This window comes from Anabrus simplex, chromosome 14 (genome assembly GCF_040414725.1).
Source record: "Anabrus simplex isolate iqAnaSimp1 chromosome 14, ASM4041472v1, whole genome shotgun sequence".
Taxonomy (NCBI): domain Eukaryota; kingdom Metazoa; phylum Arthropoda; class Insecta; order Orthoptera; family Tettigoniidae; genus Anabrus; species Anabrus simplex.
The window spans coordinates 91,475,912-91,546,687 of NC_090278.1; the positions used below are offsets into that span (position 1 = coordinate 91,475,912).

The 70,776-nt window shown below is 40.7% G+C and overlaps 3 protein-coding genes across 3 annotated transcripts; 2 read left to right on the forward strand and 1 right to left on the reverse strand.

Annotated features, from left to right (window-relative positions):
- Positions 1–202: 202 nt before the first annotated feature.
- On the forward strand, positions 203–5,476 carry LOC137502994 (matrix metalloproteinase-A-like). Its single transcript, XM_068230307.1, has 4 exons — positions 203–322; positions 2,889–3,015; positions 4,354–4,449; positions 5,418–5,476. Exons 1-4 carry the CDS (start codon positions 206–208, stop codon positions 5,474–5,476), a joined length of 399 nt encoding a protein of 132 aa, XP_068086408.1. The 5' UTR covers positions 203–205.
- A 2,012-nt stretch (positions 5,477–7,488) lies between these two features.
- Positions 7,489–15,348, forward strand: LOC137503020 (macrophage metalloelastase-like). The gene is made up of 4 exons (XM_068230388.1): positions 7,489–7,831; positions 13,265–13,413; positions 14,003–14,089; positions 14,272–15,348. The coding sequence occupies exons 1-3, from the start codon at positions 7,501–7,503 to the stop codon at positions 14,039–14,041; spliced, it is 519 nt and encodes a 172-aa protein (XP_068086489.1). The 5' UTR covers positions 7,489–7,500; the 3' UTR covers positions 14,042–14,089; positions 14,272–15,348.
- A 10,442-nt stretch (positions 15,349–25,790) lies between these two features.
- LOC137503019 (matrix metalloproteinase-24-like) lies at positions 25,791–50,441 on the reverse strand. The gene is made up of 7 exons (XM_068230387.1): positions 50,326–50,441; positions 44,965–45,091; positions 40,832–40,939; positions 32,789–33,094; positions 30,136–30,284; positions 28,377–28,470; positions 25,791–26,025 (listed from the first exon to the last, which is right to left on the reverse strand). The coding sequence occupies exons 1-7, from the start codon at positions 50,404–50,406 to the stop codon at positions 26,012–26,014; spliced, it is 879 nt and encodes a 292-aa protein (XP_068086488.1). The 5' UTR covers positions 50,407–50,441; the 3' UTR covers positions 25,791–26,011.
- Positions 50,442–70,776: the final 20,335 nt, after the last annotated feature.

The following is a 70,776-nucleotide window of genomic DNA, read 5'->3' on the forward strand; positions in this document are numbered from 1 at the left end:
CGTTTTCTCGTAGTTTAATGATTAATTTGGCGGAAACTCTTTACGTACACGGAGTGACAAGCGGAGGGCGCCAAGTGTCGCGTTCTTGGTAAATACGAGGAAAGGCTGGAGACTGACTATGATATCATACCACAGCGGTTTGCTATAAGTAAGCGCTCATCGTCTGCTGGTCATCAGTAACCTGCAGAAGCGACGTTGACTTACAATGGTTGAGTTCGCAGTGTGCCCCTTGTCAACTCTCCTGTCGCTCCTAGTGGTCGGCAGCACGGCGATACACGCGGGTCCAGTGAACAGCAAAACACTTTCGCGAACTGAAGCCTTGGTACGTATTTCACACGATCTTTTGGAAAATGATCTAGCTGTGTCTAGGATTTAAATTATGGCCAGTATTTTTTAAGACTAATAGAAACTAAAAACACGGCACAAAACAAGTTCTGACAAAGGTGTCCCCCTGTGGGTGGTGGCGGTAGAATAACACCCACGGTATCCCCTGCCTGTCGTAAGAGGCGACTAAAAGGGGCCTCAGGGGCTCTGAACTTTGGAGCGTGGGTTGGTGACCACGGGGCCCTCAGCTGAGTCCTGGCATTTCTTCCACTTACTTGTGCCAGGCTCCTCACTTTCATCTATCCTATCCGACCTTCATTGGTCAACTCTTGATCTTTTCCGACCCCGACGCTATTAGGTTTGCGAGGGCTGGGGAGTCTTTCATTTTCACGCCCTTCGTGGCCCTTGTCTTACTTTGGCCGATACCTTCATTTTTCGAAGTGTCGGATCCTTTCCTTTTTTCCTCTGATTAGTGTTATATAGAGGATGGTTGCCTAGTTGTAATTCCTCTTATAACAATAATCACCACCACCACCACCACCACCACCACCATCTGACAAAGGTGAAAAAGTGCTGCATAATTCCTTCTTGATGATAATATTAGTACCTGTTACATAATATACATTTATACTGGCAGATCAGCAGTAATCAGAGTTATTGGAATTAATGAGGCTAATTTAATTAATAAAAGCGGTTCCTCAGGGATAAAATATTTCACCCTAACTGTTCGTAGTCTACAAATTACATAGCGAGGGTCTTAAAATTGCATCGCATAGGTTTCCTTGAAATTACAGAATAATGAGTGGTTTGTCTGCGTTGAAACCCTACAGTCTATATGGTTGTAATTTCGAAATGCAGCGAGCAGGATATGGAAAGAGTTATTAGCTACATTATTTTTACAATCTGCTTTTCGTACGGAGACAGACAGGTCTTCTAGCAACTAGGGAAAATGATGTTCTAGAAATGGAAACCAAGTAATCGTCGCCTTAAGTAAAGTGGGAAATCAATTTTAAAAAGTAAATTATCCTAATGTTGTCTCATCAATTATTTGGACTCCACTGAATGAAATGGTGTATAATTTATTATGATATGCTACACGTAAGAATTATTATAAATTTTCTAGATTATTAATGCACAAGTGAGAAATATTGCAACCTTGGCCTTGGATCTCTCTGAATTCCAGCAAGGTTATTACATTTAGTTCGACTGAACTGTCTCGCTCTTGAGCTATCTAACGCTTTTGATAGGGTAAATAATGCGAGATTACTGACAAAAATTAGGGTAATAGGACTAGAGAAAAGAGTAGTTTAATGGGTGGTTACATTTGTAGAAAATAGAAGTCAGAGAACTGGTGTAGGTGATGCGTCATCTGATCTTGTAATAATCAAGGGTGCGGTTCCACAAGGAGGTATTATTGGACCTTTATATTTTCTGATATATAAATGAACATCTGAATGACAGTTAAGGATGATGTTATACTGTATATAGAAGTAAATGAGTTGCAGGACTGTGAGGGGTCTTCAACAATGTAATGAGATGGACAGCAGACAATGGTATGATAGTAAATGGGATGAAAAGTCCTCTCACTTTTAATAATTACGTTGGTGGGGTTACAGTATCTCATGGGGAAAATGTTAGTTCCTATGTGTATAATAAGGAATGATATTCACTGGGGGATTTGTATTAAAGAGGTAGTTAAGAAAGGTTACAGACCTCTTCACATGGTTATGAGAGTATTCAGGGGTTGTAGTAAGGATGTAAAGGAGAGGGGGTATAAGTCTCTGGTAAGACCGCAGTTAGAGTATGGCTCCAGTGTATGGGACCCTCACCAGGACTACTTGATACGATAACTAGAACAACTTCAACTGAAAGCAGCAACACAATTTGTTCGGGGAGATTTCCCACAAGGCAGCAGTGTTACTAAAATGTTGCAAACTTTGGACTGGGAAGACTTGGGAGTAAGGAGACGAGATACTCGACTATGTGGTGTGTTTGTAGCTGTCAGTGGTGAGTTGGCATGGAATGAAATAAGAAAGTGAATAAGTTTGAGTGGAGCTTGCAAAATATGAAGATAAAGTTGGAGTTCAAGGGAACAGACTAGAGCAAATATTCGTTTATAGAGCGAACAGTTGGGGATTGGATTACATTATCAAGGGAAATGTTTAAGAAAAGTCAAGGTAAATATTTGATAGGATTCTACCACCTTTGCGACATTGATTGATTGATTGATTGATTGATTGATTGATTGATTGATTGATTGATTGATTGATTGATTGATTGATTGATTGATTGATTGATTGATTGATTGATTGATTGATTGATTGATTGATTGATTGATTGATTGATTGATTGATTGATTGATTGATTGATTGATTGATTGATTGATTGATTGATTGATTGATTGATTGATTGATTGATTGATTGATTGATTGATTGATTGATTGATTGATTGATTGATTGATTGATTGATTGATTGATTGATTGATTGATTGATTGATTGACTGACTGACATGTTCCTGCAGTGGAACGTCTCTAATGAGGGTATTATCATGATTTACTTCCAGGAATACCTGTCTCGACATGGATACATTAAAGGTAACACGACCGACATAAACTCAGGACCTACCAGTAGAGGCGCTATCAACTCAGCCATTAAAGAGTTCCAGAAATTTGTCGGTCTGGCTCCGACAGGTAAGTCCCGTAAGAAAATCACTAAATGTTATCCTGATGCATATGCATTCTGTAAATACTTTAGTAAACCGGACTTCTTCAGTGCGAAGAAATTCATTTAAATAACAAACTTTCACGCTTTTATCAAATGATTGATTCTGAAAATCCGTGAGAATTTTTTCAAGCTGTCTCCAGTTGAAGCTTTTGCAAAGTTTGTGGGTATTCAAAATTAAATACATGCCCCTCTGGTTCGAATACCACACAAAACTGGACGTCCTGTATCCATGATCACTTGTCTGTTTGTTGGAGAAATTGTTGTCTGTCTCTGACATGAGTGTCATCACTAATCAGCAGATAACTCCAGACACATTTACTTCAACACTGAAAACCGTTTGAGTCCCATGGGTGGTCATATTGGAGTAGGAATACAGTATGTGTAACATAGCTTCTGAAATAGTACATACCATACGTAGAATGCATTCTAGATGAGAAATGTGTAGCCACCCGCCATCCCCCTGATTCAATTATGCATTGCTCAAGCAGGCTGTAGCATTTTCATTGGCTGAGATACGGTCGGATAATACATCATCCCACCAGTCAAAGAAAACGGATTCCGTCACCAACCCTCTCACAATTCGAACACAAGTAAATTCAATCTGTAACGAAATAATGTACAATACGGAACAAATTATTCGTTCGTCATTAGCAGCACATTGCGGACGGCTTCTCACACTGTCCAACATAGAATGCGATGCTATCATGTCGACATACGGAATAATAGAGGCCGAACAGCCGCTTCGTGCCCTTAATAGCGGCTGGGGGCAGAGGGAGGGTTACTTTCCCTAATCTCTTTTGTTTGATCTCAGAACAAAGGGTTTTTCACAAGGCGGACCTAACCAATCCAGACCAATGGGATTGTCACAAGCCGGCATGATAAATTAGTTTAGGCAAAGTATCAAGACATGACAAGGAACATTTGACTTGCGTAGTATTTATTTAATAAAATATTCAATAATTCACAAAATATTAGACAGAATTTCCTTGACAATTTGAGTGTGTGATTATAAGTTCAGTCTGGATTGTTAGGCAGTGACAGGTTACTTAAGCAAGTAACAAGTGTTCAACAGTTCTGCTATGAGATTTGCATAGACATTAGGCTGCTAGAACTCCTGGAATTTATGTTTCTCTTACTGCATTGTGGAAGAACGCATTGACGACACTTACTAATAACCTATTACTGCATAAAATCTACCCATAAATTTTTTTTAAACAATTTCAGTGAGAAACAATTAGTTATAAACTTTGACATTTCTATCATGGTAAACATTAATAAGATTATAGTTAGTTGTTCTGTTTTAGGCGATCTGGACGAAGCTACAATTAAGAAGATGATCACGCCGTTCTGTGGAGTGGAGGATAGAAATTATTCCAGGACTAAGCGTTACACCTACTCAGGTAAGATAACAATAGGCCAAGTACAGACATTTGATATTTTTCTACATATTAAAAAAGTCCTGCTGGAAAATCCGTCACTTTGACCTGTGTATCAATTAAGGCGCCTAAAGAAACATTATTATAACTTTTATTATTGTTATTGTACCATTCACTAAGGTCTGGGCTGCAGTTATTTTTACTTTAAGTTTTCTTCTCCCTTCAATCACCACTTCATTTTGTAGCTCGTTCTTGATCTGAGAATATCGTTCTAGTCCTTCCTTCATTTTAATAGCCATCCTTCTCAACAATTTTCTATTTTCACATCCTCTGTCTTGACTTCAAAATTTTGTACGTCGTGGTGGACTTCGTTGCTTCATGGGACGTTTTTCTTTGCTCTTCCTGTAAGGTACGTTACTTTAGTCCGTCCATAATTACTAGCACATAGAGAAACTCATGGCTAATGACTTTGATTAATGTATTTGTACATTAGACTGTAACATGAAGTACAACGTGTTAACTGGATAACTTTTGAACTAAACGAAGGATTACGGAAATACTCAATATAATTTTAAACATTGCGAATGTAAAGGATTGAATTACCTCATTAGCCAATCAACTAATGAGTATTTCAACGAAAGGAAAGGATAACAAAAAAGATTACCGTGTTTCCACAAGGATGGCTTCTTTCACCCTTCTTTTTCCCACTGTACATATACAATCGTCGTTTACGTATTTAACTAGGAATTATACTGTACAAATTGTCCGGAAATGTTCGTTTTGCTTCCTATTGCAATCATTAATATGTGTCTTACTTAGCAAATTTAGATGGTCAACAACAGAAAGGCCACAATTAATTAATTATATTCTCGGTGTTTCTGTGTGCTTGGTGAAATTCATTTACTCTTCTATCACGTACCAGTTGCAAAACACACTTCGTACAATTCACCAGCGTGTAAAAGTATGAAAGTAAACTTTCTGATCCTTCCCAGGTCCTTTTGAAAGTCAGATGTCGGAGTCTACGAAGAAGACTACGTTATACTCGTTCTGAACACTGGAGCAAGACGTCATTCACGCGTTATTCGAGCTAATAAAGAAAAAGTTTGTTGTCTCGCCCCTGAGGGCCAGAATAGAAAGCATATAGATTATGAGTTCGAACCCACCACCTCACCAATTCCAGATGACTGCCGTAGGCCAAAGAATCGTTAAGGAAGTGTGCAAAATGTACTCGGAACATACTATCAACAGCGTTAAAGAACTTGTTTCGATATCCGACCCTACTGTCAATGGATACCTTCATGACCGTAATTTTACGTTGTTATTCGAGATGAAGGAACTGCTAGGCAACACTGAACGTACTGGGTCTGTTCCGGGAGAGACGAATATTTATTTAACATGAGCTCTTATTCCGAATTGAATTGCAGACACATCTACATGTTACTTGCTCCATCGGCCCCCTGTAAACCGCTGCTGTTGGCGTATTTCTTCTATCAGACCTCATCTGTTAGAGGTTAGAAAAGGCTAAGAGATGAAGGGCAGAAAGATATGTGGGAAGAGTAAGTATTTCACCACTAGGTCACTTAGAATGTGCTGCTATCAGCCGGAAGTAAAAAGGTGGTAACATAGGCCAACATTAATTCAGCTTTTTACCACTAGCTCACATAGAATGCGCTGATATCGCAAGGAGAAATAAGTGGTGATTTTGGAGCAGGGCCCACCAGCCGGAAATAAAAAAGTGGTAATTTAAATTAATCTTTTCGCCACTGGGTCAATTAAATTGGGCTGCATTAAGGCGTAAATAGAAAAGGGTGGTAATACATATTCGTTCAACTTCTCACCACTAGCTCACGTAGAATGCACTGCAATCGCACATCAAGAGGAAAAGCGTCATTGGCAGCCTCTTATTGAGCATTCTCCTTTCCAGAGGTCAGTGAGAGAAAAGGTAATTGCACTTCGTCTTAGTTCCTAAATAGAGATGTTGGCAGCCTTGTGCACCGCGTGAACGTATCGGGGATACGGTGAGCCATTGCAGTGATATTGCATGAACAGGACTGAAGTAGTGCTGTTTATTTAAATACATCACCACTTCGTTCATGCCTTGCGATCGAGCCTCTGCTCAGACTGAAATGTTATACGAAGGAAGGATTATACATATCCCTGAGCCGGAAAAATGGTATGATGGCGTATTGTCCATCACTAAGAATATATCATTTATTACAGTCAGTCGCTACAACGTTGAAAGTCGCAAAATGGACGACTGAATCTTTCAGAACAACTCGATATGGAAATTTCATTTATGAGGACCAAGGCTCACTGTTCATTTTCAAAAGAATAATCAGTTTTTGAGTAACTTCTCCTTTTTCAAATCCAAGGGTGTAAGTTTAGAGTTAACGGTACCCAAAGTATATCAAGCTGCAGTCCTTGAGATTTTAAATATAATAATTAATAATGGACAAAGCGCAGAAATAAGAACCACATCTGTATATGAACTACTACATGCAGCTTGCATTCAGTAGACTGAGTGAACACACAGTGATATGTCATACGTTGATTGAAAAAGAAGGGGAATTCTATTTTAATTATTTTCTCTTTCAAATATTAATCATAACATTCCGTAAGTATGATTGTAACGCAGAAATTTGCTATAAATTCTAACTATTTCACCGAATGTTTTCAAGAATATGTCGCGTACATGAAACAGACAGGAGGCATTTTCTATGAATACGCCTTGATATTTCTACATACGCTATGAGCACGACAATCTGTAAAATTTCACAAATTAAATCCTACTTTCATAATATATAAATCTATTTCTTCGTTTTAGTTATTAAAAGTATGCCAATATAATTTGTTTTCCTGAAAACATTAGTTTTGGTCATTACCTGGTTCCCATGATCAGGTATTCTGTTGAGTTCAATGATTTCATAGCCTCTGTTTAAGGGTCATTTGTCTGCCAGATTTTTTTAAATATACTGAGAGGTCTACGGGTCTCCCGTACAAACGTATAAGCATAATGAATAAAATGCAATGTCAGGCGATTTAGGCGGCCACTAGATACATTTCTATAGGTCTATAATGTGTGTTTCTTTGTTTACATCAGGTCGCCCATGGAAAAGGCATCATCTCACCTACATCGTCCTTAACAATCCGCCCAGCCTGTCTTTCTCTACAGTGAATCGCATAATAGCACAAGCCTTCAAGATGTGGTCGGACCAAGCGGATCTTACATTTACCCGAGTATCGGACCCCTACAAGGCTGACTTCAAGATGGAGTTCGTTGCAGGGAGACATGGGGACTTTTTCCCCTTCGAGGGACCTGGAGGATATTATGGGCATGCTTCTCCCCCTCCGAGTGGAATAGTGCATTTCGACATTGAGGAGTTCTGGACTGACCGTAGGAGGGATGGTGAGTATCATTCATTTAGAGCAATACACCTGCAATCTCACAAGATGCATATAAAGAACTAGCATGCACCCGCGGCTTCGCCCGCACTTGTTAATTAAATCGCTACATGCTTTAAACCATTTTTTAAAGGCAAAAAGAACTTTAGGCCTATGTATATTAAAAGCCATCGTTTATACATAAATTGCTTGAATTACATTGCGAAGAATTACCCAGTAATAACCGGAATAACATTGCCGTGGCGAAGCTTGTGTAGTACACATTTCTGCTGCTCATTGCCAGTTCAGTCCCGCCTGTGTTGTCGACCTGGCTCATTCTGTTTTTTGCTACCGCTATTTTGCACTTTTATCGTTTTTTATGATAGCATGTTTAAGTGAATAATGTGCAGCTGTGATATTTTGTGTTCTACTCGGTAAGAAGGCCCGATATGAGGCACACAGGAGACTGGTTCTTCCACCACGACAACGCACTTGCGCACACAGCCATCTCGTTAGACAGTTTTTGGCTAAAAATCGCATGGTTCAGCAGCTCCACGCACCTTGCTCGCTTGACTTGGCTCCGTGCGACTTTCACTTATTTCACGCAGGAAGAGGGGCATAAAAGGACCCCAACTTGACAATAAAGAAGAGGTCAAGAAGAAAACGAGGGAGAAGCTGTCAGCCATTTCTGAAGATGTCTGCGGAAAATGTTTCGAGCAGTGGTTGCACGGGTAGGACGAATATATTCGTTGTAATGGAGAGTATTTTGAAAGGGATAAGGTTATTTTGTAAAAATTTGAAAATACATAGCTCTTAAAGAAAGTCCGACATCACTTTCTTCACTGAGAGTTGTGTTCCATAGCAGACGAAAGGGGCATTCATAATCCTGAGCAGTGTTGCCAACTTAGTGGATTTTCCGCTAAATTTGGCGGAATTAGAAGACTGTCGGGGGAGAAATATATCATTTAGCGGACAGCGGAATTTTTGGTGGAATTCTAGATTTATTATAGCGGAATTGAGTGTTTTATCCATTTTACGTTCTTTTTAAATTTGTACTCCAGTCTGTCTCCGAGCTTTTCCGTATTTCTTGTCAGGTGCTAGCAGTCACATGAGGAAAACCTGTTGTTTGGATTTTATGTTATGAGATCGTAGTATCATACATTTGTAATGCGTGGGGAAAGGGTACTTATCTCTCAGTTGACGAATGACAACAGATAACGAAACTGTGAGAGAGTAGCATTTATATTTATGCTGTGAAGGAAGACCGTTTAATGAACTAGCCTGTTCTGTGTGTGGTTCCTGAGGTAGGGGATTCACCTAGTTTGCACCCGGCACTAAAGCGCCTACAAGTTTTAGCTCGCCCGCTCGCAGGAAGGGGGTTAATCCCAGTGAAACTTACAGATCAGGTGAGTACAGACATTTACTTTTATTATTATTACTATTATTATTATTATTGTTCATTTTTATTGCTCATTATTTGATATCGGATTTCTTGGCGGAATTTTAGCGGATTTCTCGTAGTATTTAGGGGATCTTGAAAATATAAGTTGGCAACACTGATCCTGAGAAGGGTAATTGGTGTCACAACCGTCTGCTCCAAGATATTCGAGGGTAGTCCAGGCGACTGCAATTTGTTTAAAAGCTCTGTCGTGTAGTTGACACCCTCATCTATATCGCGTGTCCTGTCGCTAGACTTGTGCACTTGTAGAATGTCGACTAATTCTTGTAAAAGTTGATGCTCACAGCTTCATTTCTCGGAGGAAGAATTGCTGTTTGTCACAGCCATGCGTGACAATTTCTAATGAATGAAACGAATATCGGGTAAATGTCGAGAAAATAAATAATTGAAACGATAAAAATTAATACAATAATTAATGAAGTCATGTCTTGACCCGTACGAAGATTCATCTAAGAATACACCTCTGTTAAGAATAAAGCTCTGCTTGCCACAGTTTTGGTTGGACATCGCACAAAGACAGAAGACAGACAGACAGACAGACAGACCTACTGAATATGGCTCCTCATATTGGGGACCTAAAATGGCTTCCTACGCCATGGACTTATAATGACTCATTGACTTGTATTGCACGTTTCCTAGCGACGGTGAATGTATGCTTTTTATCCTGGTGACTGCACGATGGATTATTAATATAATAAATATATTTCCGTTTAATTTTCCACAAATGCAAGACTTTTCCTGTACTATTGAGACGATATGGACATAAACCGTACCTTTTAATTACCTCTGGTTTAAGAGTTTGAGTTTTGTGAGACATACACGTTAGTGTTTTATATATATACTAGCGTACTCGTGCGATAACTCTCGCATGTGAAGGTCCGCTTCCCCACTCTCACCCCCCATTTTCTCCCACATCCGTATGAAGGGTGAATTTGTCTCTGACTTACTAAGCTTCTTTGCATACAATGTTTGATTTAGTATCATTGGTATCGAGTACCATTTAACCGTAACTACCCCGGTGTGTTATGCATGAGTTAAAACAAACATGAGTCATTATTTCCATTAGAATGTCAAACCTCACCAAACCAAGCATCGGTCAAATATTCCCGGACACTCAATGACAGGTCGAACCACGTATTTTCATATCCCCTCCCGAACTCCTCCTCTCTGAAGCTATCTGGCCAAGTTTTGAAGCACTCGCTACGTTATCCTAAGCTGATTACACGACAGACTATGCCAAGCTCGGTCGCACGACTCCTACGACTTGATGACAAACGTATGCTTGAGCATACATGCATATATCCATAATCTTGGTCATCTTGGACGTTCCGACTGGAGCTGAACTCTGACTTAAACGGCTTCCAGATCCTCTCGGGGACCTTGAAAACTATGGACTCGACATTAATATCTGTGTGTTAGAGGTTTCTTGCCCCAATTTCGTTTTTGTTTGAGATAGCAAGTCGTACGTGTAGCAAGTTTGGTTGAGAGCTATGCTGGAACATACGAACTTTCATCGGTAATCTCGATCAATTCTGACGTATTCTTTCCCGCTCCTTCTCACCACAGTGCCCGTGAGGCTGATCGTGGACCTCAGCGACCCCAAAACTACGGATTGTACATGAATATAGGTCGTTTTCTATTATTTCTGTACTTCAACACATATCCATCCCCCGACCAAAGGAGTCCTATGAGTGTCTTTCACAACAGTTTTGGTTGACTGCTATTCCAAAACTTACATGCATAATCTCGCTGCTGTAGAATCTTAGAGCTGACGTTGCCGTGGTTACGGAAGTACATTCTTTTATCTGATTCCTATAGCAGGGGTAGTGCGGTGCCAGTATCTCCATAACGGTTGGTTTTAGGACCTTAAAACATGGTTTTAGAGCCAGCAGTGTTACCGAGTTTCGTTCTTTGCATCAAGGAGCTTTGTCTCGTCCTTGTACGACAAAATCGATATTTCGCCTATATTAGCCTATTATTTTAAATCTCCCCCCACCCCTCCGGCGCCATCCACCACTAGGAATGCTTGAAAATAAAATACAGCACATGTCCCTCAGGAATAATGTATATTTACATTAGTAAAATAAGTTTTAGAATCGGTCCACTGGTTTCTGAGATTACCTTCCAGATATACACGAACTCACAAAATTCGCACTCTCTCCTTATTATATTAGGGTAGATGTATTACATAAAATAAATATATTTCCGTTTGATTTCCAAGAAATGTAAGATTCTTCCTCTACTATTGAGACGATTTGGAAGATTTTATAAAACCCGAATCTTTTAACTCCTTCTGGTTTTGTGAAACATACGCATTAGAGTTGTATGCATATAGATAGATAACACCCTATAGTAAATTCACTGTGCGGACCTAGGATATTGAATGTACATATGATCTCGTGATTACGTTTTGTTTATTTGTTAGTCACTAACGGACAAACGTTCACATTAAGCTGCAGTACATTTAACTAAGTTTCGACACAGTGATCTTTTAACAGCAGTTGTAGTATATATTGAGCACAGACTTGGGGTAGTACATAATGCACAAGTACTTAGTTGATAATTGTTTCAGACTAGTCAAAATGTTTAACTGTATCCTCGTTTAATTCCACAACCCCTGTCTTTAAATAATCAGAAAATTAGTCTGACCATAGTTTTTCTGCTTTCTCCTATTCTCCTCTTACCCTCCATGACAGATTCTGTTATTCTACTAAGTATCCGGAAAATCCACAGCTACTTTGCAGTCATTCGACCAGGTCAGGAATGGAATGAATGTTATTCCCATCTAGCGGCGAGGTTAGGAATTGTTCCGGCTGTCGAAGCTTGTCGCACTCCTCTGGGGCAATGATTAATGACTGACAGATGAAAAGAAATGATATTGGAGAGTGTTGCTGGAAAGAAATATGACAGGGAAAGCCGGAGTACCCGGAGGAAATCCTGCCCTCCCCCTCTCTGCTTTGTCCATCACAAGTCTCATATGGAGTGACCGGGATCGAACCGCCGAACCTATCCACCCCCGCAATTCATCTTGCACCTAAACCAGCTTTCGTTTACCGCTTCATCCATCCAATTCAATCGTACTTTATCCTTCGTCTCCTCACTTCCAGTATCCTCCTGCCTCCTGATCGTAGCAGCGATTATTCTCAATACTACCAAGTATTCTACTTACGAATAAGATAACCTGAGTCCACGCAAATTTCACTTCCGTACAGCAAACTTGATCTGAATAGAGACCGATATAAAGTTAATTTACAGGGCGAGTTGGCCGTGCGCGTTGAGGCGCGCGGCTGTGAGCTTGCATCCGGGAGATAGTAGGTTCGAATACCACTATCGGCAGCCCTGAAGAAGGTTTTCCGTGGTTTCCTATTTTCACATCAGGCAAATGCTGGGGCTGTACCTTAATTAAGGCCACGGCCGCTTCCTTCCAACTCCTAGGCTTTTCCTTTCCCATCGTCGCCATAAGACCTATCTATGTCGGTGCGACGTAAAGCCCTTAGCAAAAAAAAAGTTAATTTCGTTCGGGAGCTGATTTTTTCTTACAGAACACTGTTGATTGCAACTGTAAGCTCACCGCATTAGCTTTTCTGTAAAATGATTCAGTCTCACTTCCTTTACTACTGTGCTGAGAGATTACACAGCCTAAATACTTGGAATGATCTACCTGTTCCATCATTGTACTTTTTTTAAATTAGTAGTAACTGTTGCAAAAGTCCTCCCTCGAAGAAGCCTGCATCTGCAGACAGTTAACAGGAAAAACATGGGCCATTATTGCTGCTATCACCAATTTATAACTTTCACCCTCAGAGTACACCGATTAACAACCCCCCCCCCCCAACATCAGTAACACTGACTTCACCGACCATCCCCTATTATTATCCTTTCTTCCTTACAGAATATCCTATTCGTTATTCTGATTCTTATTGATAGAAGCAATTAAATGTCACCACAAGGACCTCCGAGTGTTTTTTTTTCTGATTCCTAATAAATTTAATGTTTTAGGTGTTAGCTTACTCCGAACCGCTGTTCACGAGATCGGACATGCCCTGGGTCTGGGCCATTCCAGTGAGAGATACGCAGCCATGTACGAAACTGACATTGGATATATTCCCAACTTCAGGCTGCATCCCGATGACATCGCAGGCATACGAGTGAGTACAATATTATCAGGATATGACTTGTACAGTTACTGAAATTCTTGTTTCAAATTCTCATCATTTCGAAGTACACTACTGTCACCTACAAGCGACCTTCAACATCCCTTGAGGTCAGTAACCTTTCGCATAGAAGATACCCAGCAATCCACACAGACCTCTTGGATTGCTTCAACACCTAGGTTTATTCATTCATTACGAAAATAACTGAAATGCCTACGCTTCCTCACACATATTCAGTTTTCAATTCTGAGTAATTTTCACTAAATTTATCTCGAAATTTTCTACGCTGTGAGACAAAATACTTGCAAAGTTATCACACATTTAAATGACTCTCAGGATATATACATTTCCATAAATTATCTTTATTCATCACGAAAAATATGGGTGCTAATCCTGACCCTTGTGGTACTTCAGTTACTAAATAATACTCAATCTATTAATATTTACTCCTCACTTTGTACAACACGGATTTTTCTAAATGTTGAAAGTCTATTAGTGTATTCCACTCTCAATTTCAGAGCGATGTTAAAGACACTGACATTTCTTGACAGTAACAATATGGGCCCCTCGTTCTGATTTACAGAGCCTGTACGGTCCTCCTTTACACAGACGCAGAGGCTAAAATCCAGGACGGATGAGGCAAGGGAACAACAGGAACACACAGGTTGTGGTAAGTCTATCAAAACAAATCCCCAGTAATTGTAAATCCAACTGTAAATATTTATACATATTGGCCATGTATTTACGTGATTTTTTGTTCCTTACAATTAGTAATAATAATTATTACCCCCTTACAACATAAAACATTATGCTATGTGTGAAACTACAAGGCTTTGTTTCTCGCTATCGCAGGACCAGTCCGATGACGACAAGTGCCGTTACCATGACAACCAGAGTGCAACAGTCCCCATCGAGAACCGCACAGCTGTGATATTAAAAACACTCCAACTAATTCATTTACGTATTAGTTCATGAGCATTTAATTTTCTCTGACATATAATATAGCTCTGTAGAAGTAATTTAATTTTTAAAAGTGTAAATGTATTCATAGTTTCTAATAAGATATTTAAAACATAATTTCAAAAGTAATTTCCCTTGGAACATGCCTCATGTCTTGCAGAGGATATTGCATCAAATTCAGCCGACGTTTTAAGAAACACATCTCAGAACTTAATTCGTAAACTCAGAGATTGGATTACACATCTTTGTTAAGAAAGAAGTTCTAAAATTCAATATCAGAAGCAGACAGTTCTTGTTCCACAAAGAAAACTGTGGATCTTGAGGCTTCGATTCCGCAAACTCGCTGATTGTGCCAATTCAGGGTCCCATATAAACTGTTCATTCACTGCATCTGTATTGGGGCGAGATTTCAATACACCATCTCTACTTCCTTCACTCTATTCGGCTTATCAGAGTCATTAGTGGTCGTATTGAATGGTGTCGATTAGAACTGCTAAAATATTAAAGTGAATATTATTGTGAACTATGAGGTTATAGAGTGACCAGATTCCTTGGTTATTCCTTGTTTAAGGGATTACAGAAGACAAATACTTTTGCACAGTGGTTGGGAGTCCTTTGTGTAAGTTCAGAACTGTAACCATCGCATCTCACTTGGTTTATGGTAATTTTGTGTAAGTATGAGGCAAAAGCACGGTTATGCATATAACATCCACTCTTCCTGGAATCACACCTGACTGCGCCTGTGTTCCATCAAGTGCCGAATTAATTTGTCCTTTAAGTGCGATGACAAATTTCAGAGCAAGGAAGTATGTCAACAAGAGAAGGTCTTGCTAATGTGAAACTGTACTTAGAGTGAGACTGAATTTTGTGCATAATTCAGGTGTGTTATAAATGTAAACTCCAATTATAATGAACTTTGTATACAAAGATACATTTGAGTTAAAATATAAAGAGAGGAATACAAAAATATTTGATGCCGATATTTATTTATTTTTTCTACAGAATATCCTGCACGCCTTCCTTATTACTAGATCTTCGGTTTTTACCTTGTAACAGGTTGGAATGCCAACTAGTCTGGTTATTAGAAACAGTCGAGCAGCTTGTTCTTCCGTAATGCAACACGAGTGACATTAATTCTAGTACTCCCATTGTCTATGCAAATCTCATAGCATAGCTGGATACGGGTACATATCCCGATCATGTTAGGACGGCATCCTCTCGATATCGACATACCTCGCCGAAAATAGGAATCAGCAGTAATAACATTTGTTTGTTAAGAAGAAAGATTTATTTTCCAGTGCAGACTTATTTGTTCGTTTCTTTGTTCTTAGTTTAAAGTAGAATAACAGCTAGGTCATCGGCCTGCGGACTTAGTTATTGTAACTTTAATGCCCTTTTATTTTGAGTAAGAAACCCCTGTTGGTGGGGGACGCAGAAGAATAAGAATACACCCACGGTATCCCCTGCCTGTCGTAAGAGTCGACTAAAAGAGGTTCAAGGGGCTCTCAACTTGGGAGCGTGGGGTGACGACCACGGGGCCCTTATCTGATTCCTGGCATTGCTTACACTTACTTGTGCCAGGCTCCTCACATTCATCTATCCTTTCCGACCTCCCTTGGTCAAGTCTTGATCTTTTCCGACCCCGACGGTATTAGAGCATTCGAGGCCTAGGGAGTCTTCCACTTTCACGCCCTTCATGGCCTTTGCCTTTCTTCGTCCCTTACTTCATTTCTCGACGTGACGGATCCCTTCTTTTTCTTCTTTTTCTCTCTCTCTACGCCCTGTGGGTGGGGGATGCAGCCGAAAAATGCACCCACGGTATCCCCTGCCTGTCGTGAGAGGCGACAAAAGGAGGCGACCAAGGGATGATTGTATTAGAACCATAAAACTACTTTTGATTTGTACCATCATCTGGGAAACGCCATGACTCGCCTTTACTTGTGAATAGTACCACTATATTAGGTACGAAATAGGTTTGTGATTAGTAGCAGCAGAGGGTGGTTCCCCTGTGGGTTTCCACTACCCGTGCGTCGTACCCATGTGAGCGACACCGCGGGTCTGGGCGTTGCCTGTGAGTTGTACCACTATGTGAGGTACACCATGAGTCACGCTACTTTTGATTAGTACCACAACATGACACATAGCGTGGTTCTAGTTTACTAGCGACAAGTACCATTATGAGGGCCGTTGTCCTGGATTTTGGGACCGCTTTAGACAACAAGCATCCTCGATTCAGGATTGTGGTCAGTAATACTATTTTTTATAATAGTTTTTGGGTCGGATCCACTGACTGTTTTAAATTCATATCCATCCATTCATTCTTCATGACATTTTTTTTATTTCTGTCAGCGGATGATTTTGAACTTTTCATTATATTTCATTTCGTACAATTAGGGGCAGATGACCTAGATGTTAGGCCCCTTTAAACAACAAGCATCGTCATCGCCATCATTCTGGGTAAAAACACTAACTATGACGTACCTGAAAAAGATACACAATATTAAACAAGAATTCATTAGTCTAACATTTGCTTAACGTCGTACCGACACAGATAGGTCTTTTGGCGACAATGGAATAGGAAAGGCCTAGGAGTGTGAAGGAATCGGCTGTGGCCTTAATTAAAGTGCACCCCCAGCATTTGCCTGGTGTGAAAATGGGAAACCACGGAATTCCATATTTAGGGCTGCCGACAGTGGGGTTCGAACCCCCTATGTCCCGGATGCACATGCGAGCGCCCATAATCACACGGTCAGCTCACCCGGTATCTGGAACGTCCGTGTTCCACATGACTCTTGACTTTGCGATAACAAGAGATAACAAGTCACCGTTCTATAATTCCGCAACTGGTTATCTTAAGAGACGATCAAGATTTAACTAGCGTTTAATGACTCAGATACTTTTGCTGTTAACTCTAACGTACAAAACTCAGATACTAGCGCTCACGTCTGTCGGTTTAACTGAGCCGGCGAACAAGAGAATCCCTACGAGTGGACCGTTCGAGTGGCCAATAAGATAGCGACGGGATGAGCAGAGCTTAAGTAACACACACAAATCTGAATAACTGCCCTTCTGAATGCTTTCTTTAATAACAGTAGATTTTGGTTTATTTTGAACCCTAATTTTATTATGTCGATAAACATTCTCTTATACCCATTAGTATGAGCTATTGCCCTTGTTCCAGGGTTATCTGTGGAACGCAGAGGTAAAAGAAGGTGCGGGCTGGAATGGGTGTATCTCCGATAGTCAAAGATTGATTTAAAATTTTGAATTGAAGGTTAGATTTCTTTTGAGATATTAAATTTCAACAAAACTCTTCACTTGGTGTGAGAACAATGTTTCAGGTACATAGCAATTTTGATACAAACATAGAAAGGCTCCTAATTGGCAAGGTCCCAACTTCACTAATGTTGTGTTTAGTTAGATAGATAAGGAGAAATATCTCCCAAACTAATGCTCCAACGGTTACAAGGTACGGCCTTTCCAAAGGTTCTACACAATTATCTAATACATTACATGCTCTAACAAGGAGACAGCGCTCCCGAACTCTTACGACCTACTCAAGGCAAGCATTAAAGAGCGTCACTTCACCTTTAGGTCTCTCTAGGCACAACCTGCAATTTACAATACCATATGATTTTAGTTGACCCAGGGGTATCTAGTACACATTCTACTGGGCCTTGGTGAAAAGGAACAGCTTAAGTTACTGGCCCAAACTCAAAAATGTATGGAAGCGTACACTTGCGCTCCTAAAAATAAAGGTTAAAACACAACTTGGGCTTGGAGCCCGACGATGCAGAGACTAATCCCACACTACTGAGGTGACTAGAACGACAAGTTAATTTATGATTTACAGGAGAAAAACAGTTACAAAATCGTAGTCACCTCAAGATAAATGGAAGGAGAATTCTAGAGGGTAACGCACTCTCTATCCCCGATTTTCAGTTTGTCTTTAGGACTTACATGAAATTTTACATGAGAAAGAAGAAAGTTTACATTTTAGAAAATTGACGGGCCATAGTTAAATATTGGAAACTTCCCCTCGGGCCAGCTTGCGCAGATAACTACTTAGATGGAAAAACGTTTGGCCATTACCTTTGCTGATGTTCTGCCTGCCGAAGATTGAGGCCCCCGTCTCCTGGCTTAACACACACGCTCAGTAATTCGGCGATCAATAAGATAAGTTAACTTGAAAAAGCAACAGCTTTTATACCTGAGAGGAAGTTTCGAGAAGGCTCTGGACTAAATCCGGACACACCCTCTCATTTTATTGGTTAACAAAAAGTTACAAGAAGCCTATGTTTGGCTGAAAATTAAATACACCAAATTTCTGATTGGTTAGAAACCAACGCTGGTGGGATGAGTAGGAAACGTTGAAAACCTTGAAGTACCAAAAATAAGGAAAGTCAATTCAGTTCAGAAAACCTATGCACACAAAATTTCTTCAAATCTCTAATTATTCCACTTTGCACCAGAGTGCACGAACTCAGTTCTTTAATAGAGACATCTATGGAGAAAAGTTCAAATTTCCTGAAATAGTTGTTGCAACCAGTGATACACCAAAACAAAACAAAACAAAAAGAAATCCAGTCAGTTTAGGAAACTTTAACATAACGTATTACTCTGTCATTTAGTAGTGACATCTTCTGATCAACGTTCCAACTTCTTGTACTAGATGTTTCAATTTTTATATGACAGATAGCGTTCTTCAAGGCCCTTCATTGAAATGCAAGGGGATGAGATGTACTTCCCGGCACAGCCCTGATGGTATCAACTTTTTTTTAGGTTGGAATGGGATAATGGTACATTGAAATGCCCTGTAGACCAATCTATAAAAAGAGGCTTTTTCATGGGAAATCGAGTGGACTCAAAATTGTTTGATAGTATTCTTATTTTGTATAGCCTTCCTGTATATATATCATAAGAAAGAAACTGTTGACTTCTTGTGACTCGTTATGTCTAGGAAATTTAGAGAACGGTTAGCTTCTGTTTCCAATGCGAACTGTATATGGGGATTCAACTTGCTTAACTCATCTAATATGGTTTGGTTGTTGGTATGTCCTCCATCTAAAATTGTCAAGGTGTCATCGTCAAATCTTGTCAAGAAAAAAACGTCCTCCATTTTGCTGATATATCTATGCTCCAGGTAGTCTTAATAAATGTCTGCCATAATGCCCGATGCCGGAGATCCCATTGGAATGCTGTTTTGTTGATATATTATCCCGCTAAAAAAACAAAATAATTATTACTGAATGTAAATTTAACCAAAGTAATGAATTCCTATATTTTGAGTCTACTTAGTCTACCGGGCGAGTTGGCCGTGCGCGTAGAGGCGCGCGGCTGTGAGCTTGCATCCGGGAGATAGTAGGTTCGAATCCCACTATCGGCAGCCCTGAAGATGGTTTTCCGTGGTTTCCCATTTTCACACCAGGCAAATGCTGGGGCTGTACCTTAATTAAGGCCACGGCCGCTTCCTTCCAACTCCTAGGCCTTTCCTATCCCATCGTCGCCATAAGACCTATCTGTGTCGGTGCGACGCAAAGCCCCTAGCAAAAAAAAAATCTACTTAGTCTACTATGCTGTCGCAAGTTACTCTGTTTAATAGAAATACTCTCGTGTAAAGGAATACTCGAATTTATGTTCTCGATGTCGAAGGATGCTAATGAACGGTAAGATTGACTTGTGAGGTTTTTGGTGTTACAAAAATCTAATGTTTTTCTTGGAATACATAGTGTTTTTGAGAAATTTCCGGATGAATTGTGCTAATTTGTAGGTAGGACTGGGTCTAAAATTAATTATTGGTCATACTGGGGAGTTTTCTTTTTGGATTTTAGGAATTGCCCTTGCTGGATGATGGTCCATCGTCCCGAGGCTCTGGTGTAGTGAGACAGCCTGATTTAGAACGTTAAACTGGCAGTATCTCTTGTAATATTTTCTCGCCCTTGTATTTCTTATTCTACTCTTATTGTTGGAGTTCTTTTCTTTTGTTGGGTAATTCAGTTTTAACTGTGTCATCACACTACTGTAAGTGACCATATCCACCGGGATATTTCCCAGTTGCGATGTATTTGTTAATAATAATCAATTTGACGAGAAGAAGAGACAGAATGGTAGGGCACATATTAAGACAACCAGAACTTGTTCATTCGGATTTTGAGGGAAGTTCAGGCCGTAAGAATGGTATGACCAAGCTGTGAATATGACATAGCACCAGATAGGGTGGCATGGCGAACTGCCTCAAACCAGTCTATGGATTAGAGTATGAACATTACCAGTCTGGAGGTCTGTATCAGTGTTGGAGAATATAACTCGCTCACAAAAACTTTCAGCGGACTTCTTCCATTGACGAAAATTGTATAGCCTACGTCCAAAGCCTGAAGAAGGGAAGTTGCACCTGATTAAATGGTTGCTACCTGTTCGAGTTTATTCCTTTTGGCGGAGTGAAACTAAGTAGCTAAATCTTGCATTACTGCCATCTGGTGGATCATTTATTTACAAAGGATGTGATGAACACCCGCCCAGTCACTTTGTGAACTTCCTTGTCAGATTTACGTGTGTCGTTACATTGAGTTTCAGGAGAATTAGGACATTTTGTTGTATGGATTTTCTGAAATCACAGACATCCACGCCCTCAGAGCCTACTTTGAATCTTGCATCCTACCTGTTATTGAATTCGCGTCTCCCATTTTGTTTACCTCCTCACCCACTGATCGCAATCACACTGACCTCGTCCAGACATTCTTTTCTGCCATTGTTAGAGTCAGATTATCCGACTGTCGAAACTTGAGCTGCAATCAGATACTGGATAAGTTAATGCTTCGCCCGTTATCTACTCGCAGGAAAGTAGCGACCTTTCATTCCTATACAACGCTGCTAACGATCTATTTCGTTTCCCTGAGCCTACATCCTTCTTTTCCTACATGTCCCAACTCACAAACCCACGATAAAACCAGCCCTTCATATTTCGTATTCCGGCCTCTCTCTTGTTCAACGAACTTTATTATCCGCATTCCAGCCCTCCCTAACTCTTTATCTTCTGACAGGAACCTGGAAGTTTTCTTCGTACGTCTCCTTTAATCGAGACTTCCTTAACTTTACCTAGCTCATTTCCTTCACATTCCCTTTTATTCTTTTCTCATCGCTGTCCCCTCTATTGTAATAACGTAATATACATTTATTTTTTACTGTACTGTACCGTTCTAGCAGAAACTGAGGGACTGATGAATGCTATGTTGGAAAAATTGAACAGATCCTGTAAGAAGTTAGGCATAAAAATTAATAGGGAAAAGACCATCAATGATCATAGGGTCAAAGAAGGACTCAACAGCTAGAATAATAGTTTCTGGGGAGGAGATCGAACAAGTGTCTAAATTCAAATATTTGGGAAGCATAAACAGAAATGATCTTTATTGCTTGGACGAACTGAAGACTAGAACTGCAATGACCAAGGAAGCATTTATGAAACAAAGGACACTGTTGAGTGGGCCTCTAAATAAGGACCTTAAGAAGAGGTTAGTGAAGTGCTTTCTGTGGAATGTGGTGATTTATGGGTCTGAGACTTGGACGTTGAGAAAAGAGGAAGAAAGAAGACTAGAAGCATTTGAAATGTGGATCTGGCAGAAGATGGAGAAAATGAGCTGGCAGGAAAAAGTAAGGAAAGAGGAAGTATTAAAAAGTAGGTGAAGGAAGAAGAACGATGTTGGAATGAATTCAAAGACGGAAGAAAAATTGGTTAGGCCACTGCTTGCGACTAAACTGCTTAATAACTGAAGCACTGGAAAAGAAGATACAAGGGAAACTGAAGAGAGGAAGGAAGAGGTGTCAGTTAGTAGACAGTGTCAAGGTAAATAGAAGCTATTGGAAGACAAAGAGAATGGCTGAAAACGGAACAGCGTGAAGAATTCATGCGAAGACCTGCCGATAGGCAGACCATCAATGATGATGATGATGATGATGATGTATCGTTACTTATGTGTCATATTTGTATTTATCTTACTGTGCCTAGCTATAAGTTATTTTCTTCGTTTTGTTTTAATTCTTAAATTTTCCTCGCCCTTTTTCATTTTCCTTTATGTTTCCTTTTTCATTGTTGTGTCCCTACAGTTATCTCTTCAGCTTTTATTTTCTTTCTTCTTCTTCTTCTTCTTCTTCTTAATCTGTTCACTCACCAGGGTTGGTTTTTCCCTCGGACTCAGCGAGGGATCCCACCTCTACCGCCTCAAGGGCAGTGTCCTGGAACGTGAGACATCGGGTCGGGGATATCTCTGGGGAGAATGATCAGCACCTCGCCCAGGCGGCCTCACCTGCTATGATGAACAGGGGCCTTGTGGAGGGATGGGAAGATTGGAAGGGATAGACAAAGAAGAGGGAAGGAAGCGGCCGTGGCCTTAAGTTAGGTACCATCCCGGCATTTGCCTGGAGGAGAAGTGCGAAACCACGGAAAACCACTTCCAGAATGGCTGAGGTGGGAATCGAACCCACTTTACTCACTTGACCTCCCGAGGCTGAGTGGACGCCGTTCCAGCCCTCGTACCACTTTTCAAATTTCGTGGCAGAGCCGGGAATCGAACCCGTGCCTCTGGGGGTGGCAGCTTATCACACTAATCACTACACCATAGAGGCGGGATTTAATTTTCTTCCAGTACTTTTGTCATTAGATGATTTTTTGTTGCTTTTTCATTTATCCTTTTAAGTTTGCATTATGCTGCTTTATTGTAAATAAACATTTTTAAGCGAAATTTGTAATTTGGCGTCTCACTGTTTTTGTTTCCCAAATAAATAAATAAATAAATAAATAAATAAATAAATAAATAAATAAATAAATAAATAAATAAATAAATAAATATTTTTGTATTGCTCTCTTTATTTTCTAACTGAATTATCTCCTTATTTACAAAGTCAATTATATTTATTGCTTAGGAACATCACAGACATAAATTTTTATTTAAATAAATAAACTAATGCTAAGATATGCACAAAACTCATTCTCACTCTAACTACAAAATGACATTAACAAGACTGAGTCTTTTGGTCATATTTGTTTACTCTCAATTTTCTCATCACGTATACATTAAAAAATAATTCAGCACCTTAAGGAATACGGGTGCAGTCAGAAATGATTCCAGGAAGAGGGAATGTTAAATACTTAAGCGATATTTGTACCGGCCAGTTTTATGCCACGGGAAATGTTCTGATATTACGCTAAAAGACATGTATTAACTGAGTCACTCCGTGGCTCAGGCGGCAGCGTGACGGCCTCTCACCGCTGGGTTCCGTGATACAAATCCCGGACACCCCGTGTGATATTTGTGTTTTACAAAGCGGAGGCGACCTGCGTTTTTCTCCGAATAATCCGGTTTTCCCTGTCACCCTTCATCCCAACAAAACTCTCCAATAATATTTCATTTGCCACTCGTTAATCATTACTCCAGAGGAGTGCGACAGGTTTCGGCAGCTGGCACAATTCCTATCCACCCCGCTTGGTGCTTCATGCATTCCATTCCTGACCATTAGTCGGCTCTGGATTTTCCTGTGTGAATTGAATTCCAAATTCGTTATTTCCTTTTTTATCTTTGTGCCGATTTTCATTCAAAAATTCCCTGTAGATTTCTTTCAATAGACAATTGAATTTTGATGAAATGTTGGAGGGTCCTGTCGGGATAGTTGGCGAGGCATATGAGGCCTCACACTTGAGTTCCATTGTTTGCTCTCTAAGTCAAGAAGTAAACAAAGAATCAACTTATTCTCTAACCTCGTATTTCATTATAAAATCCGATTATTCCCTTAACATTTTGAAGAATTGTTTTAATGTAATTCTCTTCAAGGACGAACGCAAATTGCATCTTTTAAGTAACAATTGAAATTGTTTGAGGTTATGTACCACCAAAATATTGTGTACATACAAGAGATTGCCAGCATTTTTATTAAAATCATTATTAGAGTTCGTGTTTTCAGGTTAGGACGCAAGTTTACTGAAGCCAGTATAGCCTACACCTCACAACGCTTATGGTATTAGATTTGCATAGACATTGGGGGTAAGGCCTAGACATCTCCTACAATGTACGTTACTCTTGCTACATTATGGAAGAACGGGTTACACGATACTTCCTACTAACCAAACTAGCTTGCATTTAACATATTACTGCCTAAAATTTCGAGGTCGAATCATTTCGAATGATTCCGTTATACTCACGGCTGTCCTTCCTCCAGAACGAGAAGGGTACGATTTGTCATTTACGAAGGAATGAAATATTTTCAGGTTTCCACTTTACTTTGGGGGATATTGCTTCTTTTGAGAAAAAACAGGAATTAAATTTCAAAAATCCGTTAATATACAACTCATTACACAAAAAATAAATCTTTCACACCGTGGGAAAGGATACGGTAATTAATTACAATATGATGAGCCTAATTTCTAAAAGTGACTTCAAATGGCTAAAATGTACGCAACGCCTCTAAGAGTGTTAGAAATATGAAAATCAATCAGTTTCACGGGTTTGAAATTCTGTACTGTAAAAGACGATCCTGATCGGAACATTTCTGACTGCCCCCACTTGTAGGTGATGGCTGGCAAATGGATTATCCATAATTATTGCAACTGAGATCTGCCGCCATTCTGTACAAACAAAGAGTTTGTTCTCATAACTCGTCCACCATCCTTGAGCTGATTTAGCTCAACAGGAAGCAGACCTATCCTGAAATGATCCTGGACAGAAAAGGCACCAATAGGTAGCAATCACCATCCCTCACTTGATAAAGGAACTTATCCTCAATAATATTGCATCAAATTTATAAGCACACTTCACTAAATCTGGCGAAATAGCATCGGGAATAATGAAATAATCTGAATGTATCAAGCGTAACATTCTATTTTAGAATGGACATCACGTGATCACAAGTGATCCTGGCAAGTCCAACAATGTGTAAACATGTTACGGGCATTTGGGTTTATTTTGTGTCAAGGAAAGAAAGGTGAAACTCTTCGTGTTTCGCAGAGAACTTTGCTTTACATCTTCAACAGAAAATCTCGACTCTCCACGATTAAGAATTCTACAATGGAGAGTCGCTGAGGTGTGATTCAGTATGTCTCATATGTGGCTGAAACAACCTGGCATTTAACGTGTGCTCCAACAATGGGATTTGGACTGAAATAAAATATGGAGGTCTCAACCTAATGTGGATACTTTGAGTGAATGAAAGTTCATATGAGATGCCGAAGTTGCCCAAACATTAATTAGCGAGCTCACTGGATAGAAGCTGCATGATCCTAAGATCTCTTTTGAAACTGTAAAACTGCAACATCATTCTTTACAAAATTGTATAAACTAAACTGAATACCGTGTGCCTGTTCAAAAAACGTAGGCTATATTTGATGCAATATATTTTGTAGGTCATAAGGCATATTCCAAGGGAGATTTTTGAAATTAATAATGGAATATCTTATTATCAACTATGAGGATCATTATAGATGTTTTAAATTAAATTATATCTATACAGCTATCTCATTCCTCACAAAAAGTGAAAAGATCATTAAATAATAAATTAATTAATTAGTTACAATATTTGTAATATCACAGCATCGCAGATCTCGACGAGAACCGCTCCAGTCTGGTTGTCATGGCAACGTCACTTGTCGTCAGTGGACGGCTCCTGTGAAAGAAAGAAACAAGGCTTTGTAGTCTCTAAAAATAGCATAATGAATGCTGTTCTAAAGGGAAATTATAACTGAGCATATGAAAATAAATATATATAAGTAAAAATAGATGTTTAATATTCAGAGTTTAATGTCTAAATTTTGTTTGTAACTAGTGAACCTAATTAAGAAGGACAAGACCAAGTCCAATGCTTTCTTAGTTATAGAAATACATTCGATGATGTTGATTGGAACAAACTATTTTAGATTCTGAAGGTAACAGAGATCAGATACAGGGAAAATCTACAATCTGTATAAAAAAATCAGTCTGTAGCGATAAGTGTAGAGGGCTTTGAAAAGGAAACAGCAATTCAGAAAGGAGTGTTTATATACAACAGCAGATACAGGAAATCAAAGACGAATTTGGAAAGGGAATCACAATCCAAGAAAAGGAAGTAAACATCCTGAGATTTCCTGATGATATTTTTATTTTATCTGAGTCTGCTGAGAATGTGGAGAAATTTCTGAATGTCATGGACAGTGTGGGAGAAGGAATACAAGATGAATATAAATAAGTCCAAAACAAAAGTAATGGAGCACAGTCGAACGAAGTCAGGTGATGCAGAAAATATTAAATTAGGAACTGAAGTCTTAAGGAAAGCAGACGAATATTATTGCTTCTGTAGTAAAATAACTAGCAATGGCAGATGTAAGGAGGACATAAAATTCAGACCAGCACAAGCAAGGAAGGTCTTTCTTAGGGGAAGAAATTTGCTCACAACCAATATTGATACAGGAATTAGAAAGATGTTTTTGAACACTTTCCTCTGGAGCATGGCATTGTATGGAACTGAAACATGGACGATAAGAGGATAACTAGCTCTAAACGAAAGATAATAGAAGATTTTGAAATGTAGTGTTATATAGGAATGCTGAAGGTAAATGGGTAGATAGAATTACGAATGAAGGGATACTGAAGTGAATTGGTGAAATTTGGCTAAATTTGACGAGAAGTCATAGAATGATAGGACAAATCTTAAAACCCCAAGTACTTGCACACATGGTTTTTTAAGGGAACTGTAGGCGGTAAGAACGGCAGTGTTGGAGCATGTTATGAATATGAAAAACAGATAAGAGCAGATGTAGGATGTAGTCGTTACGTAGAAATTGAAGGTTAGCACAGGACTCAAACAACAACACAAATTAGACAAAATAAGTCCTTCAAAAACCTCAGCTTCTCCCTATCATTTGACATAAATGTTAATATCAATCACAACATTGCAGAATTTAAGAAAATCGTACTGTCAGTTCAGAAATAGAACCTGACTTTAATCCAGCGAAACACAGGGCTAAACATTTATAGACCAGGTTTCTCGTATGGCAATGAAGCATAGATAATCGGCAAAGGAGACACGCAGTAGAGGAAAGCAAGAGAAACGATGGAATGATGGAAGAACTAAGGGCAAAAAATTTCGCAAGAATATGAAGATAAAACTGGAGAAACCAAGCTAACAAAATGGGAAAGGCAGGATTGCCAAAACAGATCTTCCGATACCATCTCAGAGGTAGTAGCGGTATTGGACACCTTCAAATACTACTGGACTGGACCGGAGTTGAACCCACCAACATGGGCGTTCTGATCTACTCAGCAAGATTGTAAGAAACACCGCGAGGCCAGAGAATTGTGATTAAAGCGGCAATTCCATCATCGAGTTCGATACAACTACTATATTTTCAGGTATTTGAACTTGTGTTGACTGTTGCCGGGCGGTTCCATCTGAGCTACAGTGCTTTTATTATTACGTGTCGAACAAGAATAAAAGAGCATCATTGAGGTCATCAGACACTTGCTGAAGACTGGGAAGGATCTCGTGAGCTTCGTTTTGCTGTGGATTACCTCTAACTGACTAGCGGTAAGCATGACAGCCACCGACACCCATAGCCGTGCGTCTTACGTGATACAGCTTTAAACTACTGGAGGACCTCTCCATAGCCCCCCTCCACAGTATAAGAAAAAGTTCCTACCTTATACAGATCTGCAGCTGAACCTGGCACTGATTCTTCCCGCTTTACTACAAAAATGTACAATATGACAAAAGAACTGTTCGCATTCGATCAGACCAACTGCATGGTAACAAAAATAACTACTGTTAATGCTGAAAACATTTCTTCGCAGACAAAGTAGAGGTCTGCACACTACGAAAAACGAGAAATTAAACAATTGTGCCGAAAGTTCAAGGGCTAAAGGATCTGGAATGATAAGCAAGGCGCAGAGACGCCGACCCGCAGCACACAAGCAGTTGAATGGAACGTGTATTGCGGGACAGGATGGGAATGCTTTCAAGGCGAATCATTTTTGTAAACTTACCTATGGAGAAACCCCGTCTGTTGCTGTTGTACCATTGGTTTTTCTGTCCTCTGTTCTGCGTATATTGAAATCGAGTGTATCTAGCATACACGTGCTGAAAAATCAGGAAGAGAAAAAGAATATTAAAACCACCAAGAAAGCTGACAGTTTTTCTAAGATTACTCTACGAGTAAAGAACTGAAATCAGAGATAAGGATTTCTGTGGATGACGTTATTCGCTATAGAGAAATAAATAAGTTACAGGATTGTCAACAACTGCAGAAAGACCTCTAAAATACTGTGAGATGATCAGCAGGCAATGGTATGATGATAAACGGGGTTAAAAATCAGGTTTTGTTTTTCACAAGGGAAAGTCCTCTCGGTTTTAATTACTGCGTTGATGGGGTGAAAATACCTTTTGGGGATCATTGTTAATATCTAGGTGTTAGTATAAGGAAAGACCTTCATTGGGGTAATCACATAAATGAGATTGCAAGTAAAGGATTCAGATCTCTGCACATGGTTATGAGGGTATTTAGGGGTTGTAGATGTAAAGGAGATGTCTTGTAAGTCTCTTGTAAGACTCAACTAGAGTATGGTTAAAGTTTAGGGAACCTTTACGAGGATTACTTGATTCGAGAACAGGGAAAAGGTCCAAAGAAAAGCAGCTCGATTAGTTCTGGGTGACTGAAGATGGTTCGTTTTACGTGGTTTCCCATTTTCACACCAGCAAATGCCGGGGCTGTCATTAAATAAGGCCACGGCCGCTTCCTTATCACTCCTAGCCCTTTCCTCTCCCATCGCCTCGGTGTGTCGGTGCAACGTAAAGCTAAAAGCAGTTCTGGGTGATTTGCGACAATACGGGAGCGTTACGAAAATGTTGTAAAGTTTGGGCTGGAAACATTTAAGAGAAAGGAGACGAGCTGCTCAACTAAGTGATATGTTCCGAGCTGCCAGTGGAAATATGGTGTGGAATGACGTTACTATATGAATATGTTGGAGTAGTGTTTTTAACAGGGGGGAAACATCACAGTATGAAGATAAAGTTGTAATTAAAGAGGGCAGATTGGGGGAAAATATTCGTGTATATGAATAGGAGTTACGGACTGGAATAATTTTGGAATAATCTACCGAAGGATATGTTCAATAAATTTCCAAATTATTAGCAATTTCTAAGAAAACTGCGTAAATAACGGATAGGGAATCAGGCACCTGAGCAGCTGCCCTAAATGCAGACCAGTGGTGATCAATGATTGGATATATAATGTCAGGCATTGTGCACTTAGAAATGATAATGTTGTGCAAACTGGGAGTGAATATTGACGGCCTGAGTTCTGGACATACGTTAGTGCCGGGCGTACCCCAAGGGCCTGACTTCTCACCAATGTTTTTCAGGTTGTATATGGATATTTTATGGGAGTGTATTTGGTTTCACACCCCTGATCTTATTGTAATGTGAAACAGTGCAGAAGATTTCAAGATGAATAATTGGAATTATTCAGAAGTGAAATGGAATGTGGGAGGCAAATAGGCATTTCAGTGATTTTGAGTGTTATCTTTAGTGTAACTGATCAGAGATGATTGTGAGATAGAAACTGGAGCCGAAAGAAAATCGACACAACGAATCATGAATTCCACTGATGGTTGCTGAATACGACAGGAAACTTTGTGGATCGGGGGGTATCTTTTATGTGGAAGAGGACTAAGAACAAAGGAAGGTGAATGTTCATTAATGGGAGTCCGGAGAACACACGCATCATGTTGTGACAATTGTACTCACTTGTATGGCTGCGATGTCATCCTTGTGCAGCCGGAAGTAGGGCTGGTATCCTTGGTAGAAGGGTGCCATTAGTGCTGCTGGGTTCTCGGAGTGATTCAGACCCAGAGCATGTCCGATCTCGTGGGCAGCGGTTTGAAAGAAGTTGGTTCCTGAAACGTTAAAGTGATTTATTTTTCAGGTGACAGAACTAACCTGATCAGTAGACTCGGGGATTTTAGGTTAGAATGCAAACTAATGTGTTTATTAGAAAGTGTCGAATTTCAAAAAGTCATTGTTTATGAAGCCTTTCTCGTGGACAGTCGAGATTTTCTTCTTCTTCTTCTTCTTCTTCCTCTTCTTCTTCTTCTTCTTCTTCTCCTTCTCATGACATGGCATAAGCCCAAAAGCCTATACAGCATCATGTCTATAAGTACGGGCGGTGAAAGCATCAATAGCAAATTAAAATATCTTTACTGAACACTGCACACATGAATTCCACAACTTTTGTTGCCTTAATAGTTCAATACCTCGTTCTTTTCAACCTTGAGGAATTCTCCCCGCTTCATTCAGGATTAATTGTGGAAACTTATGAATAATGTATTTTACATTAATTATAAGAAGCAAGAATTTTAGTTTAAAGAGAAGATTTTAAATTGTGATTATTGTAAATTTAAGAAACAATGGATGTTTTTTTCTAATTGTAATACTCTAATTTTATGACTCAAGATTTTGTTCTAAGCATCTTTTCAAATGTACTCAGTGCATACTCATTAGTTTGATTCTAGGACTTAAAAAGTTGCGCTATACTAGATCGTTGTCAATGTTTGTTATGTTTATTTTAATTTAAACTGTATTAGGCAGCTGAAGATGCCTCCTAGGAGAAGAAACATGTACTGCATATTTTTTAAATATTATGAGTCACTAAGAGTGATTAAAAATTGCAATGATTGAGCGGAAATCCTCAAATCTCTACACAGTACATTCTGAACACTTCAATAAACCAAATATTTTGACTTAATTTAATTTTCGATCACAAAATATCTGATTATATATCGGTTATGTTTTTTTATGCTAGCCTACAATACGTCTTCGATAATGTCGATTGGACCAAGATTCTGAAGGTGATCTGGATTAGATACCGAGAACGAAGAATTATCTACAATCTGTATAAGAATTAGTCTGCAGTGCTAAGAATCGAGGACTTTGGAAAAAGCAGCATTCTCGAAAAGAGTGATGCAGTTTGTCCGCCCCCCCCCCGCCCTCCCCGTCTTTGTATAGAACATGCTCTAAAGGAAATCAAAGAAAAATTCGGAAAGGGAATCACAATCCAAATAGAGGAAACCAAAACACTGAGATTTGCCGATGATATTGTTATTTTATGAGAGACTGCAGAAGATCTAGAGAAATTCCTGAATGGTATGGACGGAGTCTTGTGTAAGGAGTACAAGATGAAAATAAATAAGTCGAAAACAAAAGTAATGGGGTGCAGTCGAACAAAGCCAGGTGATGCAGGATATATTAGATTAGGAAATGAAGTCTTAAAGGAAATAGATGAATATTGTTACTTTGGTAGTAAAATGAATAATGATGGTAGAAGTAAGGAGGACATAAAATGCAGACTAGCACAAGCAAGGAAGACCTTTTCTAAGAAAACAAAATTTCTCACTTCGAACAGTGATATAGGGATTAAAAAGATGTTTTTGAAGACTTTCGTCCGTAGTGTGGCATATACAAGTCAAGCATTGACGACAGCTATCTCACAGAGAATGCGAGTAGAAGATTTTGGTGTTACAGAGGAATGCTGAAGGGGTGCTGGGTAGATCGAATCACAAATGAAGAGATACTGAATCAAATTGGGGAGAGGAAATCGATTTAGGGAAATTTGACGAGAAGGAGAGACGCAATGATTGCGCAAATCTCAAGACATCCACGTCTTGTTCAGTTGGTTTTTGAGGGAAGTGTAGAGGAAGACCAAGGTATGAATATGACAAGCAGATTAGAGCAGATGTATGATGCAATAGTTACGTAGAAATGAAAAGGTTTGTACATGATAGGGTGGCATGGAGGGCTGCATCAAACATGTCTATGGACTGATGACCCAACAAAAACAATGTGTACATTCTATTTATTCTCTGAATCACCTTGTTAAAAGTACACTTTATTACTTGTTAATTAATTGTACTACCTCCCAAGAACCCTGAGCTTTGCCCATTCACTTCCTTTTAATACCCGTACTAACAACCACGCGATATATTCTATCCCCGAAACACCTGTGCTCTACTTTCAACACTCCTTTAATAGTCTTTCTGACTGATCGCTCGAATATTCGTCCGGCTCCATGATTAAAGGTTAGCATGCCGGTCTTTGCACACAGGAGCCCCGGATGCGATTCCCGGAAAGGTTGGAAAAAATTCAGCATAAATTGTTAATTTCGCTGGCACGGCGGCTGGGTGTAAGTGTCGTCTTCTTCATCATTTTAACCTCATCACGAATCGCAGTTCGCCTACGGAGCGTCAATTCAAAACACCTGCAACTGGCAATTCGCCGGCACTGACAGCCATAGGCCATTTCATTTTTAATTAATATTTGAGATACCAGATACACACAGCCAACTCACCATGGAAACTGAACCTTTATATTGTTTTCATATGAGGCTGCATCACATATAACTCACCTATGTTGCTCTTGACTGTCCAAAATTCCGCGTTGTCGAAGTGCACGTCTCCCTGCTCGGGGAAGTAAGCGTGCGCCAGGGTTCCTCCACGTCCATCGAAGGGGTTCCCATCACCGTGTTCCCCACTAGCGAACATGATCACAATGTCAGCCTTGTAGCCATACGGGACTGGGGAGAAGGTGAGATCCACGTGATCCGACCAAACTTTGAAGGCTCGTGCTATTTCACTCTGCACTATCGAGGGTTGCATGTAGGACGGGTAGTTCATTAACGTGTAGGTGAGATGCTGCTTGCGCCACCTAGTACCTGAAATAAACATAGGAACACACACAATCATGAATATCGAGTGGCCGCCAATATCGCCAGACATTGATTTTTTCATAATTACAGTCTCAGCCTTGTCTTCGACAGTCTGAATTACTATATATAAATTAACTGGAATTCTAAATGGACTATTAATATATCTTATGAACAAAATTTACAACTTCCAGGTTTTATACACCATTCGAATGGAATGAAAACAGGTATTGTGGCATTTTTAGTGCATTCGTAGCTCCGAGTTGTACTTTGACGTCTATGTATCTGCGTACTCTTGAGAAAGCTACATACAACTGTCGAAAAGGAATCACGATCAACAGCGTAGGATGCCCTTACTCCACATGAGCACTGCGGAGAGGTTTGGAATTTAATTCAAGCTTTTGGCATGCATTTTAGTGATTATAAAGTGTATGACACCACCTCACCTCCCCTACTCTCCCGGCCAACATTCTTATGGTTAAAATATTTTCAACGAACCGGAAAACCACGGTATCAGATTACTTAGACTTGGCGCGTTAACAACCATGGTGAGCTTCTCAATCTCGTGTTTATCGATAGAGATAAACGCCAGAATGAAAAAAAGATCCGTGTACTTCGCAGAATGATAGTATTTTTCACTGATCAGTTCCATTTTGATGGTCATCATTGCATTATTCTTCTAACCCATAACTGGCACCTATCTTAGTTTCTCAAGTACATATGTGGAAGACAACTGTTCGACACCGTATTTTTCTTGCAAAGAAGACATAACAGTCTATAACTGGTACCATTTACAGCTCTTGAAGCATTCTCGTTTTCTCAATATCACTGCGATCGACAGATAGAGTAGGGATTACATAAAGTACCAATTTGTGTCCTAGACACCTCAGCATGCTTAAGGAACCTGGTCGAAGATTGGTTATTAACTGGAGCGCCTGAAATTATCGATCTAAATTGGATTAGGGATATACGTAGTAAAGTCGTTAAGTTCGTGGACTGGCCGTCTAGTGTCTCTATGGTGCACAAGAGCGGAGAATTTTCAGCACAGGATGTTGATGTGACAGTTCCTTGGCAGCCACAGCAAGAGGCAGTTGTGTGCTTAGAGTATAAGCAGAACTACGGTCTCGGATGTGAAGGCTAGTTGAATGCAGTGGCGGAACATGAGAATTTCATAGTGTGAGCAACGGGCAAATTTTAAGTTCTTCCAAAAATTAGCAAAATCCGCTTGCAAAACGTCTGAGATTTATCACGTCGAAATCGCCTGGATCACGACGACAGGGAAAAGACGTCAAAAGGTACTGTAGGTCAAAATAGTCTGATCCTTGAATTTTAGCGCCAGTCGACGAACATATTGACTGTAGTACAAAGGTGTACAACGTTTTGGCTACACTGTAAGCGCCGGTCCATGCACTTATTCACTGTAGTACTTACATAGGTGTACAATGTGTTGCCTACACTGTAAGCGCTAGTCCATTCTATTATTCACTGTAGTACTTACATAGGTGTACAATGTGTTGCCTACACTGTAAGCGCTAGTCCATTCTATTATTCGCTGTAGTACTTACATAGGTGTACAATGTGTTGCCTACACTGTAAGCGCTAGTCCATTCTGTTATTCACTGTAGTACTTACATAGGTGTACAACGTGTTGCCTACACTGTAAGCGCTAGTCCATTCTATTATTCACTGTAGTACTTACATAGGTGTACAATGTGTTGCCTACACTGTAAGCGCTAGTCCATTCTATTATTCACTGTAGTACTTACATAGGTGTACAATGTGTTGCCTACACTGTAAGCGCTAGTCCATTCTATTATTCACTGTAGTACTTACATAGGTGTACAATGTGTTGCCTACACTGTAAGCGCTAGTCCATTCTATTATTCACTGTAGTACTTACATAGGTGTACAATGTGTTGCCTACACTGTAAGCGCTAGTCCATTCTATTATTCGCTGTAGTACTTACATAGGTGTACAATGTGTTGCCTACACTGTAAGCGCTAGTCCATTCTATTATTCACTGTAGTACTTACATAGGTGTACAATGTGTTGCCTACACTGTAAGCGCTAGTCCATTCTGTTATTCACTGTAGTACTTACATAGGTGTACAATGTGTTGCCTACACTGTAAGCGCTAGTCCATTCTATTATTCGCTGTAGTACTTACAAAGGTGTACTATGTGTTGCCTACACTGCAGGCGCCATTCCAGGAAGTCACTCACTGTAGTGAGTGTACGCGGCTTGCCTACACAACGACCTCATTGACTACAGTAGTACTGCATTTAAGATATTTCATAGCCAAAGTTTCCCAGTTTCCTTTTCAACATATTTAAAATGAAAAGTGTTATTTACTTCCACCAAACGTCTGGCTTTTGAAATATCTGTGAGGGTTTAAAACTGCATTCGTCTTTCCTCCCGCCTGACTGCTTAGCTAAATGAATAGCATAGCAGCTTTCAATCCTGAATATCCCAAGTTCGAATCCCGAATAGGCCGTTGATTTAAATTCTTCGAGTTATTTTTACAATGTCGGGGACTGGGTAGTTTCTGATTGTTATATTTGGAAGGATAGGACCTCTTTATACCACCCTTCTGATCACGAATAAGAAAATATGGTTATAAAGTTCTACTTTCTCTTCGAAATACGGTCTCTGAAGTGTAAAGTGCGTTATCAATTTCTGAAGATGGATCCTTATGTTATCTTATATACTTAAATGATATGAGTAAATTACCGGAACCACAGATAAGGCTGTCTGTGGATTATGTTATACTGTGTACAATAGTAAAACGCTAGCAGGATTGTGAATGATTGCAGGGGAACCTGGGCAAGGTTGCGAGATCGACAGACACAATGGTATGATTGTAAATTGGATGAAAATTCATGTTGCTACTTTCACCATGAGGAGAAGACCTCTCAGTTTTAATTACAATGTTGGTAACGTGATAGTACTTCAGTGGACCGGGCGAGTTGGCCGTGCGCGTAGAGGCGCGCGGCTGTGAGCTTGCATCCGGGAGATAGTAGGTTCGAATCCCACTATCGTCAGCCCTGAAAATGGTTTTCCGTGGTTTCCCATTTTCACACCAGGCAAATGCTGGGGCTGTACCTTAATTAAGGCCACGGCCGCTTCCTTCCAACTCCTAGGCCTTTCCTATCCCATCGTCGCCATAAGACCTATCTGTGTCGGTGCGACGTAAAGCCCCTAGCAAAAAAAAAAAAAAAAAGTACTTCAGTGGAATACTACCAGTACTTAGGTCTTAATATAAGGAGCGATCTTCATTGGGGTAATCATATTAACGATGTTGTTAAGATCTCTTCTCATGGTTATGAGACTATTTAAGGATTGTATAGTAAGGAAGTAAGAGGCCGGGCTAAATCGCTCGGACAGTAGAGCGCTGGCCTTCTGCCCCCTACTTGGCAGGTTCGATCCTGGCTCAGTCCGTGGTATTTGAAAGTGCTCGAATACGTCAGCCTAGAGTCGACACATTTCCTGGCACTTAAAACTCCTGCGAGACTAAATTACTGCACCTTGCCGTCTCCGAAAACCGTAAGAAAAACTAGTGGGGCGTAAAGCTGTTATTATTATTGTTATTATTATTATTATTAAATAAAGGAGAGAGGATATAAGTCTCTGGTAAGACCACAACTAGAACACGTTTCCAGTGTATGGGACCCTCGCCAGGACTATTTGATACAAGAACTAGAAAAGATGAAAAAGGATTGGATTGGAATGGATTGGATTGGATTGGATTGGATTGGATTGGATTGGATTGGATTCGATTCGATTCGATTCGATTCGATTCGATTCGATTCGATTCGATTCGCAGTTTAAACTCACAGACGAAGCAAAGAAAGCGTGAAGTTCATTTAAATAACATCACACGCATGGATAGTGAGTTGAGATCTGGTGATAAGATAGCGAGTCGGTTATCACACACGCCTGATAGCAAAGGTTGCACAAAAGTGCTCGGAATATTGTGAGAAACAGCTGTGCAGCAGTAGCGGTGTACTGGGAAGCCGGTAGTGTAATTAACAGACACGACACCGCATGCAGATGTTTCTACAACTCCATTCAGTAGAAGAGCTCACGTAAGAAAAGTATTGGTCTCTCTCAGAACTGGCCCATTACATAAAGTGTTACCTAACAGTTTCATGAATACAAATAAGAACGTAAAATTACTTCCGGAACAACTTTTTAGACATCAATTGCAAATAAGAGTGCATTATTCTGTCATAAGTCATGAGGTTTTCTTATCAACAATATCCTTATCTCAGTCGACAGTATAAAGTGTGTGATGAGCTGTTTAATTCACCGTGTAGTTGTTAATTATTTTCTTAATGGTTCCTCGGCGTGCATTCGGGAGAGTGTGGTATTGACGTCAACCCTGATTTTGTTTTCGTGATCTCCATGTTTCAGTCTCACCCGGAACCTTCCTGTTCTTAGAATGCTCTAGACTCTGAAAATATCGGCATGTTAGAGTGGTACTGTTGCTTTACTCGTTCTTAACACGAAGCTGTATTGGTGACTTCATCATTATTTCTAAAAATATAACGTACTTTTCTTCGTGAGGAAATGAAATTCGGAAATATAATTTGAATTATATTATTATTTCGTTGGAACTTGATGATTATCTTGATGACTTTCGCCTTCCTGTTCTTCCAAAATCTCTTCAGGAACTCAATGTTGCGTCTTCCGTTTTTCTGACCACTTTCCACCAGTCCTGCTGCTAGTTTTCACCACAAATATGTGTATATATTTACTGAGGTCCTGAAGACTTCGCTATTTTTAATTATGTCTTCCCTGACCTTTAATTCATTCAGCTCTCTTCTTGTTTTCTCCATCCAAATTAATCTCCTGTTTTATGAATTTATTACACTGAGTAATATTCTTGTGAGTGTATTATTATGCATCCTAAAAACGTGTCCCCTCCGTACAGTATTTATGAATGTACTTGCGTGTCGATACAGGTCGGCAGTTCGCCTTTTAATCAAAATTCCATTTCATTGCGTGGGACCGAAAATTGTTTAAGAATTTAACATCCTTTTTTCAATATCTTTAATTTTAGAATGACTTCCTGAATTTAAGTTTTCTGATGCATATAGAACTTCCGGTACAATAACTGTTTTGTAATTTATTATCAGTATTGTTATTTGCTTTAGGTCGCACCGACACAAATAGGTCTTACGGCGACGATGGAAGAGGAAGGAAGTGGCCGTGGCCTTAATTAAGTTACATCCCCAGCATTTTCCTGGTGTTTAAATGGGAAACAACGGAAAACCATCTTAAGGGCTGCTGACAGTAACGTTAGAACCCACTGTCTCCTGGATTCAAGCTCACAGCTGCGCACCCCTAACCGCACGGCCAACTTGTCCGGTGCAATGTTTCAGTTTAGCATAAGTGACATTTTATCTTTCTTGCTTCTTTTGCTGAAAATTCTGCATATACTTGGTTTTCTCTAATGATATCTAAAGGCCTGCCTGTGATGCTATTCTGTGTAACGTCTCAATAGCACACATGGTTTCCTCCTTATTCTTAGTTATGACGGCTAGGTCATTTGCAAAAGCGAAACTTTTCACTTTCTATTATTATTATTATCATCGTACGTGTCCCTGATTCCAAGGGCGTGGGTTCGCTTTCCGGCTAGTTCAAGGATTTTAATTCTGGACTGAGGAGTAGAACGTTTTTCACTTGGCACGACATTTTCTCAGGCTCTTAGTTCCAGGAAGAAAGCGCACAGTGAGAAGATGGCGCTACTGACCTAGTGTACATAGATGGACTGGTTTCCATGGTTACAATGATGTTGGAAAAATTTATGACATCAATTCCAGATAGACGTCCCAGCCCAAGAACATATCCATGTTTACAATATAAGTACAAAATATTATTGTGATGTCAACATGGGGAGTTGTTTATCCTTGTAGTGGGATGTCGGTGTATCCCAAGGTCAGATAAGTAAATCTGCTGGAGGAAGCCAAGGCGTGCTGAGTCACCGCGACCGCACTGGCGACAGGAGTGTCGTTGCCATGACAACCGGACGAGCCTGAGACACAAGTACGTGGGTGTGATCTCGGTCAAATACAGTAGCTTCTTCGAAATAAGGAAATAATTTCTCAATGTTGCGGAATCTATTCTAGACACAGAATTAAGGCATAATATGTTTTACAATCACTCTTGGCTTTCTTCTGTCATATTCGTTTAAGAAATGCTTCGCACCAATACGGAGGCTTCAAAAATAATAACTACCACGCTGCCTGCCTAAGTACTAATGGAATATATTATGAACATTGGAGGTGAAAGTTTTCACCCTTGAGGAACCCCTGTAGCCAAAAATCTAAGCTAAATCGCTCACATTTGTATTATTCGGCACAAAATACTTCTGCACCTATGTTCTAAAAGAACAACTCCTGCAAGTCTAGTATTTTGAAATGGAAGTGACCATTACTTCTAATAAAATTTGTAAGTCTTCTTTCAGCTTAACCCTTTCTCAACCTTTTCATTCGCTTAAGGTTAATATGGGATTAGGTCCCTATTCTTATTTTTAAATTTAACAGCGAATAGCATTGCCACCTTGTGTTTCCCAAGCTTAAATTAGTGATACAGATATCGTGCGTTTCTCAGACTATGTAATAATATTAACCCCAATTATTACATGTACACACTGAAATAATTTACGTAGAAATAAAAGCAAACAATATCCTCACACTCCAGAAGAACAAAAAGTGTCAATTGCTATGAGTGAACGAAGTCCATCACGAAATTAAGACACAAGACGTGGAAAACTGAAAAATTATTGAGAAAGGAAACTGTGTAAATGCAGGATCAGTCCGAGAATATATCAAGAAGTACAAGGATATTCTCAGAAGAGAAACAAGGTAAGGAATGACGGTGTGTTAATGAGGGTAGGGAACTTAATAAAAAAAATTTTTTTGTAATCGTAGTCCATGGCTTTCTGAAAAGAATAAAAATTGGTAATAATAACTATGAGTCCGGATTTCTAGGTACGGATAGCTTATAATTCTGACGATTATTCTCTGCCCCACAACGGTTATGCTATGAGATTTGCATAGGCATTAGGGGTACAGCCTATAGAACTCCTACAATTTATGTTACTCTTGCTTCATTATGGAAGAACGGGTTGCATGTCACTTCCTAACACTACCCTGTACGACGATTATGCTATAAGGTTTGCATAGGCATTAGGGGTACAGCCTATAGATCTCCTACAATTTATAATACTCCTGCCATTGTGGAAGATCGGGTTGCACCACAGTTTCCACTAACCGATTTAGTTTGCATTCTAACCTATTACATAAAAAAAAATTGCGGAGTCTTATGATAACGTTACGTGTTTGTTTTCTCAGTTGATATATACCTTAATTAATTTCGCGTGGCTATTTCTAGCCGAGTGCAGCCCTTGTAAGGCAGACCCTCCGATGAGGGTGGACGGCATCTGCCATGTGTAGGTAACTGCGTGTTATTGTGGTGGAGGATAGCGTTATGTGTGGTGTGTGAGTTGCAGGGATGTTGGGGACAGCACAAACATCTATCCCCCAGGCAATTGGAATTAACCAATGAAGGTTAAAATCCCCGTTACGGTCTGGAATCGAACCATGGACCCTCTGAACCGAAGGCCAGTACGCTGATCATTCGACCATCGAGTCAGTCATATAGACGTTAAGATGGCAGAATTTATTCCCCATAAGTTACTCAACGTGCTAATACCCATCCAAGTTCTCTACTTGTCTTACCTGCCAGGACGTAACGCTTGCTCCTGGTGGAGTTCCCTTGCGGTATGACGTCCTTCACTCCACAGCGCGGCGTGTTCATCTTCTGAACTGTAGCTTCGTCCAGTTGGCCTGAAACAGAACAAAGAAGGTTACAAATTTAAAAGGAATGCATAATGTTCCATTCTACCCATGCACATGTTACTTATTAAACTACCATGCTCGATATTTGAAAGTAAAAAGTATTGATGTTACTGGGAGAGTTGGCTATGCCTAATAGGTTCGCGGAGCTTTGAGCTTGCATCCAGGAGATAATGGGTTCGAATCCCACCGTCAACAGCCCTCTAGATGGTTTTCCATGGTTTCCTATTTTCACAACAGGCTGTACCTTAAGTAAGACCACGACCAATGCCTTCCCAATCCTAGCTCTTTTCCATCCTTCCATCGAAAGACGAAACATGTACCAAAGAATGAATAAAATATTTTAATATAAACTGTATTTTCAGTTGTAAAAGTGTAAAGTGAAGTGTATTGATTGGGTGAATCATTAAATGAAATATTAGTTCTTAATCAGCCGTCAGTTATCCGCACGTGGCCCTTTATAACATATGCCTCAGACATTTAAACATGACAAATAGTTCTGTCGAATTTTAGTCAGATTTCAGGTATGGATATCGTTAAATACGGCGAAATTATACTGAAAAAGAGGTACTTGCAACAGTACGCAGACAGGCTGTCACAACGGTGTTAACAATCGCAAGGAAAACTCTCCAGTATTTCCTGGAAAATATCGCACTTTAAACTGATTTGTGTTTAATGGGAGGTAGAATATCACCAATGTTATGAAGTGTTATCTCATTCGCTAGGAGTGGAGAGAATATCTGAGTAGTACCAAGGTCAAGTGCCGTCTTATCTGTATCCGGCAAGATCAACACCCAACATCCGCCCGGATAACACTGTCACCTGATTTGTTTACACACACTTCACTTCTTTGCCGTGTTTTCTCTCTGATTACTGAGCCAGCTTGATTTTTTTAGCTCTGAAGATTTTTCCTGATGACCCTTGGTACTTAGTTACAAGTTCCAATCAAGTTTATGCTCCAACTTAGCTGTTTCTGTACCACATGAGACATACTGATGTGTAAATTCTTAACATTATTCAGAAATGCTATTACTGGGAATTATAGGTGCGAGTAGGTTAGACTCCGAAACGTATTTGAACAAGGCGAAAGTTTTTTTATGCTAATCGCTTTACTTCACACTGACACAGATAGGTCTTATGGCAACGATGGGATATGAAAAGCCTAGGAGTATGAAAAAGCGGCCGTGGCCTTAATTAAAGTACAGCCCCAGCATTTGCCTGGTGCGATATTGGGAAATCACGGAAAACCATCTTCACGACAGTGGGATTCGAACGCACTATCTCCCGGATGCAAGCACGCGCCACACGCCCCTGACCGCACGGCCAATTCGCCCGATCAAGACAACAGTGCCATCTAGGCGCTGTGCCCTTATGTAGGAGAGTAGCATTACTTTTAGGGGTTCGCTTATATATGCAAATCTCACGGCAGACCCGTTGTGCGGCTAGGATACATTTGCGCCTTGTTCAAATACATTTGCAGTCTAACCTACTCGCGCCTATTACGGTACACATAACAAATTTCAAAGGGCCCTACACCTGCAATGCTATCCTGTACGAAGGTTTGCAGACCTATCAGGGATGCAGCCTTACAAGAACTTCTGTGTAGGCCTACCAAAACACAACGTTGATGTAGTGTGAACCGAAGTATCTCACCGAACGAGAATATAAAAAGGTGGTGAAGTAGTGCTGTCATATCCCCTGCGGGTGGGGGACGCAAATGAAGAATACACCCACGGCATCCCCTGCCTGTCCTAAGAGGCGACTAAAAGGGGCCCCAGGGCCTGTCAACTAGAGAGCGTGGGTTGGCGACCACAGGGACCTTAGCTGAATCCTGGCATTGCTTCCACTTACTTGTGTCAGGCTCCTCACATTCAACTATCCTATCCGACCTCCCTTGGTCAACTCTTGTTCTTTTCCGACCCGAACGGTATTAGAGCATTCGAGGCCTGGGGAGTCTTTCATTTTCCCACCGTTCGTGGCCCTTGTCTTCCTTTATCCGATACTTATGTCGGATCCCTTCTTTCTTCTCTATGTCACCCACCCCTGTGGGTGGGGGTCGCAGACGAAGAATACACCCACGGTATCCCCTGCCTATCGTAAGAGGCGACTGAAACGGGCGACGAAAAGATGGTGACATTAGAACCCTGAGATCATCTGTGATTCATAACACCATGAGTCGACTTTCGTTACCATTAGTACCACTACATGAGCGATGCCTTGAGTCTGCGTTGCCTGTGATTAGTACCACATCATGATAAAAACCATCATTCTACAAACTTTACTAGCGGTAAGTACCATCATGAGCGGCTGCTGACCCGGATTTTGGACCCCCTTAGCCAACAAGCATCATCGATTCAGGATTGTGCTCTAGAAGCAGCCTCTTGGTCAGTGTATACCAATGTTTTAAGTTTGCTTCTGGGAAGGTGAGGCATTGCGGGTCGAATCCACTGATGGTTTCAGTTCATAATCATTGTTCCTCACCGGGCGAGTTGGCCGTGCGTGTTGAGGCGCGCGGCTGTGAGCTTGCATCCGGGAGATCGTGGGTTCGAGCCCCACTGTCGACAGCCCTGAAGATGGTTTCCCGTGGTTTCCCATTTTCACACCAGGCAAATACTGGGGCTGTACCTTAAGGCCACGGCCACTTCCTTCCAATTCCTAGGCCTTTCCTATCCCATCGTCGCCATAAGACCTTAGCATTGTTCCTCGATGTCTTTTTGAATTTAGTCAGTGAATTGATTCTGGAATAATTTTTTACTTTTAATATCTTGAGTTCGATCCGCTGATTATGTTACATTCATATTCATCCATTCATTCTTTATCATCACGTCTTGAATTCTGTTTAGTGTATGAATCTTAGAATTTTAAACTGTCTTTACATTTCGTCTCATTTCGTACCATTAGAGGGCGATGACCTAGATGTTAGGCCTCTTTAAAGAACAACCATCATTATCATCAAGTGTTTTCGTTAGAAAACAATACAACACAGCAGTTATCATGAAGAAATCTGAATGATATTGACAGTGTCATTTACTCATCTGGAGTTCTATTAGAGGTGGTAACCTGAACATTGCCTCCCCTTGTTTATCGTTTTCATGGAAGACATGAACCATACCTTAATTTAGGCAATGGTAGGTACATTACCACTACTACTTTGCTGTATTCCGCCACCACGGAATACCTCAGTTATCGTGACAGTAAACAGCAAGGGAAAGGAAAATGATATTCCATATGCCGATTGTCGAAGTATTACGTCTCATGAACCAATAAATGGATTACAATGAAACAATCCTATAACCCATACAACCCTCAGGGTGCTAAGCTTGCGAAAGTGACTACTGCCCAATTAGATTACCCACGGAATTTGCGTTGGCAAGTGTAATATTTTCAGTCGTATTGCTTGGTTCTCTTGACTGATCGTTTTCTCCTCAATTTCTCAAGAATTAACCTGACTAAACCCTATTCCACCCCTCAGTCCTGAATGATGATCCTTGTACTAATCGGGAATCTAAACCACTCACAAAACGGGGTTGGATCAACGATTAAGAATGGTAACGTCAAAATTGATTGCCTCATAATATTCCTCTTAGCTCCAAGAGGGAAAAGATTATGAAGATATAAATATGGCAACCCATGAGGCTCACATCACTCGCTGATTTTGTGAATGACACACACAAACTTGCATATCTATTTTAGTTGGGTAAAAGTTTATGCTGGAACTGTTGGAAGTGAGAGGGTGGACATGTCAACAAGATCCTCAGCTCGATGGAATATAGATTTCAGCTTCTTGACGTTGGAGGGTTGCAATTCTATATGGACAAAGAGCATAATGGACATTTCTCGCGGAATTATTCTTTCCAACCCTTTAACTTCAAAATTCTTCGAACACACTTTTATACCTACACAGTTTATCGCTGGACATGGTAAATTTAGAAGTTATTTTCAACGGTTTAAAATACTAAGGAGGGTGAAATTGTGCTTTAAAATGTTGAAGTGTAATAATTTTGTATGAGACTTACCTGTCGGCGTGAGACCAGCAAATAATTGGAACTGTTTGACAGCAGAACTGACAGCGTCCGCCCTGATTAGTCCAGCGCTCATATCCATCGTACTGCCTTGAATGTATCCATATTGCGAAAGGTATTTCTGGAAGAAAAATACAAGAATACCCCTTATCATTCACGTAATTCCGTAGAAAACACGTAAAGCATGTTAGGAAATGAAACAGGAATTACAGAAGAGCATAGGCAAGTCAATTATTCTCCTATACTGCGGTTAGGGTCGCACAGCTGTGAGCTTGCATCCGGGAGATAGTGGGTTCGAACCGCACTGTCGGTAGCCCTGAAGGTGGTTTCCGTCGTTTCTCATTTTCACACTAGGCAAATTCTGGGGCCGTACCTTAATTACGGCCACGGCCGCTTCCTTCTCTCTCCTAGGCCTTTCCTGTCCTATCGTCGCCATAACAAGGTGAGACGTAAAGCCAATTGTTAAATAAATCTCCTTACTGCTGAGATTATCCCACAGTTATTTTATGGTTAAACTATGGAGATATTTTGTTCTGTTTCTCCATAAAACTATAATCACTTGCATGGAATCGGTCTCAGTTGTAGATATGATTGGTTGTTGGAACTTCAAAGACTATTCAAGTGTGACAACTGGGCACCGATGACTTCCAGGACGTTTATAGGAGTATAGAACTTAATCTCTGAAGATTTACATTATTATTATTATTATTATTATTATTATTATTATTATGATTATTATTATTATTATTATTATTATTATTAATTTATTGCATGCAGATTGATGCATCTTATCCATGTTTGACACTCACTGTCCTAATGCGGCTTGTTTGAATAGTAAATAGTAGTGAGCTCCGAACAAAGACTCTTCCAGCTTATGACTAACGGTAGCAAGGGAATTCCCCTTCCGAACATATTAAACTACGCTGTGTTAGTGAAAGAGTGTATGTATGTGTACTTTTAGATGTGCTCACAACGTCACCACTTGTTTGTATAAAGATTACTTCATTTCCTGCTAGATAATATCACTTCATTGCCACGCACAACACACGCGCCCGTACTGACTTTCCTACCGCGCGTTGAAGTCTCCAGTGAAACACGTGAGGCCGCACTTGTACTATTCGTGGATTCCCCAATAATAAGCTGTTAGTTTCTTTTATTCCAAGTTTGAAGGCTGAAGTAGTATATAAAATATATAATAATCTGAGTTAGAAGTGTAATCGTTAATGAAGAGAGTAGGAAATGCACCTCAAGTAAGAACTTTCCTACAAGATGTGGTGTTCATATGACACGCTCGCTCTCATGACTAGAGAGTGCAACTTCTCAGAGAAATGCGAATACCTAAAGAAGAAATTCACACTTCTAGGCCATTTAGGTAAACAACATCCTAGGGGTATGAGCTAAGCATATAATATAATATAATGAAGTATGAGAGGATTTTCTTTCTTTATTTCTAAAAATTCCTTAATCATCGTTATCTGGTCGATTAGGTTAGCAGTTTGCCTTTTTCTACCACTACCAACGCTAATGTGAGTCAATGCAGAGTTTCACTTAAGCCCGTATAACTACATTCGGTGTGGATATTTTTCCAAAATCACAAACGCCTGAGTGTATTGAACAAAGGAACACATTACAGAAGGCGAGTAAAGAAACAAGAGATTTTAGGCTCCTTTTCCCGAACTGCATAGGCCCGTAGAGAATTCTGAAATATGTTTTTTTTAATTTGATAGAGCTATCCAAGATTGACAATTTTAAACTTTTCTGGGACTTGAATCCCTTCATCTTTCGGGACGATTGAGGAAATTGCTTAGTTTTACGTTGTTCGTATTAAGGGAACCTCTACTTTGCTAGGAAATGTGTTCAACATTATCCACTGGGAATTTTTACATGAATATTGATAAGATAAAAGGAGAGTAACATTTATCAGATTAGTCTAGCAAAGAAACACACAATATAATTATTCACTTTAGATGTTAATGTTATTTTAAAATACCATCAACTCTCATGTGGAATTTGACCGCACAACTGTGGAAACAGATACGTAAAGAACTTCGTTACACAACAGGCTAGCGCTTCCCTAGGGAACTCCTACACAATCCGCCAACCACTTTCTTTGTTTTTCCTTTTTTTTAGTTCTTGTAAACATGTGAGTCCTCATATCGCCTCAGAGGAAATGTGCCAACTCGGATGTAATGAGCTCACAGTCCATTGCTTACAAACACTGGAAGCTGCGGTAATTACAACCTAGTTGTAGTATTCCATGGCGAAGTCTGTTCTTAGAAGCTGTATACTGGATGCTACAGGAGATTTCCTTGGCGACATAACTCTTGCAGCGAGTCTTATCATGATATTTGACTGTACGAAACTGTTTGTGGTTGATGAAAGGAAGTAATGAATCAGACAACTTTATCATTTACCACGGTCTGAGCTAAAGACAACGATAAGAGATTGATAACGGGTTTCACCTCTCCCCGACGGAACCACAGCCCTAATGGGCGTTGGCTTACCAAGTGACCGCTGGCCATCCTGTAATACTGCAGATTACGAGTAATCCGTAATCATTTCGGTCGTATTTGTTAGCTTTGTATCTTACCGTCAGATAACTCTTTGAATATTCAAACGTAGTCCGCCTCGATCCCAAACTGGCCTTCAGGTTAACGTGAAAAATCCCTGGCATGCCCCGGAGTCGAAACAGGGACCTTCAGGTAAGAGGCAAGCTCGCAATCACTAGACCGTGAGACGGGCTAAGGAATCTTTACGAAATAATAATCAACGTGGAGAAGAGCAAGACAATGTGAGCGAGCAAGTTGGTTGCACTTTCAGTCGGGAGGGAGTGGGCTCTGCAGATGGGTTTTCCATTTTACCCCAGACAAATGCTGGGACTGTACCTTAATTAAGGCCACGGCCGCTTCCTTCTCACTCCTAGCCCTTTCCTCTCCCATCGTCATCATAAGATCTATCTGTGTCGGTGTGACGTAAATAAAATTGTTTAAACATAGAAGATGCAGGTAAAAATAACTGATCTAGCCGTACATCGAACCCGGAGCGTCCTGCTCCGCCGGGCTCGCTTACGAAAATAGAAGGGAAGAAAAATCTTGAGAAAGGACAAGATATTGGAGGAGAAGGAAGGAAAATATGAGCGATGTTTAAAACAGGAGTATGTCTGCAGGAGCCATAATATTAAAGAAATAATAAATAAATATTTTAATAAAGGAAAGGGAGAGCGTACGTATCAGTAGAGAAGGAAGCAGAGAGATTTCTAAAAAGACATGCGTTAATATCGCTCATGCCTTTCGAGTCTTCTTTCCTGAATTTCCTCGTTAATTCGTCCTATTAACATTTCTCGATTGCGTGTCGGGAATGCCAGGTGTGAGACATGCGTACGAATATATTAGATGCATCTATTCCGTTCATCTCGTGCGCTGTGCATATCAAGTTCTAAATACCATCTTCGGCAGTCTCACGTGGCTGACCTTAAGAAGAAAAATACCATAACTCGGTTTGCATTTCTAAATCCTTGCCTCTAACACGTTCAAAGCTGGGAAGTAGCATTTTCCTGATATTCACCCGAAAGTTAGAATGACGTTGGAAATTTCCCATGAAACTATGGAGGACAGAAGAATAACGAGTACCGAACATGGCTTTGTGGTACGTGCAGCGAATATCTAGGCTTATTGTTGGGAGATCAACCATTTCAACCTCTCCGCAGTTTTCCTTCTCACCAGGTGAATTCTGGCCCTGTTCAATAATCAAACTCCCAGTTTGGAATCTCCTACAACCAATATCAGTCGAAGTTACGTTAAATATTTTAAAATTATTATTATTATTATTGTTTTATTATACCGATGGGGGGACTTCTTTTTACTATAAATGGCATTGAGGTATCTTTTTTTTTGCTAGGGGCTTTACGTCGCACCGACACAGATAGGTCTTATGGCGACGATGGGATGGGAAAGGCCTAGGAGTTGGAAGGAAGCGGCCATGGCCTTAATTAAGGTACAGCCCCAGCATTTGCCTGGTGTGAAAATGGGAAACCACGGAAAACCATCTTCAGGGCTGCCGATAGTGGGATTCGAACCTACTATCTCCCGGATGCAAGCTCACAGCCGCGCGCCTCTACGCGCACGGCCAACTCGCCCGGTAAAGGTTTCTTACCCTTCACGCGGCCAATACTCGGATCCTCGTAGGAAATCTTATCACCTTATACTTCCATCAGATGATCCCCTCTATCCAAGAAAGTTCTTGAATGGAGTTCACTGATAATTTAGCCTTCTTTCTACGGTCAAACAACCCTCCTACCATTGTTCTTATTGATTTAAATAACTAATTACTCTCATCTGTTTAATGTCTATTACCTTAATCTTATTAATAAGATACTCTAAGTCCACCTTACGACATCAAAATAATTTCTTATACCAACTTGTGTCATTATTAAATGAAGTGTTTTTGAAAGCACCTACGAAATCCGTACATTAGCCTCAGTACAATTTGATTCAACTTCCCTCACTACACTGCTAATCTCCGAACATTTCATGCAGTTAAATTATTGAATTTCTAATTCCCTGCATTTCTTTCAAACGGCCTTAGGTCTCTCACCATTCGATATAAGTTTAATGTTCCCAATGAATTACGTTGGCTGACAAAATGAGATTCACTATAGGTTTCAGATACAAGAAAACTTCTTAATATTCTGTCATTTTAGGGAATTCTACATAGGTATATCACGGTTTCCATTAATGTACTTTGTAGGCTATGAATAGTTAGGGTCAAAGGTTGTATCCCTGTAGAACCCCTATGGCTAATTTAATTATGATTATTAACACTGATTGCTACTGAACTCTCAGAATAAAGCTTTTATATTAAGTAATATTCGCCACAAGGAAAGCCTCCGTAGCTGAGGCGGCAGTGTGCCGGTCTCTCATTCGCTCGGTTCCGTGGTTCAAACACTGGTCACTCCATGTGAGATTTCAGCTGGACGAAACGGAGGCCGGACAGGTACTCCGCTTTTCCCTTTCATCTTTCGTTCAAGCAATCCTCGACAATATAATTTCATTTTATCTGTCAGTCGTTAACCATTGCGACAGGCTTCGGCAGCCACCACAGTACCTATCCTCACCATTAGATGAGGACTTCATTCATTCAATTCCTAACCCTGTAGATTCTGTAAGGAAGCTGTGGATTTTAATTCCGTTAACAAGAAATTTTCCAAAAGCAGATTTTTGGTGCCTGGGCTCCTAATTATTTTCTGTCTTAGTTTTGGAGGAATTTATGACCTTTGCCTGACTACACACTTCTTAAATACTTAAACATAATTTGAACTACTAGATCACCTACCAAATGTTCAGGTGGAGTACTTACCAAGGCTTCAGTGGATGAAAGTGTTTTGCTGTTGACTGGGGCTGCATGTATCGCCGTGCTGCCTAGTACTAGGAACAGCATGAGGGCAGACCACGTGCAGACTGTGCGCTGAGCCATTGTTAGTCACTGTCACTTCAGCAGGTTACTGATAACCAGGAGACGATGCGCCCTCTTCTTATAGCAACTCCCTGCTACGTCATCAGGCTCAGCCCCCCGGGGACTTTCCTTGTACCCTACCGCGAGTTACCGGAAAAGCCACACCTCGCGGCTGTATTAACATCGCGTCACCGGCTTATCAATCATTGTGTTTAGTAATTTTCCGTCAGATTAACAGGGTTTGTGTCATTACACCTGCCCCAAAAATGTGTACTTATGCTTAAGGTCTGTGAGAGAGTAGAGAAAACAAATATGTTGTTCATTTTACAGGATTATGGCATTTAGGTCGGTTCATTACTGATAATCAAAGTGATTTTTATTGCTCATATAGCAATGACAATGGATGGTAGACAGTAGCTTCATGTGATCAATCAATCAATCAATCAATCAGTCAGTAATTTACCACTGATCTGCATTTAAGGTAGTCAACCATGCGGCTGATTCCATACATGTTGTTTTCCTAGCCTTTTCTTAAATAATTACAAAGAATTTGGATGTTTATTTAACATCTCCCTTGGTAAATGATTCCAATCCATAACTCTCCTTCCTATTAGTGAATATTTGCCCCAATTTGTCCTCTTGAATTCCACCTTTATCTTCAAATTGTGATCTTTCCTACTTTTAAAAACACCACTTAAACTTATTCGGCTACGAATGTCATTCCACGCCATCTCCCCTTCTCTGTCTTCCCATTGAACTGTGGTGCTGCTGAAGAAACCACCCAGAACATCGTAACAGTGTTGTCTGAGGGTGCAAGGAAGAACACCTGAAGCTCAGTACGTCTGGGATTGTAAATATTGTACAGCAGCCTTAAATGCCTATTTGTTTTCCTTTTCTGCATCGTATTCTTTGCCGAACTATAAATAAACAAACAAACAGAGAAGGGGCTTTTTTTAGAACGTCAAATTAATATCCATCATATTTAAATCTCTGTAAGGAGAACCAAATACAGTGCATGTTGGCCGTGCGGTTAGGGGCGCGCAGCTGTGAACTTGCATTCGGGAAATAGTGGGTTCGAATCCCACTGTCGGCACCCCTGAAGATGGTTTTCTGTGGTTTCCCATTTTCACATTAGGCAAATGCTGGGACTGTACCTTAATTAAGGCAACGCCCTCTTCGTTCCCACTCCTAGCCCTTTCCTATCCTTTCGTCGCAATATGACCTATCTGCGTCGGAACGACGTAAAGCCAATTGTAAAGAAAGGGAAACACCAAACTCGTAAAGTAAAATTTATGGGAAGAATATGAGACACACACAGTAGAGGATCTTTGATGGAATTGTTAATAACAGCCGACGTATAATGTACATAATTTCGCTATCAGCCATTTGATTCGGGTTGTAATATGGAACTCCCCAACATCTTGATATTATTTGCTTAATTTTAATTTGTAATGTTAATTTTCCCTGTACTTACCCAGAGAACAAATATTCCTTTGTATTGCTCAATTTTATAATTCAAAGTTTAAATTTTCCCTCTTTGTTTTTCAAACAGTAATGATTAAGTTTTAATTCCAAATTTCCCAACATTTCAAATGCACACGCCGTTGCCTGATAAAATCTTAACAAATCCCGCATATAAACATGGCACATGCACCATCATAGGTATGGAAAGTTATTATTTAATATTTACAATGTTTATTTTAAACTATTTAATCTCATTGTTTATGAAACTACACTCTGTTCTCACATATCTCACTATTTATTTCCTTAATTTTATCTCTCAGATAGGAGACGGAAAGGAATAGGTATAATGTTATATTATCTGATCACAACCTTATCTCCGTGAAAAGTTTCAGTGAATTAACACATTAACACTTTAACATCGTGTTAGCGTAATTGTCCTTTTCAGTGATAAAACTCAATATCATGGGAATGAAATGTTTATAAGCTGACAGTCAAAGGTACAAATCATATTAATGTTATCTCTGAATTATGTTGTCGAGTTCAAGTACTCCAGAAGCAGTATTGGTAAACTTACTCAAGCACAGTGCCACCGGTCTCACGCACTGGGTCCTTCTGAGCCCTGCTGGTACCTGCGTGAGTGACTTAAATACTGGCCGACTTCTTGTAACTGGAGCAAGGCACAATGAGAGGTGAAAAAAGTCGTACTTCTTCACGAAACTGGTATTTTTAACTCTCTGTTTCCTTACAAGTTAAGAAGTTCTCAGAACGGTACGGATTACCATTAAATTATCATCTTCAAGTGTCAGACATGTCATTTGCTCGAGCAAATAGCATCCATTAATGGAGAAATGATTTTCCAGGGACTCTGCTCAATTATGTAATTCTCGAAGAAGGTACCTTGCCAGGTAATTTTGAGTTTGTTTTTACTGAGGAGAGGATGCAAGTTAGAACATTCTAAGAAGGACTTCAAAACAATTTCTACATATTACTCCACTTTAAGCAAAGAGCAGAATCATTGAACGTATGATATTACAAATTACCCCTGTGGTTGAGGGTGCTAGAACAATATCCACGGTATTGCCTGACTGTAAGAGACGACTTACAGGGGTTCCAAGCTTCCAAGCACGACCACAGGACCATTAGCTGAGTGCTGGCATTGTTTTCACTTACTTTCATCTATCCTGTCCGACCTGACTTGGTCCACTCTTGTTCTTTTCCGACCCCGACGGTATTAGAGCACTCGAGGCTTAAGGAGTCTTTCATTTTCACTTCCTTCGTGGTTCTTTTCTTTGTTTTGGCCGATACCTGCATTTTTCGAAGTGTCGAATCCATTCCATATATACCCCCACAGGGCGTGAGTTTTCCTGAGCAGATTGTAGTCCAAATAAAATGTCAATGTATTATTAGGTCGTTTCAGTGCATGAAGTATCCACCGAACACGAAATAATAATAATAATAATAATAATAATAATAATAATAATAATAATAATAATAATAATAATAATAATAATAATAATAATTTTACGGTTTTCGGAGACTCCGAGTTGCCGAAATTTTGTCCTGCAGGAGTTGCTTTACATGCCTGTAAGTCTACCGAACTTATCCGGGTTGGAACCTGATAAGTTGGGTTCCGAAGGCCAACACCTTAAGTGTCTGAGGCACTCCGTCCGGCACCGAACCGGACACCGCTGGCATCCGAATCCACAACCTTCCGTTTTCACGACGCAGGGTCTGTTGTGACGACAATAGCTGTAGCTTAGTTCTTTTCCAACACGATTAATGTAAGCTACGCTACCATAGCTCAGTTGGTATGAGCATCCGACGCGAAGTCGGGAGGTTGTGAGTTCGGATCCCAGTGATGAGCGGTTAACTACTGAATATCTGATCGGTACTGAAACGGCCTCATAAGTTGAAAGTTTCTTTCGAAAGAACGGGGCGAGTTGTTCGTGCGGTCAGGGGCGCGCACATGTGAGCTTGCATTCTGGGGATAGTGAGTTCGAACCCCACTGTTGGAAGCCCTGGAGATGGTTTTCCGTGGTTTCTCATTTTCACACCTAGGCAAATGAAGGCGACGGTCGCTTCCTTCCCACTCCTAGATCTTTTCAATCCCATCGTTGCCGCAAGGCCTATCTGTGTCGGTGAAACGTAAAGTAACACTGTTATTTAAAAATTAAAAAAACCACGAGAAAAGCCGTAATGTTAAGCACCGGAAATACTAACGTTAACGGGGTCCACTCAGCCTTGGGAGGTCGACTGAGTAGAGCGGGGTACGATTCTCTCCTCGGCCATCATCGAAGTGGTTTTTGGTGGTTTTCCACTTCTCCAGACAAATGCTGGGATGGTATCTAACTTAAGGCCACGGCCGCTTCCTTCTCTCTTCCTTGTCTATCCCTTCCAATCTTCCCATCACCACACAAGGCCCCTGTTAGCATAGCAGGTGAGGCGGCCTGGGTAAGGCAATGGTCCTCCTTCCCAGTTGTAACTCCCGACCCAACGTCTCAAGCTCCAGGACACTGCCCTTGAGGCGGTAGCGGTGGGATCCCTCGCTGAGTCCGAGGGAAAAACCAACTCTGGAGGACAGACGGATTAATATTTAAGTTGTATGTAAATTTGTAAATGATGCTGGATTTAGAATGTTAAACTAGATGTATTTGTTTCAATGTTTTCTTTTCTTAAAATTGCTTGTCATACACGTGTTCTTGTTGTTGCTGTTGTTCTTGGATAATTCTTCTTCTTCTTCTTTATCTGCTTATCCTGGAAACCACGGAAAACCACTTCCAGAATGGGACCCCCTTCCAGCCCTTGTCCCACTTTTCAAATTTCTTGGCAGAGCCGGGAATCGAAGCCGGGTCTCCGGGGTTGGCAGCTAATCACCCTAACCACTACACCACAGAGGCGGACCTCTTGGACAACTACCGAATGTTTTAACTTCACTTCATTATCACACTACTCTAAGTGATTATTGCCACTGCAATGTATTTGTTAATAACTATTGTTATTATTTACGCACTAAAGTTTTCACTCGGATTCGTCCAGAATTGCCCAATGTATGTTATTCACTTTATGGTTACAGGTGGCATTTACATTTACCGTCGTATGAAGGATGTGTAAAATCCTCCGTGGCTCAGGCGGCAGCGCGCCAGCGTCTCACCGCTGGGTTCCGTGGTTCAAATTCCGATCACTCTATGTGAGATTTTTGCTGAACAAAGCGGAGTTGGGCCGTGATTGACCCCCTGAGATCTTTCGGAAATACTCTAAGTCAACACAAAATCTTGTCTAGGAATACAGCATAAACAATGTACGATTGTATTGCGAACATTGCTGTGGCTTTCCTTGCGCCTTGACTGCGCGTTCTGTCGTTACAGCACAAATTATCAGAAGTCACATGCTCTCACCTACGATTTACACCCTGCTGTGTGTTGGCGGACCGTAGTCCAGTTTTAATGTGGAGAATTGTAGGTGTCTGTCAAATGAAACATGTCTAAACGATCGGTGAATGTCTCGAATTAAAATAAATAGATTACCTCCATGCCTTTGCTGGCGAGATGTGGTGTTTACAGTGCACTGTGTCTTCTGGAATGGGCCAAAGCAATTTTGTTACTTTCATTGATCTGTCTCGGTGTCATCCTTGGCTTTGACAATATGAAAGTGACCGAGGTATGAGCTATGCTAGAAATGGCATTCATTATGAAGCCACTCCCTGTTATAAATGGTGTGAAAATATTGGTCAAAATGTCGGTTATTGCATGAATTTCAGTGGGCTTGACAGGCTGATAAGAAATAGCAACTTCTGATTCAGTAACGAAACCAACGGGAAACTACCTCACTCCTCATTTTCCTAGTATGCCTCTTCAGTGACACCTAGGCTAGCTATGACAGCTGTTGGCGTAGCTGTGGAGAATCAAATCAGTCTTAGGGTTGAATACCCAAAATACATTCATACATACAGATTATCTCCCCACCGTGCCCGCAACCCTCAGTACGCAGTTGTGACGGTTTGCATATACAATAGGGGAAGGAGTCCTCTAAATCTACAGCCATTCATGTAAGTTAAAAACGTTCAAATTAACATGCGCAAATATTTTTTGCCGGGCTGAGTGGCTCAGACGGTTGAGGCACTGGCTTTCTGACCCCAACTTGGCAGGTTCGATCCTGGCTCAGTCCGGTGGTATTTGAAGGTGCTCAAATACGTCAGCCTCGTGTCAGTAGATTTGCTGGCACGTAAAAGAACTCCTGTGGGACTAAATTCCGGCACCTCGGCGTCTCCGAAAACCGTAAAAGTAGTTAGTGGGACGTAAAACAAATAAGATTATTATTAATTAACGTGCTACGTACTACCTTGGCCTCGCCTTTTAGGAGTAGGACCCGTCCCTCTTACTTAGAAGCCTTACTTTCAATTCGTTGTTAGCCGGCGGATTTAATTTGTGAACTGTGGGGTGGAATGTGTTCCACACAGCCTCAGAAGAACTTACCGAGTATGGAATAGTTCATCTGATGCCAGAAAGGTCCTCAGTGAAAGCTGCAGGTTGACTACAGGTTGCTTAAAGCCTACTCCGACAGATAACTCTGTTACGTGGCTGGAATAGCGCCACGTAGAGAGGTAGCTGCCAACAGTGAGAGCCTTTACCAGCTGCATAACATAACAACGGCTGAGATCCCGGGAGAGCTTCCTGAGGACATCTGATGTCCTTACTGTCTCACCAGAGAAGGCAAGGCTGGAGCTGTGGAAGAAGAGTACCCTTCACCTCCGCAGATGGACATAATGAACTGGAGTGGAAGTTCCTGAACAGGCTACGATCAGGAGTGAGAAGGTCCAGGGATAACTTGAAGAAATGGGGGTTCAGCACAAGTGATACAAGTTGTGAATGTGGACAATAACAAACCACTAGCAACATGCTTCAGTGCACAGAGGATGATGATCTCCTACAAGCCACTCTGTGGGCATGTGTGGTATGAGCTCACGTGTTATGTCTTGTGTACTTTAAATTTTTATGTTTTGATTCGAAAATACCTTTCTTTTCTTCTTAATCCATTAACCATACAGGGTTGGTTTTTCCCTCGCACTCAGCGAAGGATCCCAGCCCTACCACCTCAAGAGCAGTGTCCTGGAGCCTGAGACTTTCGGTCGTGCAATTGAACTGGGGAGGAGGACCAGTACCTCGCCCAGGTGGTCTCATCTGCTATGCTGAGCAGGGGGCTTGTTGGGGATGGGAATATTGGAAGGGATAGACAAGGAAGAGGGAAGGAAACGGCCCTGGTCTTAAGTTAAGTACCATCTCGGCATTTGCCTGTAGAAGTGGAAAACCACTTCGAAGGTCGCTAAGGAGGGACTCCTCTACTTAGTTGACCTCCCGAGGCTGAGTGGACCCCTTTCCATCCCTCAAATCTCGTGGCAGAGCCGAGAATCGAACTCGATCCTTCGGGGATGGGAGCCAATCACACTAACGACTACACCACAGAAACGGACTGGGAGAAAATGATAATAATAATAATAGTAAAAAGAGTATTATCTCTGCTTCTTTTCACAGTCTTGTGAATTCGACTCTGATTGTATGCGATTCGAGAATTAAGGGCAGTATCAAGAAATCTACGTACTATGGCTCCGAAAGACATTACGCTGACACATTACATTCCAGGACACGCAGAGCATCTGACTGGACTTGAGTAGTCTTGGCTAGCCGATGCTCCTCATGTGTCGTAAGAGTCCAATATCATCAAGGAAAATAAAGAACCATGTTTCTTCTTGCTAATTTCTTAGGCAAGTTCCGGCGAATAATAGGCGCGGTGAGGCAATCTGACCCGCATCATACCAGTTGACGGTTGGCCTTCTTGTGGTACGACATTACGTCTGCTTACGATTAGAATTTCTCAATTGTTCCAAATTTATGCCACTTATCAACATATGGAAGTAGCAGAAGGAATGTCACAGTAAAATTTATTGAAGGAAGTGAGTAGACCGGATTTTAGGCGATAATGCGTTAAAATTCAAACACGCAAGCATACCCAAGTCCGCATAAGGGTTCTGGTATGGCATTTTCATAAACATTAGGGGTAAGGCCTATTAGACCCCTAGAAATTATGTTACACTCCCTACATTACGTGAGCGCGGGCTATGCGACATTTCTTTGTAAACAAATTACTTTGCATTCTCACCTACAACATCCGAGCTGCAGCCATGAACCTGTATATTTTTACAGCCCTACCTGGTGACCAAAGTTTTAAGAAACGATATACTTCCAAATGAGACTTGTACAACATTTCAAATTCGACTTACAAGAGTTTCAAAGGGTTGAACAAGAGTATATCCGGAATTAGTATTGTTTAAATTTTCTAGGCTGCGATATAAAACACAGCTTCGTGTTTTCATTTAAATATTCTTAATAAAGTACGAAAAATTTAATTTCTGTTTACTTTTATATTGAAAACATTTCTTAACAGACAAAGTAGGTGTCTCCATACTATGAAAAACGTGAAATTAAGCAATTTCCTCAATTGTGCTGAAAGTTGAAGGGAAAAAGTGCCAGGGAAGGTTTCAAATTCTGAGAAATGGATAGCTCTATCAACTAAAAAATTTCGAAAATCACACCTGGCCAAAATGAAGTTCTGGAGAAACTTTCTAAAATCACTTGTTTCTCTACTCGTTTTCTTTTTTATTCACTTTCTAGACAAATTAACTTAATTACATGATTCTTTCTGTAATGTGTTCCTGGTTTCAATACGCTCTGGCGTTTTTAATTTTTGATAAATGTCCACACGAATGTAGTTATAAGGCCTTAAGTCAAACTGTGCACTGACTCACATTAGCGCTCGTAGTGGTAGAAAAAGGCAAACTGCTAATCTAATCGACCGGATAACGATGATTAAGAAAGGGATTTTAATTTTTAGGAATAAATAATGAATATATCTTCCTACTTTATTATATTTTATTTATCTAAAATGCACAGCTCATATCCTTAGGATGTTTCCAACATTGAGTTGCTTGCCTCAAGGGCTACAATTGTAAATTTTTGAAATTCGACTTACAAGGCGGTGCAAAGGAATGGAAACGTGTATATTGGAAATTACTTTTTAATTTTATTCTACTTTTTTTTAATTTTCTTGGCTGCGCCATAAAATAAATCGATTTCGCATTAGGAAATCCCTCATATATATAACTAAAAGACTATCTCTGCTTAAGTCATTACTAAATACAATCCCTCGTATTTGCAATTAAAACATTCCCGGGAGATGCCGCGGTGGGTAATGCAAGTAACTCGCATTCTTTCCAAAAATGTGATATCCTATTAATATGTTCTCTTACATCTGGCTCACTCGGTGAAGAAATACCACCGTGTTGTCTGTGAAGAGGCTACAAATTTGTTAATTTACGCATGAATTACTAGATAAAAGCAATATGAGCGCGCAGGGAAGATTACGAAACAAAATATACCAAAAAATCGGACGTTAGCTGTCCTAAAAATTTCACAAAAGCTACGAGAGAAATGGACAGTTTTGTTTATGTTACGTATATCTAGAAAAGGCATATGGGAGGGTACCGGAGGACTATGATATTACGTGATTAAAAGCGATCAAAGGCATTTATGTTGACAATTGGGCTGCAGTGAGAATTCATAGTAGAAAGAGACCTTGCTTAGGTACTTAATGGGGTTAGATAATGCTATAATCTTTCACCTGTGTCGTTCATAGTTTACATGGAACATCTACTGAAAGATATAAACTGGCAGGGAAATATAGTTAGCAGTCTGGTCTGTGCTGATGACTTGGTCTTAATGGCAGATTATACCGAAACCCTGCAGTTTAATATCTTGGAACTTTCCAAGGCTAAATTGATATCGATTGGTAAGAAATCCAAGAGAACTGAATGTCAGATTGGTGATACAAAGCTGGAACAGGTAGATCATTTCAAGTATTTAGGATGCGTGTTCTCCCAGGATGATAGTACAGTAAGTGAGATTGAATCAAGGTGCAGCAAAACTAATGCAGTGAGCTCACAGTTATGATCAACAGTGTTCTGTAAGAAGGAAGTCAACTCGCGGACGAAACTATCTTCACATCGGTCTGTTTTCAGACCGACTTTGCTTTACGGGAGTGAAATCTGGGTGGACTCAAAATACCTTATTCATAAGTTCGAAGTAACAGACATGAAAGTAGCGAGAATGATTGCTGGTACGAACAGGTGGGAACAATGGCAAGAGCGTAGTCAGAATGAGGCCATGAATAAGTTAGGAATGAACTTCATTTTTAAAGATGTACGTACGTATAAGTAGGGGGCATATGAGGCCAATGGAGGAAGGTACGTTGCCTAGGATAATAATGGACTCTATTATAAAGGGTAAGAGAAGTAGAGGGAGACCAACGTGCTGATTGTTAGACTCATTTTCTAACGATTTAAAGATAGTGCTGCCAAATTCCGTCCCCGCGCCTAATTTTGCCTTCCTAGGGATTTCCAGTTTGCACGGTTAGTTCTTAATGTTTAGCCTCATGCCATTGTCTTGTTGTGTGCACCACGTTTACTTTCCGTGTACGAGGAGGATTCATTTTTCATACTGAGCTAAGTTAGTGCAGTATTCAGATCAAGAGCCTGCTGTGCCTAGACCGAGCACTGATATATGTATGAAATACTGGGCTGCATTTCAGTCGTGTGGTGTAGTTCCTGGCGTGGTTGGCATCAGTTACTGTAGCGGCCATTATCATAAATCAGGGAATGTTCGTAATTTCGTCCCCCTTCATTTTATTTGTTATATATGAATTTTAATATTATTTTCAGATAGGAAAACGCAAGCAGTTGGATAAGGAAGCTATGGAAAATTCTATTAAGACAGTGAGAACAAGATAATGTGTTACAAACGTGAAAATAAAGCGTTTAACGTCCTACAAGCATCGCCGAAATATTATGTTAAAGAGAATGCCATGGAAATACTTTTCATAAATGGTCTCGAGGTAATTCATTATATGGAAAGTGTTTGGTAAGGCTAGAAAGGCAAAATATTTGAAAATTAATTGTACTTCTCATAAATTTGGTGAGGGACGAAAATACGAACACATTTTTTTGGTAGTTTAGTTATCGTAGTGTCTGTGTTTACGTCAAATATTTACGACCGTACGTTGTAACAGTTCCATTGTAACTTGCCCATAAGTGGGGAATATATTCAGTAATATATATACCAATTCCTAGCCTTGTCTATAATTTTCCTGAATTTCCACGAGTCCAAATCTGCTAGGGGGACGAAATATGGCGCCCCTGCCTTATAGAAATAAACGAGGCCACAAGACTAGTTATAAAATAGAGTACTGTGGCGGTGATTAGTGAATTCACAGTGGTTTGCAGACTGAACGCTGACAAGCATAATGGTCTATAATGAAGATGTATGTTATTTAAAATATTTATCAGAGGTTGTCTTCAACAAGGAAGGTATATAGCAAACAATTCAATTTAAGATGATGTATTCTTCTACAAACCTCTCCATTTATCAACTACTGGAAATTTGTTCGTAAGTAGAAATATCACGAGGTCGTCTTACGCGCAGGAAGTATTTTTTCCTTAATTGCCGCCTCCTGGCGGAAAATGTACAAACTAATATACAAATTGTGGCGCTGTTTCCCGTTACTGGGTAATTGGCATTGTGTCAAGGTGGGCACGCATGAGACGAATAAATGATGGTTGGGAACTACCTGCACGTCATACTGGAGTTCCTTCAATGAGCTGTGGAATACTACGCTTCACGGTATGTGACTAAGTTGTGAACCAAGAATATGCAACAATTACACCTGTGGTGAAAGAACAACACGCAAGAAAGAAAATCCGGAAATTACAGTCTAAGTATGTAGAGTTACATAAGGACAAGGAGCTCTGATTACTGGGTGTACTCCTAATGCGTATGCAAATATTTCGACAGCGTCGTAGAACGGGGTGTAGGATGAATTCAGCTATTTGGCTTTAAGTCGCACCGGGACCACAGACAGATCGCTTGGTGACGATGGGGTAGATTTAGGAAGGAAGGAACCTGTGTAATCTATGTACAGCCACACACTTGTCTATAGTAAAAATGAGAAACCTGCGAAAAACCATCTTCATGGGTACCCACTGTTCAAGCACGTAATTACATGACACAAACCACGTAGCCAACTCGCTCAGCGGGCTTGTTATTACCGCATGCGGAAATCTAAACAGCACTGAAATGTTATTTCATTTGCCTGGTTCAGTATGTGGACCTCCACGTGCCACACATGGGTCATAAGTAGTGTCCACATCTTTAGGTGCTCATAGGTTAGAATACGAACTTCAGCGAGTAACAAATATACTTTACCTTTTACAACGGTTGTGCTATGAGATTTGCATAAATATTAGGGATACTGCCTATAGAACTCCTAGAGCTTATGTCACTCTTGCTGCACAATAGGAGAACGGGTTGCAGGACACTTCATAATAACCAAAGTAATTTGCATTCTAAGCTATTACTTCCTAAAAATTCTAGGTCTATGCATAAGTTTTCTGAATATTATTTAAAAGTTGAAGAACAAAGATTGCTGTAGGTAGGTCATCTGCATTGTAAATTGATTCTTTCAAAATGCCCCTTATGAGGGATCTGGGACTGTTAGCTCTGGGGATGGGGAATGGAGTTTGACAAGAAATTAGGTGATCTCCAAACTGTCATTGAAGAAGTGCAAGTGACTCCCCAATTATACGCACTGTAGCTCAAAACATTGTCGTTGGAGGGTAAGTCTAAGTTTCGGGCGCGACAAAAACGGTACAAATCCTGCATGAATTGAGCAATAATGAGGTCCCTGTAAACTGGTTTTGGATTCCGTGTAGTATCTTCGACGAAATAAGGACGCTATATTCCACCACCAGACATGGCGCACCGAATCGTAGCCCGCGCTGCAATATTGTAATCGGGACCATTCGTCCCTTTCTGTTAGACGCTGAAAAACTTCAATTAGGTACGAAAAACCATCCAGCTCTTTTAACATCCGCTGAACAGACACGTCGTTCGTCGTAGACTTCGCTTTGGGAACTGGAACACCTGCTGGAGAAGTCGCCCATTATTTTCGTTTGTGATGACTGTATTTGGGCGCACTGTTGTCGCCCCCTTCGTTGACATAAGACTGTCACTGTTCTTTTACTAGGTGTCTCCTTACTAGATCGCTCGGCATATTGTTCTTTGACATGAATCAAACTCGGTCCATTGTTATGCCCCAAACCGCATGACCGAAAATAATGTTCCATGTTAAACAAATTCTTCTCTGTTGTGCAATGGGCAATACCAGAGATTAACATAGTACTGAATTTACAACATGTCTGGTGATTATTTTTGAGATAGGTAATATTCTACTGTTCACTTTGGGAGGTGACACTCTTTGATTCGAGAATTGGATAAAGATTCAAAGGAAATCAGCACGATTTGTTCTGGGTGATTTCCGACAAAAGAGTAGTGTTATGAAATTTTTTTTCAAACTTTGGGCTGGAAATACTTGGGAGAAAGGAGACAAAAACCTCGACAAAGCGAGAAGTTCCGATATGGCTTAGAATGACATTTGTAGGGGAATAAGGCTCAGTGGAGAGTTTAAAAGTAGGAAGGATCATATTATGAAGATAGTTGGAATTCAAAAGGGAAATTTTGAAAAATATCCATTTATAGGCAGATGGCTTGGGAAAGAAATAATTTTTCTTAATCTGCTTACCCTCCAGGGTTGGCTTTTCCCTCGGACTCGGTGAGGGATCCCACCTCTACCGCCTCAAGGGCAGTGCCCTGGGTCGGTGGGATACAACTGGGGAGGAGGACCAGTGCCTAGCCCAGGCTGCCTCACCTGCTATGCTGAACAGGGGCCTTATGGCGGGATGGGAAAATCGGAAGGGATAGACACGGAAGAGGGAAATAAGCGGCCGTGGTCTTAAGTTAGGTACCATCCCGGCATTTGCCTGGATGGGAAACCACGGAAAACCACTTCGAGGATGGCTGAGGTGGGAATCTAACCCGGCCCTCCCGGGGTGACGGCTAATCACACTAACCACTACACCATAGAGGCGGCTCTAGAAATAATTTACTGAGGGAAATGGTTGACAAATTCCCAACTTCTTTAAAATCATTTAAGGCTAGGTAATCTGTCACCAGGACGACACACCTAAATGCAGATCAGTCGCGCGTTATAAATTATTTACTTGAACTCTCTGCATTCACGCGATATGTTCAATTCAGAAGAAAACTGGCACAGCCCATTTTTCTAACATGTTTAGAAGAATGGGATCTGACTCTGGATTGCCAGAATTTTGTCCCACGTGAGATAGATGGTTGGACAGAGTTTATGGACTGTGCCAGAAGAGATGAATTAGAGAAATAAATAAGGTTAGACAGGTCAAGGATATTATTAATGGCACCAAAAATAAGTTTCCCTATTATTATGAGTTCTCAACACGATAATATATTCCACAGTGCGCTGAGTTTAATGTGTTTCCTGATAGCTGAGGGGGTGTGGCAGTGACAGCTTCCCCTAGAGGAACATAGTGGATGCGTGGCTGAGGTGGTGAAGGCATGCTTGGCTCATGTTGTAGGTTGTGTATTCTCCGTCAGAAACAAAATTTCCACTTCCGGAGGTGCACATACGGTGCTGAGGTTCAATCAGCCTACACCAAAAATGAGTACCAGGTCAATTCCTGGGGGTTAAAGGCGGCCGGGCGTAGAGCTAACAACTCTATCTCACCAAGTGCCGCCCACTGTGGGTGGGGAACGCAGACGAATACATCGACGGTATACCCTGCCTGTCGTAAGAGGCCTCCAATGCTCTAATACCGTCCGGCTCTCAACTTGGGTTGGCGACCAAGGGGTCCCTTAGCTGAGCTTTTTATTTTCACAGACTTCGTGGCCGTAGTCTTTCCCTGTCCGGCACTTCATTTCTCGAAGTGTCTCTCTCTCTCTCTCTCTCTCTCTCTCTCTCTCTCTCTCTCTCTCTCTCTCTCTCTCTCTCTCTGTGAGATGCAGAGGAAGAATATATCCACGGTATCCCCTGTCGGTTGTAAGAGGCTACTAAAAGGGGTGACCAAGAGATGATGACATTAGAAGCATGAGGCTACTTGCGATTAGTACATCTACATGTGTCTGGATGTGCCCACTCTTAGAGCAATAATCTCTACTACCTGAGGGACTCGAACCTCTACAGCCTCCAAGTGGGTCTGGTGGTTAGTATCATCGGGGGAGGATTGCTATGGGAGTCGTACCATTATATGAAGAACACCATGTGTCTGTGATACATCACTATGTGAACAATATCATGAGTATACGTGGCCGTGATTAGTCCCACTATGTGAGGAATATCGTGGGTTTGTCTTAGCGGTCAGTGGTGCCATTATGTGTGACAAACTATGGCTCTGCCGGGCTGAGTGGATCGGACAGTTGAGGCGCTGGCCTTCTGACCCCAACTTGGCAGGTTCGATCCTGGCTCAATCCGGTGGCATTTGAAGGTGCTCAAATACGTCAGCCCCGTGTCGGTAGATTTGCTGGCACGTAAAAGAACTCCTGCGGGACTAAATTCCGGCACCTCGGCGTCTCCGAAAACCGTAAAAGAGTAGTTAGTGGGACGTAAAGCAAATAACATTATTATTATTATTATTATTATGTCCGCCTCTGTGGTGTAGTGGTTAGCGTGATTAGCTGCCACACCCGGAGGCCCGGGTTCGATTCCCGGCTCTGCCACGAAATTTGAAAAGTGGTACGAGGGCTGGAACGGGGTCCCCTCAGACTCGGGAGGTCAATTGAGTAGAGGTGGGTTCGATTCCCACCTCAGCCATCCTGGAAGTGGTTTTCCGTGGTTTCCCACTTCTCCTCCAGGCGAATGCCGGGATGGTACCTAACTTAAGGCCACGGCCGCTTCCTTCCCTCTTCCTTGCCTATCCCTTTCAATATTCCCATCCCTCCACAAGGCCCCTGTTCAGCATAGCAGGTGAGGCCGCCTGGGCGAGGTACTGGTCATACTCCCCAGTTGTATCCCCCGACCAAGAGTCTGCCCTTGGACACTGCCCTTGAGGCGGTAGACGTGGGATCCCTCGCTAAGTCCGAGGGAAAAACCGAACCTGGAGGGTAAACAGATGATGATGATTATTATTATTATTATTATTATTATTATTATTATTATTATTATTATTATTATTATTATTATTATTATTATTATTATTAAACCATGGCTCTACAGTTACCTGTGATTAGTACCATTGTGCCAACGGCCGTAGCCGTGTTGAAACACCGGATCCCGTGAGATCTCCGAAGTTAAGCAACATGGGGCGTGGTCAGGAGTTGGATGGGTTGCCACGCGCTGTTGGTGGGGGTAAGGGAATGGAGGAGCGGAAAGGAACTGGCCATCCTACCGCACGTAAACTCCGGCTCAGGAACACCTCTGCGGAGGTTCGGACCTGCCTTCGGGCAGAATAACCCTTACCTAATACCATTGAGGTGCCGATGACCCAGATTTTGGACCCATTTAGATACTAATTATCATCCCAATAATTAAGGGATTCTGAATTGGATCCACTGTTTTTTTTATTACCACCCATTTCAGATTCTAGTCAGTGGATACATTTTGAAGTTAGGCCCCTTTAATCATCAAACACCACCATCATCCAAGAAATGCCGGGTTACGGATACCTAGTGGAAGGCTTTACCTCCCACCCTTCTCAGGGCATTCATGGCCTGTACAGAGATGGCATTGCTTGCTTTTAATAAACCAAAATATGAATTGCTTTACCACTTTATACGTCCAAGTACCCTGAAGTTCTTTTTCTTCATTCCCAATGTGTTCATTCTGAAGTATCAGAGTGCTAAGCGCTATTCGCACCTTCAGAGAAGCTCATTGGAGACATTTAATGCACACTATAACGATCCTACATAAACTTGGTGCTGTTACAACCATTCTATAGTCACGGATGGCCTGTCAGGATTGGTTTAAAATTCGTAACCGGTATATTTTACAACTGTTACTACATTTTTTGTTCTACTTCCTTTTAACATATACAATATCAGTTTTATGAACATTTTCCTCTTATTATATTTAATTTATTTCAATTTAATTTAATATAATTTATCAATACTTGCATTATTGTTAATAATATTCAATTATATTTAATTTTTGTAAAGTAATACAATGTAATATATACATATTCAATACCTTGTTAGATGGAAGAGAAGACCTAAAGACCTTATACTTGCTAGGTAAAGTAATCAATTGCTTACTCACTCACTCACTCACTCAGTACCTGAGGCTGCACTTTGACGATGCGTCTCTTGTTTATTATCACGAGACTGATCTAGATATGGTCCCACGATTTAGGAGTAGCGTACTTATTTCTTATCAGGATGCATCGTGTTCGATTCCAGGCCGAGTCATGGATATTAAACTGGATCTAACGGCTGTTTCGATGTCTAATATGCCTGGTATAAAACAGTTCAGGAGATACTGACATAGCGGCAAGGAAAGCGATAAACAACGTGTGAAGGTATATGTCACACTGACAACGCGGTACCTCGAAATCTGCAGGTCTTCGAACTGTGCAGCAGTCATTTGGTAGGCCAGGTGATAGTCTTCTTGACAATATTTTCTTAAGGCAAGGGATTTCCTTTGTCTATCAACACTTGAATATCATCTGTGTTTTCTCTCATTCCTAAAGTCATAAATTTGTTTCCAAAACGTTGAACCTATGTTGTATCCCTGCGGGATACCACTCGCTTAGTCACATGGTGATTAATCCTCTGAGGTCAGTATTCCCGCGTGCCATGAAACCGGCTTGAATTCTTTGAACACTGGGTGTGTAAACTATATCCCAAGGGAGCTCCCAATAAGGTGCTGAGCGCCCTTGAACTTGCTGGGAACATTTTATGAATTCCTAGCGCGTTCCAAAACCAGTCTACCCATTGTTGTTGGTAGCAAGGGTTTCCCCACCCTTGCCGTGACGCATCTTCGGATACTGGTCTGATTGCCTGAAGTATGTGCATAGAATGTTGAACATCGGAAATGGAGGAAGTGACCACTTAATGTGCGAGACGAAGCGGCTGCGTTGGAGGGAGTGTCTAGCAGTGAATAACACACTGTGCGAGCCTTTTCTTCTTGTGATCCAGTGGAGTGCTACAGTGTCTGCCCATGAGGTGCTTACCTCTCCTGAAATCTCGTCTTCTTACGAGAAAGTAAAGAGTCCGCCTCTGTGGTGTCATTACCTGCCACACCCGGAGGCACGGGTTCGATTCCCAGCTCTACGACGAAATTTGAAAAAGTGGTACAAGGGCTGGAACGAGGTCATCTCAGCTTCGGGAGATTAACTAAGTAGAGGGACGTTCGATTCCTACTTCAGCCATCCTCGAAGTGGTTTTTCGTGGTTGCCCACTTCTTCTCCAGAAAAATGCTGGGATGCTACCTAGAGTAACATAAGGACACGGCCGCTTCCTTCTCTCTTCCTTGTTTATTCCTTCCGATGTTGCCATCCTCCCACAAGGCCCCTGTTCAGAATACCAGGTGAGGCGGTCTGGACGAAGTACTGGTCCTCGTCGCCAGTTTCACCCTCCCCCCCCCCCCCGACTCAAAGTTTCACGCTCCAGGACATTGCCCTTGAGGCAGTAGAGGTGGAATCCCTCGCTGAGTCAGAGGGAAAGACCAAACCTTGAGGTAAACGAATTAATAAAGAAAGAAGTTTGTTCTGTTCAATCAGACTTTATCTTCCTCTTTCTTACTTAAAAAGTCCATAAATCGTTTATTAATATCATTTTACGTCATCTCTCCGCTGATAGTTTGGAACATACCGCGTAGTCCAACAGCTCATCTCCTTACTCTCAAGTTCTAAGTTTGATACATTTTCTTGACACTACACTTTAGAAGTAATAGACATGATTGCTGGTACAAATAGGTGGGGACAGAGGTAGGAGGGAACTCGGAATGAGGATATTAAATACTGTGAATATAAGCCTACATGAAATAAAACAAAGGCAGATTTTTAAAAATAAGTATTAAAAGGATAACAGCAAACATTTTAACGGGGCGCAGCTGGCGATAAGGCAAGTTAATAACGTCTGAATTCATAAAGTGGAAGCAGAAGTTTGTAATATTGTTTATTAAGCAAAATGTCTGATCTAACAAACAAATCATTGTCGAACAAATGTGCTGTAACATACAGCATATTAATGATATTATTCATCATAAAAATAAAAAGTACAAAATGCCCTAATATGCAATATTTATTCTCCCACCCAAAACGTGGTTACGAACACTGCTCTTGTGCAATGAAAAATTTAATGTTGCCCGCTACAATGTGAGTAATAAAGGTGGTAGATACTTTTACACTCGGCGTGTCGTAACCCAGCAAAATATAAATTTTATAAGCAACTTCGTGCAGCACGAGTCGTGTAAGGACATAAGGGTGTTTGTCTGGGAGTTAATGTACCTTTAGACAAGAACTGTAAAATTTGTCTATGTTTAATTGAGTGCGAAGTAACCGAAGACAGTTCCAAGATTACCATGACAGCCGTTGTGAATAAATCGCTCCGTTAGAATTCAAGAGGAAAACCTGGGGCAAATATTCATTTACAGGAGGAGAAGTACGGGATTTTAAGAAGGGGAGAAGGGAGCTAAATACTGAATTTATCATACAAACAATTGCTGCCTAACGAAAGTGAAAAGGATGCTCGACAGAATAGGAATGGAAAGCTACTGATGTAAAGAGATTCAGGAATTCGGTAAGAAAGTAATGGTCAGAGTGAGAAACAGACGATTATGGCAGAATATGGAACTAAAAGCACACTGCTGAAATTTTGTAAAATCACACACAATATTACAATAAAGAGTGAAAGGCTTCCTAACAGAGAAGTGGGAGGAATGGGAATTTATAAAAATAACGGTCAGAGAGAGAGAGAGAGAGCAATAAAAATCCGTGTCTACTCTATGGAGGAGAAATGGAAGAAACGGATCTGTTAAGAGTTTGTAGGGCAACAGAAGCACGAAGAGCAAAATATCTGGGAAGTGACTATAAAATAAAAATGAGAGGTGAGAGAAAATTCTAAGACAACTGCTGAACTATTAAGTAAAAAGTGGATTACACCTAGAAGAATAACATTTTTTATTTTAAAAAGTATGTGGAAAAGGGAAATTAAAAGTATCAACACAAATACGAACGAGAATAAGATGGATAATAGTTCTGAGTAATGAATATAATCACTAGTAGGTTAAATAGAATATCAAATGTAGTAATGTATAAATTGTTGTTTCATCGTGTCATTATCTTCTATTCTGAATTCAGCCGTTAAGCGTTGTTAAGTGATATGCCGGTATATTGAAATTAAAAAGGAATACCCTGATGACCATAAATAGACACTTACGCCTTCTATAGATTTATATACATTTCAGAATCTGGCGGAACTCGAGGCAACACCTAATTGACTGTGCTATTCGAGTAATCCATTACAGAGCGGTGCTCCTGAAAGATGAAATACATTGATTTAAAAGTACTTTTTTTCCTGTCCAATTTCGTTAGAGTAAGTATAAATTAGCATTGGAGTTAAGCGAGAGCCTTGAGGCATCACGCTCACTGTATGAGTGCTAAAGTTTGGAGGCGATCCAGAGGAAGATCATTATGACATTCACGCACACTGCTGGCATCACATCGCGGAGCGTCCACCTCACTCGAGTGATGTATGCGGCACTGACCTTAGATCACATCACAGCCACAGCTCACATGCACAAGAGCTATTACTGTTTCTAGAGACGCAATAATTTCGTTTAAAGTGTTCCGGGAAGAAGCACAGTGTCGTGCGGCCACAGTCGTTGCTACGGTAACCCACTTGCTACTCTCATTACAGGAGAGGTCTTTCCGGCACACTCCTTGACTGTGGCGTAACTCTGAGCTGTAAACGTAGTAGATCCCTG

Coding starts and splice junctions, on each gene's coding strand:
- LOC137502994 (XM_068230307.1), top strand. CDS start 206: ATGGTTGAGTTCGCAGTGTGCCCCTTGTCAACTCTCCTGTCGCTCCTA. Junction 323..2,888: donor TTTCGCGAACTGAAGCCTTG/GTACGTATTTCA, acceptor ATTTACTTCCAG/GAATACCTGTCTCGACATGG. Junction 3,016..4,353: donor TGTCGGTCTGGCTCCGACAG/GTAAGTCCCGTA, acceptor GTTCTGTTTTAG/GCGATCTGGACGAAGCTACA.
- LOC137503020 (XM_068230388.1), top strand. CDS start 7,501: ATGTGTGTTTCTTTGTTTACATCAGGTCGCCCATGGAAAAGGCATCAT. Junction 7,832..13,264: donor GACTGACCGTAGGAGGGATG/GTGAGTATCATT, acceptor TTAATGTTTTAG/GTGTTAGCTTACTCCGAACC. Junction 13,414..14,002: donor ATGACATCGCAGGCATACGA/GTGAGTACAATA, acceptor TCTGATTTACAG/AGCCTGTACGGTCCTCCTTT.
- LOC137503019 (XM_068230387.1), bottom strand. CDS start 50,406: ATGCTGTTCCTAGTACTAGGCAGCACGGCGATACATGCAGCCCCAGTC. Junction 40,940..44,964: donor TGCTGGTCTCACGCCGACAG/GTAAGTCTCATA, acceptor GTTCTGTTTCAG/GCCAACTGGACGAAGCTACA. Junction 30,285..32,788: donor GACAGTCAAGAGCAACATAG/GTGAGTTATATG, acceptor TTAACGTTTCAG/GAACCAACTTCTTTCAAACC.